Below are 72,089 nucleotides of genomic sequence, written 5' to 3' on the forward strand. Positions count from 1 at the left end.
TCAACAGACAAGGACTGACCAGTCCTTGTCTGTTGACCAAAGCCAAAGCGCCCCGCTTTGGCCATAGCGGGGCGCTTTGGGTGTGCAAAAAGACAAAGGGCGTGTGCGAATAGACCTAGCCTTTTTTTATCCTTTCCATTTATCATCAATCCGAGTCACTTTGTGTATTACTCACCGTCCGATCTACACCAATCAACGCCTCACAACCCAAAAAACCACACCACACGGATCGCCATCTCTACCGTCCATCCTTACCCATATCAACCGTCCATTCAAACCCCTCACCCCCAATTTTCAATAAACCAAACACTTCCCCCCTTCTATAAACCCCAACACTCTCCCACACCTTCAAATTCATCAAATCACCACTAAATCTCAAATCAGCGTTGTTGAAGAATGTCAGGCCGTGGTAAGGGAGGAAAGGGGCTGGGCAAGGGCGGAGCAAAGCGTCACCGAAAGGTTCTCCGAGATAACATTCAGGGGATCACGAAGCCGGCGATCAGGAGGCTGGCGAGAAGAGGAGGAGTGAAGAGGATCAGTGGGTTGATCTATGAGGAGACTCGTGGTGTGTTGAAGATCTTCTTGGAGAATGTGATTCGTGATGCGGTTACATACACTGAGCATGCTCGCAGGAAGACGGTCACTGCCATGGATGTTGTGTATGCACTTAAGAGGCAGGGGAGGACACTCTATGGATTTGGAGGTTGAAATTGTTAGCTTTTATGTTTTGTTGTTTTGGTTAGGGTTATGTGTAAATTGAAAGTTTCGTTAACGAAGGGTTCGCTTGTTATGATCAATGTTCTTTTGTTTGACTGTTGATTGTTTTGATAATTGTGTTGAAGGCACTGCAGCTCAATTTGAAATCAATTCAATAATCAGCGTTCAGCTATAGCGATACTGTGAATTGCTTTTGATTTTGTTTGGGTAACCAATAATTAAGTGTAGTTAATATTGATTAATGCTTGGTAAATTTATAGAGAATTGGGTTTTCAAGTTGGTACTAGGATTTTGACCCGCTGCGCGTTACGACGACGTCTAAAGTTAAAGTAACTCGTATTTATACTGTATATTTGACCCGACTCTTTAATTAAAAAAATTACATCGCCATCGAATGAAATCGAATGAAAACGTAGTATATTTGACCCGACTTGCTTTCAAATACAGTTTACGAACGTACACAAAATAAGTAGAACATAGATAAAAAAAGTATAATAATTTGTTCACGTTGCGGTGTAAAATCGTAAAAGTCATTTAAACCAAAGGAGGTGTCAAGTTATTAAGTAGAAAAGGTGAAGAAGGTCAAAGTTGTCAATTAGTGAAAGTTAGAAATGAATGTGCAACTTACTTAAAGATAAAGGTTAATAGTATTTCATGTCAAAAATTAAGGGTGTAAAGTGGAAAAACTTGAAAGTATAAGGGTCTTTTTTGTTGATTCAAAACTTTAAAGAAAAGAAATGAAAATGTAAAAAAAAAAAGTCAAAGGAAGCAAGAGAGGTCTGACAACTCTAAACTCTAGAACTCAGTCATTGAAGCATCATTTGTTTTGTCTTTTATAGATGATATAAAGACAAAGGTCACCGACCTTTGTCTTTAATATTATATAAATTGGTTTTCAAGTTGGTATTGGTTAGTGTATTGAGTTCATAATCAGGTATTTGTAAGGCATTTGCTTAGGGGTGTTTGGCCTAGCTTTTTTATCCAAGCTTATAGCTTTTTAGCTTATTTTTACAAAATAAGCACTAATGAGTGTTTGGTTTAGCCTTTTAAGCTTATGCTTATTAGCTTATATAAGCTAATTCCAAGAAGCTTATGGGAACATGGTTTTTCAGCTTATTTGAAGAAGATGGTTTTTTTACTCATTACACACAATGATATTATACCCCTTCCTATAATACAAAATAACTTAACAAACAACTAAAGATTAATTATTAATTATCAAAAGCTAATCCAAACACTTAAAAATAGCTTATCAAATGAAAGAAAATAAGCATAAGCTACTTTAAAATATAAGCATAAGCCAAAAAAATAAAAGCTAGGCCAAACACCCTTTTAGTTGTGGTCTTGTGGAGCATTGACCGTGTATGCCATTTACAACCAAGCGGGTTATTCACATATGAATCTAGTTCTATATATGTATATTCTAATATAGTTGATTGTAGGATGTTTGAGTGTGATTATATATATTTTTTTTCTAGTGGCAAACGAAACCTTCGTTTAACACAAACCAATGACCCCTTAGCAAGAAACTAAGGCGCCAAGAACACAAGAACACAACTGATACAAATAAAACAAGACAGAACAAAATAAGAACAAAAATAATAATGCAACTGATACAATGAAAACAGAGCAGAAACAGAAACTAAACAATCAAACATTATATTTAAAATATCTCCACTCGTCCCACGGCGGCACCTCAATTTTAGCTTGTTCTTTAATCCATCGCGACGAGATTTCCTTCACGTCTTGAATAACCTTATGAATTATATAACAACCCTCCTGAATTTTTCTGACGCCCTAAAATATTTTAAAATATCCTAAAATGTCCTAAAATACACCCGTATGTGAAAACCGAGCCCAAATACCTTTATTTTTATAAAAATTAATTAAAAACAAAATTTTATGGGCGCTCGCGGGGCGCATAGCCTTTGGCTACTGCTTACGCAGGCCGGGACAACTACAAGCTCAGGCGACACCCGGTGCTGCCACGTGTCATCATCGTGGCGGAGCTAGTGCGATGACTGGGCCAGGCTAGGGCCTACCCAGTCTACTACGCGGGCCGCGTAGCCCGTGGTCTCACCTTACACGGGCCGCGTGAAACTCGAAATCAGCTCCTATATAATGGGAGCTCGGGCCTTCAGTTTCCGTCGCTCAATTCTCACTTTCTCTCTTGAATTACTATATAGTAGGCACTATACTCGGGTATAATATCCCCCTAAATAACGAAGTTCTGCTCCGTTGTAAGTATCATAACCCCTGGATACGTATTAGATACGCTGCCCGATTGATCTAGAGTTCCGTAACGGCTGTCGTGGTTCTGCCTGACGTAGTCGTTAGAATGCCGTCTCGGGGAAGGTATTACTAATGTTAAAATGGGTTATTATACTAACGCGTATGCATTTATGTAATTTATAGATTGTCACCAGGAAACCCTAAAGGATAATTTTAGACATCAATGTGAGTAATCTCCTTTTTGCAACTGTTTTTACAAAACCTCACTTAATTAATTTATATTAAGCAGTTATTGAGTATTTGTAAGGATACAATTATCGTCGGTATATTTGGGGTTTTGTATACAAAATTTGTTACTACCTTGCGAGGAGTAACATTTCCACAAGTCGGGTTGACAGTACCGTGGGTGGTAATTAGTAAGACTTGGAACAAATGTAATTGCGCGACCGCCCTCAATACTGTACAATGGTTTTTATTTAAACTTGATTAAACTGGGATTCACTCACCAGTATTTCCCACTGACAAAATGTTTTTAAAACGCGTTTCAGGTAACAAAATGTGAAAGCCAAATAGAAGCCAGCTGGACAACACTGAAGGCTTGGAAAAGTGGCAATAAAGTTACCTAAAATAAATAGATGTTTTTATTAAATAAAATAGGGTTTTATCCCTATGGAAATGTGTGTACTGAAACTTGGGAATTTCCCATGTATTTGATATTATAAAAGCGTGGTATTTTTCTCTGATAAAATATTTCCTAACTACGGTCCTGATGTAAATTACGCTGCCAAAATGGATAAAACAACAGATACCACCGAAACTGGTCGCAGCCGCCCGTTCCCGGGTTGTTAGGGGTCGAGGGGTTGCGACAAATTATGCCATTTTTATTGTAAAAAAGTTTGTCATTCTACGCTTGCCATATCAACAAAATAAGTGTGATTAGAAGAACTTCCAAGCGGTAGTAATTTTTTAAGTTTTTTTTTCATGTGAAAATGTCATATTGTCACGGCCCCCGACCCATTTTGTCTGGTTCGGAAGCCGCGGGACAGAAACCCGTGGTATCGGTATTGAATTGGCAGCGGAAATTTCAACAGGACCATGTTGTTAGAAAAATAATATCAGAGTTTTTAAAAATATCGAATTATTTTATTATTAATTTCGGGATAAACCCTGTATTTACAAGAAAAGAATTTCAATGGGAAATCCTTTGATTACAAAAAACATGTTTATTTCTACTTACTGAGCCGCTTCATTTAAGCTGGAGTGCTGCGTGACACTTTTCCTTTTCTTCACAATAAACTACCTGAAACATGTTTTAAAAAGATTTGATCAGCGAAAAATACTGGCGAGTGCATTCAGTTTATACAAAAGACATATTGTTAGTATTTTAAGTCTCCAAAGAGGGGAACCCAATTTCGTAGAGTTGTTGCTTGTTATTTATTTTATAAATCTTTAGGGTTTGTTATATTAATTTTTACGATAAATATCTTGTCGAATTTCACAAATTGTGTGGTTGTATATTTAGTAGATCGAATCTTCACAAACAGTGAGTAAATTATATTCCCCTTTTTGCAATAACTTTTTGGGGTGTATCATTCTATCAAAAATTTTCTTATTCATTTCGAATTATAATCAAGCATGCAATATCAATGTGTAGTTCATTTATTATTAGGTTATGTGTTCATTCGGTTATTGAATTTAGTCAAGCAAGCATATTGTGGATTCACACCCTTTCCTCATGAGTATGGGATGTGGTATCGACTCCCATTTTCTTTCGTGGGATGACCTTTTTTCATTACTATGGGAAGTTGGTATCGCGACCTTATTTAGTCACACCCTTGTGGGTGTGGGATACAAGCATTTGATTTTGGTTTATTATGTCACACCCCCAAATTACCATATGCTGGTTTTACTGCAAGGCGTGTGATGTACCAGGATCTAGCCACTAATCATATCGTACGTATAGTAAAGAATATTAAACACAATCATCATGTCCAACATGAATAGTGTATTCCAAAATAAACGTTTCAAACAAAAGTATGTATTCAGCGGAAGCAAAAGTATATGTTTCAAAACAACCAAAACCATATTGTTTTAAAATGCATAATATTAAATGTTCTCTTCAAACAACACACAACATGACACTTCAAGCTCCTCAGACTGCAAGTTTCTGTGCACTGATGTACCAAACGACCTGCAAATCATGCATAAGAGTGTCAACAGAAAGTTGGCAAGTCCACTAGTTTAGTTCAACGTAAATAATACATTCAAACATTAAAATAAGGGTTATTTGGGTTCATCTAAAAAATATGGTGTTAAAATATGACCAAAAAGCCAAATCATTTTAAATTCAATAGAATTAAAAGCTTCAATTGGTATCTAGAAGAAAAACCGTACTCCAATTGTTATGTGTAGGTAAATTAAACCAATTGCATATATAAATATCCGTTATTATATTTTTATAAATACATGATATTTCAAAATGAGGATCTAAAAAATTTGGGGGTCCAAACATAGGGCTTACTTTTTTTATTAAGTAGGCAACCCTGTATAGAACAACTATACGGTTATCAAACTAGGAAACAATAATAGGTGTGCCTTTACCTCACACACCACCAATCGCGGGTTTCATCGAGACGTTTGAGATAAACCAACCTAACATATGACAAGCAAACTTAGATAACCCAAACACATACAAAAAAATAAAAACAAAAATAAAATTTGAATTATTTTCTATATTTTATATAATATAATTTACCATGTCAAAAGGCTTTAGGTGGTATTATATATAAATCAACATTGTTTAGTAAAAATCACACCTTAATATTATAATTTTGTTTTAATCCATATCAGATTATATAAAACTATATTTTTTTATTTTTAATTTTACAACATCGCTTGATTCCTTTTTTTTTTTTTTTTTTTTTTTTTGCAATTTCGCCTTTAACTTTCTCAATTAGTTTGAATGGTTTTGGATTTTACCTTTCTCAATTGCTCCCTTGAAACGCTATGAACAATCAACATGCTATAGTCTGCTCCTAAATGATTAGCCAGACCCGTTTGTGATGTGAGATCGGTGAATAACACCAAACCTAATATTTATAACCAACAAAACAAGCAACAAACATAAAATCCTCATAACTACACGTCAAAGTGATGTGAGATCGGTGAATAATAGCAAACCTAACATTTATAAGCAACAAAACAAACAAAAAAAAAAAAAACAAATTCCTCATAACTACACCTCAAATAAGGAACAAAAAAATTCTCATAACTACACGTCAAATGAGGAACAAAAAAATATTTTTTATACAAATTCTTCTTCATTTGTTTCTAGATCCATTCTAAAACATGCTTATACAAAAATAAAAATTTAAAAATTGTATTGGCAATGAATTTCTTAAATTTTCAAACCGATAGAGTTAGTATGCGTATATGTTACATCAATACCAACAAAATCAAAGCATACATATCCATACAATTAATTAAACCAAAATTCTCACATTAGTAATTTTGAAAACAAAAAGTGATTTTTAAAAAAGTAAAGAAAGATTATGAGGCAAATCAAATTAGATAAAAGTAAAACAAATAAAAGCTCTTACATTTGCACTGAAAAAGAGAAGCCATCTTTGGGGCAAGGATGTGGATGAATAAGAGAAGAAAGGGTGCGGCGGTGATTGAGTGATTGTAATGAAAATGGTATTGTGTTCGTTTAAATAGGAACTGTGGGGTTACCCTAATGCAAATTTTACTATAATTACCCTAAGAATTTTAAGAGCTTTCAAAATGGAACCCAACTATTATAGAAAATATCATTTTGATCTATCATAATGCAAATAAAGTTATTCTTTTACTAGTAAATTAGAGTTCTCGACCTTTATGTATATTGTGAATTTCACTTTTAATCTTAAATATAACGAACCGAAAAAGTTGATCCTTTATTTCATATGCTGTGATAGTTTATGTCTTGTTGTTTAACGACCGTTAATTTTATATGTAAAGTTCGATTACGTGTCTTGCACATTAATAGGGCAAATTGGATTTATTTTTACCCTTTTAATGAAAAAAGTAGATTACGTTTTTGGCGCATGTGGTTAAGTTCCTTTAGCTCTATCAACTCATAAAGGAATTTATAATACTTCAACCACCAATGCCATTTTCCTAACTTTTTTACCCCTAAAAATAACTGCATCCATGTTATTCCTTAAAATCCTGGTACCTGTCCTTTACATGAGGGGCACTTTAGTCAATTCTTGTTTAATACAAGAGGTAACTTAAAATACGAAGGACACTATCTTTAAACCCGTGTATTACAAAGGATTAAAAAAATCTAGATTAACTATCATCTTAACTTGTAAGTGTTATAAACCTGTGTATTACATGGGTTTAATATATAAAAAAAGTAAATCATAAATTTCTATATAATCCTTATCTCACGATTAAAGAATGTAATAATATTATAATCTTATACATTCATAATTCATGAATTTTATCATATAGAAATCAATTAAAAATAGAAAATAAATCAATATAAATATTTTAAACATTGTTACTAATTTAGTTTTTACATAATATATAAATATTCTGCATTTTTAAAGAAATTCAATTGTTTTCCTTTTTCATCGGGAGAATTGCTCAAAGAAAATGTCAGGAAACATGCTGTAATTGTTGGTAATTATGTGCAATTAGTTGATCTTATAAAATTAAGTAATAAATATATTCTTTTATAAATTTGATTATTTGAAATATAAATACATATTAAACTTAAAATCAGATTTGTTATTCCACTAAATGAGTTTCTAATAATTTGGAATAATTTTGGCACTTGTTGAACGATTAGCCTGATAAATTATTATTTTTGTAATTATTTACATTTTAAGTGATTTAGAAAATAAAAATATTGGTTTTGGGTATTTTTCTAAATATATAATTGGATATTTTTAGGGCTGCAAACGAACCAAACGAACACGAACAAGACCTTGTTCGTGTTCGTTTGTTAAGAAATATATGTGTTCGCGAACCGAACCGTTCACGAACACTTATCGAACGAGATTTTATGTTCGTGTTCGTTTGTTAAGGAAATGAACTTGTTCGTGTTTGTTTGTTAATTTTAGGCAAAGAACAAAAACGAATGTTGACGAACACAAATGAGCACACACTAATGTTCATGAACACAAATGGAAACAAACGAACACAAACAATCGTACATGAACAAAATATATAATACACTTACACTTATTAGATATTTAATTTGTCTGAATTTTGAAGTATTTAAATAAATATAAAAACTAAAATCACTAATGAACTATCGAACACAAGCGAACACGTTACCGAATGTTCACGAACATAAATGAACGAACACAAATGAACTTCCCGCCGAACGGTTCACGAACTGTTCGCCGTACGTTTGGTTCGTTTGCAGCCCTAATTAAGAGTGATTACAATGTTTATATCAACCAATTACCCCAAATCGGTATTTGTCACTCGACCGGATCTGTGACTATGGTCATATCACACATTGGCTAACCCGTTGTCCAATGGTGAAGATTATCAAGTAGTGTATACAAAACCCCACATACCGGCAGTTCTTGTAGAATACAAAAACTTAATCACTCTAATTACAACCTTGAAAACAAGTAGGGTTTTGAAAACAATTTGGTAAAAAGAGAATGACTCACATTGCAGGTTTAAACAGTCAAAGCTTGCCTACTGGTTAAGCTGGTAAACCTAGTTAAATATACAATGCAAACGAAACTAGCTTAGTAACTTAATACAACGTTTACGATAATCGCGAGATCGAAATCCTCACGACGAATGACAAAGTATAGCCCAATGTAGGCAGCACTTAAACATCCATCAAATCGGTTTTAATCGATCGGATATTGTACCGTAGCAGTGATCGAGTTATTACCCCGTTATTGCTGCAGAAATTCGAGGTTTTGATTGTATTTTGAAAGAAACAGACGATTGATCAGTGAAACGAACGTAATTTTTCATCGAAATATGTAATCTGATCCTGTGCCAACCCCTGGGCTTTATAGCCAAAATTGACCCGACCCGCGTGTCGCGACGGGCTCTGCCATTCCTGGCGCGAGTTGCAGGGATAGGCTATCTAGCCTAGACCTGTTTTGTGTCGAGTATATCCTAGAAATGTGTCAAGTTCGAATGAAACGTGTCTAGATCTTCTGTCGCGAGTCGCGGAACATTTAGGGGATCCCCCCTTGAGTTTTAGGGGGCCCTGTTGCTGGTTTCGTCCGTTTTTCCGTTTCGAGTCGCACCGTACTACCTGAGGTTCTAATTAGGGTTTCTTACTGTGCCTTTTAGGAATAGGTAACAGAAAATTTGTGAGGTTGTTACACATTTTAAGTGGCTAATCTAATCTAATATGTATATTTATATTTAATTTAAATAAAGAACAAGCAAGCAGTGTATCGGGAGTATCTATGATTAGGGTGTTTGGGGGCGTACATCGGCTAGGGTTTGTGGATTGCTCGGGTATAACAGGAACACAACACTGATGTCGAGGTCGCAGGTAGGGGAGGTCGGGTAGGGTTGAATGTGTGTGTGTTTTTTACCGTTGAGTTTGGAAGGCGACGTAGGGGGCGGGTTTCCAGGAATAACAACGCAGGAAAAGCGGCATCCCACGAGTACCCTTTGGAGGAGATGAGGTGTCGAGACCGGTGGCCTCTGGTAATATTTTTAGTGAGTTTAATAATTTGTTTAATAGGTTTATTTATTAATTTAAATGGGTATCATAGTTTGTATATTTATTTTTGATAAAATAAAAAAAACTTTAATAAGCTTTTTTATTTTATTAGGTTTCATTATGTATATTGTACATAAGAAAAGTTTCATGGTTGTTGCTTGACATCTTTCCCCTCTCTACGCCTTGGAGGAGATGTCAACCGTCTAAATCCCACTCTCCATGTGGCCTGAATTTTTTAAAAATGTTTTTATATTTTAAGTTTTTTACCATATAAATTTAAAAAAAAATGTCATAGAGACATATTTTTTTATACCTGCCCCGAACATTAGAATTTTCAAAGATTCTTAGGGACGATAGTGGTTAAAGAGTAGTTAAAAAAGTACTAAGTTTTAAACGTCTAACGCTAAAAACTTTTCTGAAAGATGTTTGTTTTAAACCAAATCATCCAAGCATTTGATTTTGGTTTATTATGTCACACCCCCAAATTACCATATTCTGGTTTTACCGCAAGGCGTGTGATGTACCAGGATCTAGCCACTAATCATATCGTACTTATAGTAAAGAATATTAAACACAATCATCATGTCCAACATGAATAGTGTATTCCAAAATAAACGTTTCAAACAAAAGTATGTATTCAGCGGAAGCAAAAGTAAATGTTTCAAAAAAACCAAAACCATATTGTTTTAAAATGCATAATATTAAATGTTCTCTTCAAACAACACACAACATGACACTTCAAGCTCCTCAGACTGCAAGTTTCTGTGCACTGATGTACCTAACGACCTGCAAATCATGCATAAGAGTGTCAACAGAAAGTTGGCAAGTCCACTGGTTTTGTTCAACGTAAATAATACATTCAAACATTGAAATAAGGGTTATTTGGGTTCATCTAAAAAATATGGTGTTAAAATATGACCAAAAAGCCAAATCATTTTAAATTCAATAGAATCAAAAGCTTCAATTGGTATCTAGAAGAAAAACCGTACTCCAATTGTTATGTGTAGGTAAATTAAACCAATTGCATATATAAATATCCGTTATTATATTTTTATAAATACATGATATTTCAAAATGAGGATCTAAAAAATTTGGGGGGTCCAAACATAGGGTTTACTTTTTTTATTAAGTAGGCAACCCTGTATAGAACAACTATACAGTTATCAAACTAGGAAACAATAATAGGTGTGCCTTTACCTCACACACCACCAATCGCGGGTTTCATCGAGACGTTTGAGATAAACCAGCCTGACATATGACAAGCAAACTTAGATAACCTAAACACATACGAAAAAATAAAAACAAAAATAAAATCTGAATTATTTTCTATTTTTTATATAATATAATTTACCATGTCAAAAGGCTTTAGGTGGTAATATATATAGATCATCAATGTTAAGTAAAAATCACACCTTAATATTATAATTTTGTTTTAATCCATATCAGATTATATAAAACTATATTTTTTTATTTTAAATTTTACAACATCGCTTGATTCCTCTTTTTTTTTTCTTTTTTTTTTTTTGCAATTTCGCCTTTAACTTTCTCAAGTAGTTTGAATGGTTTTGGATTTTACCTTTCTCAATTGCTCCCTTGAAACGCTATGAACAATCAACATGCTATAGTCTACTCCTAAATGATTAGCCAGACCCGTTTGTGATGTGAGATCGGTGAATAACACCAAACCTAATATTTATAACCAACAAAACAAGGAACAAACATAAATCCTCATAACTACACGTCAAAGTGATGTGAGATCGGTGAATAATAGCAAACCTAATATTTGTAAGCAACAAAAAAAAAAAAAACAAATTCCTCATAACTACACCTCAAATAAGGAACAAAAAATTCTCATAACTACACGTCAAATAAGGAACAAAAAAATATTTTTTACAAATTCTTCTTCATTTGTTTCTAGATCCATTCTAGAACATGCTTATACAAAAATAAAAATTTTAAAATGTATATGGTAATGAATTTCTTAAATTTTCAAACCGATAGAGATAGTATGCGTATATGTTACATCAATACCAAAAAAATCAAAGCATACATATCCATACAATTAATTAAACCAAAATTCTCACATTAGTACTTTTGAAAACAAAAAAGTGATTTTTAAAAATGTAAAGAAAGATTTTGAGGCAAATCAAATTAGATAAAAGTAAAACAAATAAAAGCTCTTACATTTGCACCGAAAAAGAGATGCCATCTTTGGGGCAAGGATGTGGATGAATAAGAGAAGAAAGGGTGCGGCGGTGATTGAGTGATTGTAATGAAAATGGTATTGTGTTCGTTTAAATAGGAACTGTGGGGTTACCCTAATGCAAATTTTACTATAATTACCCTAAGAATTTTAAGAGCTTTCAAAATGGAACCCAACTATTATAGAAAATATCATTTTGATCTATCATAATGCAAATAAAGTTATTCTTTTACTAGTAAATTAGAGTTTTCGACCTTTAGGTATATTGTGAATTTCACTTTTAATCCTAAATATAACGAACCGAAAAAGTTGATCCTTTATTTCATATGCTGTGATAGTTTATGTCTTGTTGTTTAACGACCGTTAATTTTATACGTAAAGTTCGATTACGTGTCTTGCACGTTAATGGGGCAAATTGGATTTATTTTTACCCTTTTAATGAAAAAAGTAGATTACGTTTTTGGCGCATGTGGTTAAGTTCCTTTAGCTCTATCAGCTCATAAAGGAATTTATAATACTTCAACCACCAATGCCATTTTCCTAACTTTTTTACCCCTAAAAATAACTGCATCCATGTTATTCCTTAAAATCCTGGTACCTGTCCTTTACATGAGGGGCACTTTAGTCAATTCTTGTTTAATACAAGAGGTAACTTAAAATACGAAGGACACTAGCTTATAAACCCGTGTATTACAAAGGATTAAAAAAAATCTAGATTAACTATCATCTTAACTTGTAAGTGTTATAAACCTGTGTATTACATGGGTTTAATATATAAAAAAAGTAAATCATAAATTTCTATATAATCCTTATCTCACGATTAAAGAATGTAATAATATTATAATCTTATACATTCATAATTCATGAATTTTATCATGTAGAAATCAATTAAAAATAGAAAATAAATCAATATAAATATCTTAAACATTGTTACTAATTTAATTTTACATAATATATAAATATTCTGAATTTTTAAAGAAATTCAATTGTTTTCCTTTTTCACCGGGAGAATTGCTCAAAGAAAATGTCAGGAAACAGGCTGTAATTGTTGGTAATTATATGCAATTAGTTGATCTTATAAAATTAAGTAATAAATATATTCTTTTATAAATTTGATTATTTGAAATATAAATACATATTAAACTTAAAATCAGATTTGTTATTTGTAGATCCCAATATCAATCCGGATTATAGTGGTTGGTTGTTTTAGTCCAAAACACCTATTGATTAAGTGTTTGAACTATGAAAAAGTCAAGAAAGATCAAGAATGAAGATGAAGCTAATGGATTGATGAATACAACAAGTGTTGTATTGAATCCAAACAAGTATATGAATCAATAAAGCACCTTGGAAATCTGATTTGAGCACACAATCTAGAGATTTAATGTATACAACACTTCATTCACCAAAGAGCCAACAGCTTAACATGGTTACAATGCTTGGGCTATTTATAGTGCCTGACTTGCCAGCATAATTATAAATTTGCTGGAATCTTAACTACACCATGTCAGGATTTCTAGTTTCATGAAATTACAAATTAGGCCCCCAAACTATGAGATTAGCTAGAAATAACTATAAAACTAATCCAGTACAAGTATGAACGATCTCAAAAGTTCCAACAATATCCCTCCTAGATCGTTGCATACTTGTATTCTCATTCTTCAGTTGTTTCCACTGGATTCTCTGTAGCTATCTTTTCAGGCTCTTTGGGATTGTCTTCATGCCCTGTCGTTTCTGGTGGTGCTTGAGACTCGACTGGTGCAACAGGAGTTTCTTGAGTTGTAACAGCTTCACTAGTTGGCGGGTCCTCCATATGTGGATGAGGCCGGAGGTGATGATGTTGGCTGGGAAGTTGAGGTGGGCTCTATCGTTGAAGCAGAGGTCTTTTCTTTCTTTCTTTCATGCTTCTTTTTCTTCCTCGCTTCCTTCTTCTTTTCCTCAAATTATTTTCTTTTCTTGATTTTGTTTACGAGATCCAGCATTTCTCTCTTTATCTTCCAGGCTCGATCTACAGCTCGCTGAAATAGCATGGCCTCCTCAAGATTTGCATTTCCAGCTCCAACGTTTATGCGGCTTGCATTTAGTACAGTTAAATCGGAGAGTCCAAACATAAACACATCCATAGGATCCAAGATTCGGATATCCACGTTTTCGTTGGATCTGATCACAGCTTCACCAGTCTTGCTATCATAAAACCATTTTTTTGAAATTGTTGAGGGAAACTGGAACTTCTTCAGGGAGCTTGATCTTCGTGACAACTTTAGCAGGGTTAATCACCCACGTCACCTTACCTTTCCCTGTCACTGGATCTATGGTTGTTTTCGACACTCTCCGTCTTGGACTCTGTGGCCTGTGATTTGGGAAACCCTTGTTACATTCTTTAGCAATCAGGCGCTCAAAATCCCCGCCAATGCTTCTATCTTCTGGATTGAGAATATCCAGGCGGCCGAGCTCACGCAGATCCCACCTAGGAAGAGTAAAGAGATCAAATCCAGTCTTGAAATACTGAATTACGCCACCTCGTCTTTTAACCACGAACATTCCCCTCAAATTACTGTACATCCAGCTGATGATTTTGTCGGTGGCCTCAGTCTTCTCTACAGTTATCACCTGATAGAAATCAGGGAGCTTTTCTCTTTCTTTCTTGAACCACTCTGGATGCTGTGTGGAGAAAGTTTTTCCATCTTCCTGCTCGTACACGACTTCCTCTTCCAGTCCCCACTCAAGGAATTTGGCAGGCATTTCATCTCTATCAACTTCTTCATCGCTTTCATCTCCTTCGGTCACCTTTTCAGTTGACTCTAGATGCCTCTTCTTTGCCTCGGCTTCTTTCGCCTTTCTGGTTCTTTCTTCTTCTACGAATGCATCAAAATCGAAAACTTACTCAAAGGAAAACATAGGCTCTATTTCCATCTTCGCACATATACTCCTCAACATTCTGTATAGTTTTTCAATCCCCATCTGTTGGAATCTTATGAATTTTGATTGCTTGGCCATATAAGCATTCATTTCTTTGTTCTTCCTACGTTGATCTTTTAATATCTCTCTCAAGATGTTTGTGCCACTGACTTGGTTCTTGAGAAGACAGATTTCTTTGGCTGCAGATGGACCGGTTTCTTTCACAAGCTTATCATAAAGTTTTTGAAACGGACGGACCCTTTGTGGAGCAATCGGTGGCTTTGATATCCTTGTTGGCCTTATAAGAGGAACTCTGGAGGATCCTTCATCCGTCGGCTTCTTTGGGGGTGTTTTCTTGCTCGCTGAGATTTCATCAGTCGATAAACTGTTAACGGAAGTCGATGAGTGCAGAGGATGCAAATGTCGATATGCCTCAACGATTACCTGATAATCTTGAGCAAAAATGAATCTTGTGAGAGGTTTAAAAGTTTTGGCGAAGAAACCGTTTCGGTTTTTAGAGATGAGGAAGATGAAGGATTTTTGAAAAACTTTGGATAAATGACGGTTGTGAAAGATATTTATATGTGAATTTTGATATCCAGCGATATTATAATTTCGCTGGTATCTTAATTTCGCCGCCAATAGAGGGATTTCAAACAATTTTAAATTCGTTCGTTGATTTCAAACTTTCTCGTAAAACGTGCCCAGTTTTGTTTAAAATATTATTTATTTTAAAATATTCACAAAATAATTTGGACCATTTTGACTCCGAACTCCGAATTTCCTGCTCTGGGAGGTTCCATTTGATGCAGATTTTCTTGAAACATTCAACGCTCGCCGACATACCTGCTGAAGATCATATTGCCGACACTTGCCAATTTCTTTATTTATTATTATTATTATTATTATTATTATTATTATTATTATTATTATTATTATATACTAACCAGGGCACAAGAAAAACTGCCAGTATGTTTGTCCGCTTAAATCCATGCATCCTTCTTTCAACATTCCTTCGGAGAGCGCTTTTATCATGTTTTTGGTAATATTGACAAGTCTTCAATGGCCCCCACACCAGCTATTGAAAATAGAAACATTACGTCCGTGGGTCCCACATCAGGACATACCCCCGCGATCAAGGTATGCACAAAGATTCCTCATAACAGGTGAGTATATTAGTTTCATTCTCTTCAACGATAGAGCGGAGATCAGGTCTGTACTTTCGTACAACAGAGATCCCAAGAGCTATCGAGGGCTAAGACAGATAGTTCGGTGAACAGGTCAGTACTACCGTACAGCAGAGTTACCAAACTAATCTATCTAAGGTTTTTGGCCAAAATTGGCGCTTATTATGGGTTTCGGCCAAAAATGGCGCTTATTAGGAGGGGTTTGGCCCTTTTTTTTAAGGCACTTATTATTAAAAGGATATCATAGCGTCTAGGTCAGCATATATCTGGATGCAGCAGAAGAACAACTATGATATCCTCCGAATGAAATACCAATATAAAGACTCGAAATATCAGACTTTGGCAATCTGTCAACACAAGATTTAAGACCATTTAGCCATATGCCGCAACGTGTTACCCACTGAGATGCGTAATGCCTGAGATAAGCCAGAATTCTTGTGTAGTCGTTATGTTTTGCTCCCTAACAGCAGTTTACTCATCGGTGTTGCTGAATCTACCGACACGTCGTTGCTTGGTACGCCGATTTCTTTTGTTTTCTGTTTTTGCAAGAAATGACAAAGTGTTAGTAATTTTCTATCACTTCTTCTAGCAGGAGTCAGACATAAGCATTTGTTTTTGGATTTTCTGAATATATCCCCCCCTAAAATCTTTATTTTCATGAGTCCTTTTGCCCGAAAATAAAATTTTAAACAGAAAATCTTTTTGGTGGGCGACATTTTCGATACTTGTTTTACTCTTAACAAACCTTTTTTTTACGGACAAATTGGATCACAAGATTCATTTCCATTCAAGGAAATTAACCATTTCCAACCAGGTTACCAGCTGGTTGAATCGGGTTTTATCAAAAGCTTTCGTGAAAATGTCGGCTCGCTGCTGTGTTGTATCCATTGGCACCACTTGAATGTACCCCTTATCGTATGCATCTCGAATTGCGTGAATTCGAATTTCAATATGCTTTGTTCTGGAGTGGTGGATGGGATTCTTCACAATTCCCAGACATGCCTCATTGTCGATGAATATAGGAGTCTTAATGATGAATATAGGAGGCTTAAGAAACAAGCATTCCAACGTGAGGGCTTCAGACACCACATCTCCTATTCCAACGATCTTTCCTCCCTTCTCATCTCCAGCGAAAGACACGAAATCACCATGAATAAAACGAAAATTCTTCAGAAGCTCCTTCAAGCCTGTCATGTGTCTTGAACATCCGCTGTCGACATGCCAAATGTATTCCATGAGCATTCAAAGCCATTTCTGGAGTTTATTCTGAAATACAAGAATATACACAAATTAGATTGATTTGGGAACCCAGACTTGCTTCATTTTGAATCTATCGTGGTTTTGAGTCACGATGTCCTCTTTTTGTTTCCAAAAATAAGCTGTTGAATTAACCAGATTTTTAACAGATTTCTTAAGATAATCAAGCTGATATGTGAAATTTTTGACAAAATCATATTCTGGTTTAGGAAAATTCTTGGTTTTACAATGTTTCGCTGTATGTCCTAAATGACCACAGCGAAAACATCGTTTGCGTCTGGGTCTTTGGTGTTGGAAGATGATGTATATGATGAGTGTCTTGAGCTTTCTGCTTTCTTCACTTTCTTGTCAACTCGACTTTCATCTTCTGAACATTCTTCATCATTGTCGGAATCTGATGAACTTTCTGATGTTTGATATTCACTTGAATTTTGTTCTTCACTTGCTTCGTAACTTGAATCACTGCAGCTTGGATCTTTACTTGAACTTTCTGAATTTTGATCGTCATTTGTTTCGTCACTTGAACTTCGGAGCTCTCACCTTTTGTTGTTTGATCTTCACTTGAAGTTTCTGATTTTTGCTCTTCATCAGAAGTTGACGTTTCTTCTTCCTTTTCTGAGGCAGAAAAGCTTGAATCTTCTTTGCTGCTTTCTTCAGTGACTTTCCTTTCTGAATCTGTCATACCTGTTCGAGATGGAATAAATTCTGGAATTTCCTCGGTGAGGAATTTTCCAAAACTGTTCATTTTCAATTCTGGCACAAATATAGGAGATTCACACACATTTTTATCATCACAAAATGCAGAATTTAAATCATGACATTCAAACATAACATGTTCATGATCACGGGTCTTAAATGTAGGCACATGGCCCTTACAGTCATCTCGAATATTGTTTCTCTTATCACAGTTCCAGGCGAACCAGTTAACAGTGGAATAATTGTCGCCTGAATAGCCTATTCCTATTTCTGAACCGCCGCAGTCTTCATCCTTATCGCACACATCTTCTTTACACACAAATGAATCTGCATTACTTTTAGGAATATTAGCGGTTGTTTCATTCTTAAAAGAATCGTTTTGTTCTACAGAGGCCTTTTCATCAATGAAATCATTGTCGGGATGAGGAGTTGGCATAGGAACATAGTTTTTGCTATGTGGTGGAAAGAAAAGTTTTCTTTCATTTCCTTGCCTATCCTTATACCCGATCCCATCTTTTACATACGTTGGTCGTTGGCAGTTTTTGATGTCAGTAAAGGCCTTCTGACTGACATTCCATTTGTCTATGATAATTTGCAATTTATTCTTTTCGTTCAAAGCTTTTTCTAGTCTATCTGTGAGATTGTTGATGATAAAATCTTTTCTAAGGACAAATTCTTTTAGAGTTTGCATTTCAGCTAAAGTTGAATTCAACTTTCTCTGATATGCGGCCTCGTTCTGTTTAAGTTCTTTATTAAATTTTAAAGCTTTGTCCTTTTGCCTCTCAAATTCTAGATTAAGAGATTTGTAATGTGCCACGACATCAACGCATGCTGGTGTGCATAACTTTACTTTAAAGTTATGTGGAATGCTATTTACCAAATCCTTGTCAGCCTTTTCTTTTGAGGATTCGGTTTTCATGGCCACAGCTGAAGCTTTCACTTTCTCTTCCTTCACAAAAGTTGTTTCTTTCTGAACCTGCTCTGTGGCCTTCACAGCTTCTTCAGCCTTCTTGTCTTTCTCAGGCTCGGAGGAAGTGAGAATACTCTTCAGACCCTTGTCGGTAGCATCATCTCCTTTTGGGATTCCCATAGCCTGTTTCTCGGTGGGTTTTGACGATGAAGATAAAGAATCGCTCGAGATATTTGCCATGAGTGCTTTGTGAACTTGTTCCTCTACTTCAACATTCTCTTCAGCTTGAGTTTCACTGAGCACAACTGTCTTTTCACTGGACCGTGGAGCCTTTGATGTGCTTGCGGAAGCATTGAAGTAAGTCGTGTTTGAAGCTTGTTGACTGACACCTTCAGATGCAAGAAGTGCCACGTTCTTCAATCCTGTAGAAGTCTGAGCAGGCTTTGGGGTGTAACCAGTCGTATTCATTTCTCGTTTGTTAACATCCATTTCAAAAGCCTTTAAAGTGTTGATCAAATCGGTCAGAGTGACAGGATTTGGATTGTCGAGGAAATCCCTTTTGATCATCATGCACTTTAGGCTCCATTCCTTTGTAAGTGAGTCCAAAAGCTTCTTTATGGAAGCACGGTTAGTGATAGGATTTCCTGCCTTCTTCATCTTGGTCATCATATTCCGAAAGCGACTGATATGATCGGAAAGGCTTTCTCCACGAATTCCACAAAACATGTCGTATTGCTTCTGCACCATGATTCTTTTGCTCTCAATCAGCTCTTCGTTTCCCTCGTAGTATTCGATCAAAGCGAGCCAGAGTTCATTTGCAGTTCTGTATTTTACAAACATGTTACAATCATCAGTTGACAGAGCCATGGTTAAGGCGGCATGTGCATGGCGATCGCGTTGGATTAAGGCCTTGTCTTCATCAGTGAAGGTTGTAGAGTCATTGTTAGTGACTATCGCATCTCCTCGAACTACCGTTAGAATGTGGGTTCCAGCGGTGACCGAGAGCCACATATTGTAGTCTGTGTATTCGAAGAACAATTGGATACGAGTCTTCCAAGTACCGAAATCTCCTGCTCCTTTCAACTTTGGTGGTCTAGTGGTGGTTCCGGTCTCAAGTTCTGCTTGAGCAATTGGACTTAGTTGATTCAATGACATCTTGACTTGTTTTTGACTTAAGAAAGCTGATCAGACTATAATTTCACTGGAAAAGAGGAAAATTTCGCCGAAAAACTGACTGAAATAAGTGAACTAGAACAATTTCACCAATGCAATAACTTCGCCGGACAGAGGACGGATCCTGCACGAGTGAAGATAGCTAATTTCGCTGAGACAATTAACAAACACGTTAGTTTGGCTAAATTCGCCAATCACCGTGATAAAAACGCTGTGGTTCTTTATCACTGTCCTCGAAGTCGCCTTCGATAAATTCGCTATAGGGTCAATGACGCTATTTCGCCGGTAATTAACAATTTCGCTTGTGTTTGATCGGCGAAACTGTTAATTTTGCTATATTCAAGTTAAATTTGCTGTATTCAAACTAAATTTGCTGTATTCAAACTAAATTTGCAGTATTCGAAATAATTTCGCTGTGTTCAAAATAATTCCGCTGTATTCAAAATAATTCCGCTGCGTTCAAACTAATTACGCTGCGTTCAAAATAATTCCGCTGCATTCAAAATAATTCCGCTGCATTCAAATTAAATCCGCTGCATTCAAAATTAATTCCTTTGTCTTCAAAATTAATTTCGCTGACTTCAAAATTAATTTCGCTGACTTCAAAATTAATTCCGCTGTCTTCAAAATTAATTCCGCTGACTTCAAATTAATTTCGCTGGCTTCAAAATAATTTCGCTATCTTCAAATTTATCTTCGCCAACCAGAGGGTTTAACACGAGCTAAAACCCCCTAATCACCCAAAAATGACTCAAAAACCATGTTTCTTTGCATCAAAATGTCCAAAATGACTCTCTAATCACAGATTAACAACAACCTATCGATTAAACACACCAAATCAATCCTTTTTAAGTCCAAAAATTTGAAAAACCTTGAAACTTTGAAAAACCTTCAAAACTTTGAAAAATCTTAACAAAAACACAACAACCAAGAGCACTAAGGCTCTGATACCAAATTGTAGATCCCAATATCAATCCGGATCACAGTGGTTGGTTGTTTTAGTCCAAAACACCTATTGATTAAGTGTTTGAACTATGAAAAAGTCAAGAAAGATCAAGAATGAAGATGAAGCTAATGGATTGATGAATACAACAAGTGTTATATTGGATCCAAACAAGTATATGAATCAATAAAGCACCTTGGAAATCTGATTTGAGCACACAATCTAGAGATTTAATGTATACAACACTTCATTCACCAAAGAGCCAAAAGCTTAACATGGTTACAATGCTTGGGCTATTTATAGTGCCTGACTTGCCAGCATAATTATAAATTTGCTGGAATCTTAACTACACCATGTTAGGATTTCTAGTTTCATGAAATTACAAATTAAGCCCCTAAACTATGAGATTAGCTAGAAATAACTATAAAACTAATCCAGTACAAGTATGAACGATCTCAAAAGTTCCAACATTATTCCACTAAATGAGTTTCTAATAATTTGGAATAATTTTGGCACTTGTTGAACGATTAGCCTGATAAATTATTATTTTTGTAATTATTTACAATTTAAGTGATTTAGAAAATAAAAATATTGGTTTGGGGTATTTTTCTAAATATATAATTGGATATTTTTAGGGCTGCAAACGAACCAAACGAACACGAACAAGACCTTGTTCGTGTTCGTTTGTTAAGAAATATATGTGTTCGCGAACCGAACCGTTCACGAACACTTATCGAACGAGATTTTATGTTCGTGTTCGTTTGTTAAGGAAATGAACTTGTTCGTGTTTGTTTGTTAATTTTAGGCAAAGAACAAAAACGAATGTTGATGAACACAAATGAGCACACACTAATGTTCATGAACACAAATGGAAACAAACGAACACAAACAATCGTACATGAACAAAATATATAATACACTTACACTTATTAGATATTTAATTTGTCCGAATTTTGAAGTATTTAAATAAATATAAAAACTAAAACACTAATGAACTATCGAACACAAGCGAACACGATACCGAATGTTCACGAACATAAACGAACGAACACAAACGAACTTCCCGCCGAACGGTTCACGAACTGTTCGCCGTACGTTTGGTTCGTTTACAGCCCTAATTAAGAGTGATTACAATGTTTATATCAACCAATTACCCCAAATCGGTATTTGTCACTCGACCGGATCTGTGACTATGGTCATATCACACATTGGCTAACCCGTTGTCCAATGGTGAAGATTATCAAGTAGTGTATACAAAACCCCACATACCGGCAGTTCTTTTAGATTACAAAAACTTAATCACTGTAATTACAACCTTGAAAACAAGTAGGGTTTTGAAAACAACTTGGTAAAAAGAGAATGACTCACATTGCAGGTTTAAACAGTCAAAGCTTGCCTACTGGTTAAGCTGGTAAACCTAGTTAAATATACAATGCAAATGAAACTAGCTTAGTAACTTAATACAACGTTTACGATAATCGCGAGATCGAAATCCTCACGACGAATGACAAAGTATAGCCCAATGTAGGCAGCACTTAAACATCCATCGAATCGGTTTTAATCGATCGAATATTGTACCGTAGCAGTGATCGAGTTATTACCCCGTTATTGCTGCAGAAATTCGAGGTTTTGATTGTATTTTGAAAGAAACAGACGATTGATCAGTGAAACGAACGTAATTTTTCATCGAAATATGTAATCTGATCCTGTGCCAACCCCTGGGCTTTATAGCCAAAATTGACCCACCCGCGTGTCGCGACGGGCACCGCCATTCCTGGTGCGAGTCGCAGGGATAGGCTATCTAGCCTAGACATGTTTTGTGTCGAGTATAGCCTAGAAATGTGTCAAGTTCGAATGAAACGTGTCTAGATCTTCTGTCGCGAGTCGCGGAACATTTAGGGGATCCCCCCTTGAGTTTTAGGGGGCCCTGTTGCTGGTTTCGTCCGTTTTTCCGTTTCGAGTCCCACCGTACTACCTGAGGTTCTAATTAGGGTTTCTTAGTGTGCCTTTTAGGAATAGGTAATAGAAAATTTGTGAGGTTGTTACACATTTTAAGTGGCTAATCTAATCTAATATGTATATTTATATTTATATTTAATTTAAATAAAGAACAAGCAAGCAGTGTATCGGGAGTATCTATGATTAGGGTGTTTGGGGGCGTACATCGGCTAGGGTTTGTGGATTGCTCGGGTATAACAGGAACACAACACTGATGTCGAGGTCGCAGGTAGGGGAGGTCGGGTAGGGTTGAATGTGTGTGTGTTTTTTACCGTTTAGTTTGGAAGGCGACGTAGGGGGCGGGTTTCCAGGAATAACAACGCAGGAAAAGCGGCATCCCACGAGTACCCTTTGGAGGAGATGAGGTGTCGAGACCGGTGGCCTCTGGTAATATTTTTAGTGAGTTTAATAATTTGTTTAATAGGTTTATTTGTTAACTTAAATGGGTATCATAGTTTGTATATTTATTTTTGATAAAATAAAAAAAACTTTAATAAGCTTTTTTATTTTATTAGGTTTCATTATGTATATTGTACATAAGAAAAGTTTCATGGTTGTTGCTTGACATCTTTCCCCTCTCTACGCCCTGGAGGAGATGTCAACCGTCTAAATCCCACTCTCCATGTGGCCTGAATTTTTTAAAAATGTTTTTATATTTTAAGTTTTTTACCATATAAATTTAAAAAAAAATGTCACAGAGACATATTTTTTTATACCTGCCCCGAACATTAGAATTTTCAAAGATTCTTAGGGACGATAGTGGTTAAAGAGTAGTTAAAAAAGTACTAAGTTTTAAACGTCTAATGCTAAAAACTTTTCTGAAAGATGTTTGTTTTAAACCAAATCATCCAAGCATTTGATTTTGGTTTATTATGTCACACCCCCAAATTACCATATTCTGGTTTTACCGCAAGGCGTGTGATGTACCAGGATCTAGCCACTAATCATATCGTACTTATAGTAAAGAATATTAAACACAATCATCATGTCCAACATGAATAGTGTATTCCAAAATAAACGTTTCAAACAAAAGTATGTATTCAGCGGAAGCAAAAGTAAATGTTTCAAAAAAACTAAAACCATATTGTTTTAAAATGCATAATATTAAATGTTCTCTTCAAAAAGCCAAATCATTTTAAATATGGTGTTAAAATATGACCAAAAAGCCAAATCATTTTAAATTCAATAGAATTAAAAGCTTCAATTGGTATCTTGAAGAAAAACCGTACTCCAATTGTTATGTGTAGGTAAATTAAACCAATTGCATATATAAATATCCGTTATTATATTTTTTTAAATACATGATATTTCAAAATGAGGATCTAAAAAATTTGGGGGTCCAAACATAGGGTTTACTTTTTTTATTAAGTAGGCAACCCTGTATAGAACAACTATGCGGTTATCAAACTAGGAAACAATAATAGGTGTGCCTTTACCTCACACACCACCAATCGCGGGTTTCATCGAGACGTTTGAGATAAACCAGCCTGACATATGACAAGTAAACTTAGATAACCCAAACACATACGAAAAAATAAAAACAAAAATAAAATTTGAATTATTTTCTATTTTTTATATAATATAATTTACCATGTCAAAAGGCTTTAGGTCGTAATATATATAGATCATCAATGTTAAGTAAAAATCACACCTTAATATTATAATTTTGTTTTAATCCATATCAGATTATATAAAACTATATCTTTTTTATTTTAAATTTTACAACATCGCTTGATTCCTCTTTTCTTTTTTTTTTTCTTTTTTTTTTTGCAATTTCGCCTTTAACTTTCTCAAGTAGTTTGAATGGTTTTGGATTTTACCTTTCTCAATTGCTCCCTTGAAACGCTATGAGCAATCAACATGCTATAGTCTGCTCCTAAATGATTAGCCAGACCCGTTTGTGATGTGAGATCGGTGAATAACTCCAAACCTAATATTTATAACCAACAAAACAAGGAACAAACATAAATCCTCATAACTACACGTCAAAGTGATGTGAGATCGGTGAATAATAGCAAACCTAACATTTGTAAGCAACAAAACAAACAAAAAAAAAAACAAATTCCTCATAACTACACCTCAAATAAGGAACAAAAAAATTCTCATAACTACACGTCAAATAAGGAACAAAAAAATAATTTTTACAAATTCTTCTTCATTTGTTTCTAGATCCATTCTAGAACATGCTTATACAAAAATAAAAATTTTAAAAATGTATTTGGTAATGAATTTTTAAATTTTCATACCGATAGAGTTAGTATGCGTATATGTTACATCAATACCAAAAAAATCAAAGCATACATATCCATACAATTAATTAAACCAAAATTCTCACATTAGTACTTTTGAAAACAAAAAAGTGATTTTTAAAAATGTAAAGAAAGATTATGAGGCAAATCAAATTAGATAAAAGTAAAACAAATAAAAGCTCTTACATTTGCACCGAAAAAGAGATGCCATCTTTGGGGCAAGGATGTGGATGAATAAGAGAAGAAAGGGTGCGGCGGTGATTGAGTGAGTGTAATGAAAATGGTATTGTGTTCGTTTAAATAGGAACTGTGGGGTTACCCTAATGCAAATTTTACTATAATTACCCTAAGAATTTTAAGAGCTTTCAAAATGGAACCCAACTATTATAGAAAATATCATTTTGATCTATCATAATGCAAATAAAGTTATTCTTTTACTAGTAAATTAGAGTTTTCGACCTTTAGGTATATTGTGAATTTCACTTTTAATCCTAAATATAACGAACCGAAAAAGTTGATCCTTTATTTCTTATGCTGTGATAGTTTATGTCTTGTTGTTTAACGACCGTTAATTTTATACGTAAAGTTCGATTACGTGTCTTGCACATTAATAGGGCAAATTGGATTTATTTTTACCCTTTTAATGAAAAAAGTAGATTACGTTTTTGGCGCATGTGGTTAAGTTCCTTTAGCTCTATTAGCTCATAAAGGAATTTATAATACTTCAACCACCAATGCCATTTTCCTAACTTTTTTACCCCTAAAAATAACTGCATCCATGTTATTCCTTAAAATCCTGGTACCTGTCCTTTACATGAGGGGCACTTTAGTCAATTCTTGTTTAATACAAGAGGTAACTTAAAATACGAAGGACACTAGCTTATAAACCCGTGTATTACAAAGGATTAAAAAAAATCTAGATTAACTATCATCTTAACTTGTAAGTGTTATAAACCTGTGTATTACATGGGTTTAATATATAAAAAAGTAAATCATAAATTTCTATATAATCCTTATCTCACGATTAAAGAATGTAATAATATTATAATCTTATACATTCATAATTCATGAATTTTATCATGTAGAAATCAATTAAAAATAGAAAATAAATCAATATAAATATCTTAAACATTGTTACTAATTTATTTTTTACATAATATATAAATATTCTTAATTTTTAAAGAAATTCAATTGTTTTCCTTTTTCATCGGGAGAATTGCTCAAAGAAAATGTCAGGAAACAGGTTGTAATTGTTGGAAATTATATGCAATTAGTTGATCTTATAAAATTAAGTAATAAATATATTCTTTTATAAATTTGATTATTTGAAATGTAAATACATATTAAACTCAAAATCAGATTTCTTATTCCACTAAATGAGTTTCTAATAATTTGGAATAATTTTGGCACTTGTTGAACGATTAGCCTGATAAATTATTATTTTTGTAATTATTTACAATTTAAGTGATTTAGAAAATAAAAATATTGGTTTTGGGTATTTTTCTAAATATATAATTGGATATTTTTAGGGCTGCAAACGAACCAAACGAACACGAACAACTTGTTCGTGTTCGTTTGTTAAGAAATATATGTGTTCGCGAACCGAACCGTTCACGAACACTTATCGAACGAGATTTTATGTTCGTGTTCGTTTGTTAAGGAAATGAACTTGTTCGTGTTTGTTTGTTAATTTTAGGCAAAGAACAAAAACGAATGTTGACGAACACAAATGAGCACACACTAATGTTCATGAACACAAATGGAAACAAACGAACACAAACAATCATACATGAACAAAATATATAATACACTTACACTTATTAGATATTTAATTTGTCCGAATTTTGAAGTATTTAAATAAATATAAAAACTAAAAACACTAATGAACTATCGAACACAAGCGAACATGTTACTGAATGTTCACGAACATAAACGAACGAACACAAACGAACTTCCCGCCGAACGGTTCACTAACTGTTCGCCGTACGTTTGATTCGTTTGCAGCCCTAATTAAGAGTGATTACAATGTTTATATCAACCAATTACCCCAAATCGGTATTTGTCACTCGACCGGATCTGTGACCATGGTCATATCACACATTGGCTAACCCGTTGTCTGATGTGTGTAAAATGCAACATATAAAACACATCAATTAAGGCATAAAACTAACCCTTTTTAAGTACTAATGTTGGAAAAAGAGTGTTTTTGTCTTCCTTTTGTATTTTCAGGATGAAATGAGCTCAAAATCACAAAAGAAGCAAAAAGACCACTAATTCTACCATAAATACAAGAAAAGGAACAAAAGTGGACTGCCCGGACCCTCAACGGCACCTCCCAAGGCAAAAAGAAGGAAACAGAGTCTGAACACGCCCCGTGTCCAGCGAACACGGGGGCGTGCCCAGGAAGCAGCAGAAAAGACAAACCAGTAGAAGCTTCCATTGCCCACCACGGGGCCGTGTCCAGCGAGCACGGGGGCGTGGTGAAAGTACAGCAGGCGCATTAATTGTAATTCGCAATTACAATTAATGAAGAGAGAGAGTGTCAGGCGGGCACGGGGCCGTGTCCAGCGGACACGGGGCCGTGTCCAGCCTTCTGTTCAGCCTATAAATAGAGGAGCTTGGCTTCATTCTCTCTCATCCCTTGGCACACCACCTCTCTCACACTTCATCCACCACCCACCACCACCATAACACCATCATCCACCACCATCATCCATTGTCCATCGTAGAGTGTGTGAGTCGTCTCGGGATCTAAGATTGATCGTAAGAGTTCTTGACAATCAAGGCCATGTTTGCCTAAGTCTCTTACATCACTTGGTGAAGACAAGTGTTTAGTATAATACTTTTTATTTTTAATCTTTTGCACTTTTTATTTGGTTTTGTATTAATGACTTTAATAACTAGTTACTTATGTTGAAGGTGATCTTTCCTTATCGTTTGTCCGTGGTGTCTTGGCGTTATTTTACTGTCTATATAAAATAAAAGATTTTCACCATTCATATCTCCACGGTCTATATGGAGGTATGTTGGCTACCTGGTCGGAGGTTAAGGGAACGGTTTGGTAAGGGTCTTGCCCTTGTTCAGCGTTTAGAGGTCCTGCTTGGGACCTGGGTCAAATTTAGTAGGATCTCCTTCAATGCCCATAGGTATTGGATGGCGGGGATCCAAACTCTTTGACCCCCTCATAAGTTAACTACTATTAATACTATAACCCGGCTATTTAGGACTGTATCCCTGTTGACTCAGACTACTTAGCCGAGGGTAACGTCACCGCCAAAAGCGGGGCCTACCATAATTTGCATTAATAACTTAATTCATTATCTTTCAATAATCCGACCCTTTAGGATTGTATCCTTGCTGACTCAAACTACTGGGTTGAGGGTAACGTCGCCTTCAAAAGAGGGGCCTACTACAATAACTAAGATAATCTCTTAAACAAGTGCAAAAGTGCGAAAATAATCAAAGGTTATACTAATACACGTGTCGGAACCAAGTGATTCATCTTGTCTATCTGTTTTTATTTTATTTTTATTTTCAGCATTTAGTTAGTTTTTATTTTTCTTAGTTTAAAACATTTTTAACCTTTTTGATTTGATTAGACGTTGAGGATAAACCGGTATTAAAAGCTCTTGTGTCCTTGGACGACCTCGGTATCTTACCAACACTATACTACGTCCACGATGGGTGCACTTGCCCATATGTGTGCTTAGTGTTAGTAAATATCGTGTTTTATAAATTTAAAACTTGGCTAAAAGTGTAAAAAGGGCTTAAATATATATCTAAAAACATATATACACTAACACGCATCAAGTTTTTGGCGCCGCTGCCGGGGACACAAGGATTTTAAGAAAGTTAGGAATCAACGGCCTAATCATATTTTTATTTTTCTTTAATTTTTTAGGATTTTTTTTTTAGATTTTTAGCTTCTGCAGAGCTCAACACGGGGCCGTGCTTGCTGAACACGCCCCGTGCTCAATCATTGGAACTGGCAATCCTGTTTTAAATCAGACAGTAGGCTGAACACGGGGCCGTGTCCACTCAACACGCCCCCGTGCCCAAGATTCAGTTGCTGAAAACAGAACCGTTAGATCCCGGCGGTTGGTAATTTCTGATACAAACATGAGTGATAGTAATTCTTTTTACTTTCGGCACTCTTATGGTTTGTGGTGTCGAATATGTGGAGGCGAACATGAGGAATTAAAATGTTTCTTCCTCACTTATAGGCCCCACTATATAGACCCACCGATTCCTTGTAACCTTAAGAGGGGCGAAAGTAAAAATAAGCACTATTTCTCCCTCGAATGCGCCCAGCCAGATATTCTAGGAGAAATGCTCCTTGACGAGCTATTTCAACTAGAAGAACTACTTCTTAATTGGTCAAAAGAACTTAGGAAGGATTTTTTAGATCCATCCCAAGATGATGACCATGAGGAAATGTTGGAACCGCATTCCGACAACCTCGTTGCTCCCGAAAATACCTTTTTACCTAGACAAGACGCGGACGATAGTCGTCCCTGTGCCGATTGTGCCGTGAAGGACTCCCCATCGACTTCGTTCGGTGCATACATAGACCTGAGCGATTCGGCATACACCTTCTTTAACGAGAGCCCGGGAAAGGGTTGGACTTGTCCACCTAGAATGAAAATAGGAATTACCCTCACCGACAACCTCTTGCGTTCTCGCCTTAGTATAGGACAATTAAGGTATCTTAGGCACTATGGGGTTGTTCCAACAAGTCAAGAGCCACCCGATATAAATTAACTCCTTAGTAAAGACAAAACTTCATAAGATAGCTTTCCGACACGGGGCCGTGCCCGGCCAACACGCCCCCGTGTCCACCAAAAGATTCCCTCTGATCAGAATGTCAGAATACGGACAAACTGTGTCAGAATTTTATCTGCACACGGGGCCGTGTCCAGCGGACACGGGGCCGTGTCCAGCAGGCTGTCGTTTTCTATAAATGCAGCCAAAAATCCTGCACATTTGGACCAACTTGGGGACAGAGATTTGAAGGAATCTTCTCTCAAACAATCCTAGGTAAGTCTAAAAGAAGTTTCCAACAACCCATCTTGTCCTTTCCTCTTCTAGACATTTCCTTCTTCTTCATCTTTCTTCAAGAACTACCATGAAAAGTTTGAATTTTCAATCTTTGTGGTAGGAAACAATGAGTTTTGATCATAGAATCTTGGTAAAAACATGTTATGTAACATTGTTTAAAGTTATTTACTGACAAAAAGCTTGCATAAACTCAGAAAATAACTTAAAAACCCAAGATTCCTTGCCCCAAAATTCTGCAGAAAGATGAACACGGGGCCGTGCTCAATGAGCACGCGGCCGTGTCCAGAAACTGTTTCGTCATATAAACTGCTTTTGGTTTATTTTTCGAAGAATGGCGAGTGAAAACAGCGAAACATCATCCGTTCATTCCTCAAACAGCCGAAGGGGAAGGAGGCCTTCCGTTGAAGCTACACTTGTGCACTACGTGATAGCGCTAAGGGAAGCTCTCGACGAAATGACGTCAGTAGAGGAGGTCCTCATTGACCGTATTAACAATCTTACAATGGGACTTGAAAGCAGCTTCCAAGAAATTAACCTTTTGCACCAAAGGTTAAACATTTTGGTAGCACCCCCTATGGAACCGGTCCTTCCACAACAAGACTGGAACTTGGCGCTCGGTGTTAACAACCCTACCGGGTAGGGAGACTTTCCCGCAGAACCTCCTATGGAAAACCCACAAGAAGTTCCAGCGGAAGTTGAAACTCCTCAAACCAATGCAAACGAGCCTTCTTTTCTCCTCCCAAGGGAGGTAGAGGAGTGGCTTGCCGACATATGAGGAGAACCGTACCCGAAAGAAGGAGCTCTACAAAGCCTTATCTAACCAAGACTAATATCTTCTTGGAAATTTTGCTAAATTAAAATAAAAACATAAGGCTAGAACTCCATAAGTCTAATATCTATGTAGTTTTTATCTTAGTGTAATGTGTCTCTATGATTTGCAATGTTATGACGGTTTTTATGGTTGATGGTTGTTTTGAGAATAAAACACACTCATGGTGGTAATGGATGAAAAAGGGAACGAGAAAAATGGACCCATGCATGAAGAACAGAGCAACCCGACAAAAATCTCCATCACAGAAGGCTCAACACGGGCCGTGCCCAACCAACACGGCCCCGTGCTGAGCCCCTGCAGAAAAATCACCCAGTTCAGGTAACTGGACACGGGCCGTGTTCAGCGGACACGCCCCCGTGTCCAGGCTTCTGTTTCAACTCTGAAATTTTTGTTACTGGCACTTGACCACGGGGCCGTGCCCGGTGAACACGGGGCCGTGTCCAGAGTGCCAGTAACATAAATATTTGCTTTTTAACATACTTTTATACATTTTAATCACCCAAAAATATTGTTTTTTGGACACATTGAGGACAATGTGTAATTTAAGTGTGGGGGGGATGCTAAAACCTTGAAATTTTGCAAAATCCTAAACACAAGCCTTACACAAAACTCTATTGGAACCGCTAAACACCCCAAATTTTTTCAAAAACTTTTTCATTTTTTTATTTACTTGTCTTAGTTTAAGTTGGGAAGAACAAGTCTAAAAAGGTTATATTTTTTTACAAGTTTACAACCGATAGCGTCGTGATAAAAAAGGAACCAACATAAGAAAATTATGAAACGGCATAACAAGTCTAGTTTAAAATTCGATTATATATGCTTGGTCACATTAAAAACCCATTCCCACAAAAGTGAGTTTTGAGCCTTTATTGAGCATAAAAATACACATATTTAGATTAAATGCTCATTTTTCGTTTCTTGTGTGAATAGCCGCTCGGTCCTTACAAATCTAGAACTTGCCACGACGATACATTCCCGGTCCTTACCAACTTAAACCCAAGTAAGTAAATGATGGAGGCATTAGGACTAACCATTTTTCTTTCAAAACCATTATTTTTCATTTTTTTTTAACCTACCCAAAATCCCCCTAGATAGCCCCTTTGAGCCTAAACCTTTCATTTCATTACCCCAAAAACCATTTTTACCCACCAAAAACCTTTTTCATTTTTTTTCTCACCCTTTATTTTAGTAACAAGCTCGGTTTTTCGTCAACTTACCCTTTCATGTGACATCAAAAAAAAAAAAAAAAAAAATAATGATGATGAAGTCAAAAAAACAAACAAAAGCTATAAAAAGCTTGTTTGGAGAAATACTTCAAAAATAATAAGTCACTAAAAACAAGGTATTTTACGAAAACCGACGCTTGCTACGATTTTCGCCTTTTTACTAACCACTAACCAACCACCCACCTTTAAACCCAAGCCTTCACCCAAAAAGTCCTCTTGATATTTACAAAGGTAAAAAGTTAAAAAGGAGGAGGATTGATTGCTTGGCAAGCCTATGGAAATACGTAAGTTCCGTGCCGCTCTCGAGTGATTCACTAAAATATACACCTTCGGCCGAGTGTTGAGTGATCTCCCATGAGGTATGTGAACTTGTATATAAATGGAATTTTAATAAGGCATGTTATGCCCAACTAAGTAGTTTATCTTATGAAAAGTTCAAAATAAATCATAACGAATAGGATTGTAAATAAATAAAAATAAAAGCCTATAAAAACCTTGGATTCCCGACACTCTAGGACAAGCTAAAAAACTTCTCTTCTACCTATTCCATTTGGGAGTGTAAGCCACATTTAAAGAGTTTTGCTTGAGGACAAGCAAAAGTTCAAGTGTGGGGGTATTTGATGTGTGTAAAATGCAACATATAAAACACATCAATTAAGGCATAAAACTAACCCTTTTTAAGTACTAATGTTGGAAAAAGAGTGTTTTTGTCTTCCTTTTGTATTTTCAGGATGAAATGAGCTCAAAATCACAAAAGAAGCAAAAAGACCACTAATTCTACCATAAATACAAGAAAAGGAACAAAAGTGGACTGCCCGGACCCTCAACGGCACCTCCCAAGGCAAAAAGAAGGAAACAGAGTCTGAACACGCCCCGTGTCCAGCGAACACGGGGGCGTGCCCAGGAAGCAGCAGAAAAGACAAACCAGTAGAAGCTTCCATTGCCCACCACGGGGCCGTGTCCAGCGAGCACGGGGGCGTGGTGAAAGTACAGCAGGCGCATTAATTGTAATTCGCAATTACAATTAATGAAGAGAGAGAGTGTCAGGCGGGCACGGGGCCGTGTCCAGCGGACACGGGGCCGTGTCCAGCCTTCTGTTCAGCCTATAAATAGAGGAGCTTGGCTTCATTCTCTCTCATCCCTTGGCACACCACCTCTCTCACACTTCATCCACCACCCACCACCACCATAACACCATCATCCACCACCATCATCCATTGTCCATCGTAGAGTGTGTGAGTCGTCTCGGGATCTAAGATTGATCGTAAGAGTTCTTGACAATCAAGGCCATGTTTGCCTAAGTCTCTTACATCACTTGGTGAAGACAAGTGTTTAGTATAATACTTTTTATTTTTAATCTTTTGCACTTTTTATTTGGTTTTGTATTAATGACTTTAATAACTAGTTACTTATGTTGAAGGTGATCTTTCCTTATCGTTTGTCCGTGGTGTCTTGGCGTTATTTTACTGTCTATATAAAATAAAAGATTTTCACCATTCATATCTCCACGGTCTATATGGAGGTATGTTGGCTACCTGGTCGGAGGTTAAGGGAACGGTTTGGTAAGGGTCTTGCCCTTGTTCAGCGTTTAGAGGTCCTGCTTGGGACCTGGGTCAAATTTAGTAGGATCTCCTTCAATGCCCATAGGTATTGGATGGCGGGGATCCAAACTCTTTGACCCCCTCATAAGTTAACTACTATTAATACTATAACCCGGCTATTTAGGACTGTATCCCTGCTGACTCAGACTACTTAGCCGAGGGTAACGTCACCGCCAAAAGCGGGGCCTACCATAATTTGCATTAATAACTTAATTCATTATCTTTCAATAATCCGACCCTTTAGGATTGTATCCTTGCTGACTCAAACTACTGGGTTGAGGGTAACGTCGCCTTCAAAAGAGGGGCCTACTACAATAACTAAGATAATCTCTTAAACAAGTGCAAAAGTGCGAAAATAATCAAAGGTTATACTAATACACGTGTCGGAACCAAGTGATTCATCTTGTCTATCTGTTTTTATTTTATTTTTATTTTCAGCATTTAGTTAGTTTTTATTTTTCTTAGTTTAAAACATTTTTAACCTTTTTGATTTGATTAGACGTTGAGGATAAACCGGTATTAAAAGCTCTTGTGTCCTTGGACGACCTCGGTATCTTACCAACACTATACTACGTCCACGATGGGTGCACTTGCCCATATGTGTGCTTAGTGTTAGTAAATATCGTGTTTTATAAATTTAAAACTTGGCTAAAAGTGTAAAAAGGGCTTAAATATATATCTAAAAACATATATACACTAACACGCATCATTGTCCAATGGTGAAGATTATCAAGTAGTGTATACAAAACCCCACATACCGGCAGTTCTTGTAGATTACAAAAACTTAATCACTGTAATTACAACCTTGAAAACAAGTAGGGTTTTGAAAACAATTTGGTAAAAAGAGAATGACTCACATTGCAGGTTTAAACAGTCAAAGCTTGCCTACTGGTTAAGCTGGTAAACCTAGTTAAATATACAATGCAAACGAAACTAGCTTAGTAACTTAATACAACGTTTACGATAATCGCGAGATCGAAATCCTCACGTAGAATGACAAAGTATAGCCCAATGTAGGCAGCACTTAAACATCCATCGAAACGGTTTTAATCAATCGGATATTGTACCGTAGCATGATCGAGTTATTACCCCGTTATTGCTGCAGAAATTCGAGGTTTTGATTGTATTTTGAAAGAAACAGACGATTGATCAGTGAAACGAACGTAATTTTTCATCGAAATATGTAATCTGATCCTTTGCCAACCCCTGGGCTTTATATCCAAAATTGACCCGACCCGCGTGTCACGACGGGCTCCGCCATTCCTGGCGCGAGTCGCAGGGATAGGCTATCTAGCCTAGACCTGTTTTGTGTCGAGTATAGCCTAGAAATGTGTCAAGTTCGAATGAAACGTGTCTAGATCTTCTGTCGCGAGTCGCGGAACATTTAGGGGATCCCCCCCTTGAGTTTTAGGGGGCCCTGTTGCTGGTTTCGTCCGTTTTTCCGTTTCGAGTCGCACCGTACTACCTGAGGTTCTAATTAGGGTTTCTTAGTGTGCCTTTTAGGAATAGGTAACAGAAAATTTGTGAGGGTGTTACACATTTTAAGTGGCTAATCTAATCTAATATGTATATTTATATTTAATTTAAATAAAGAACAAGCAAGCAGTGTATCGGGAGTATCTATGATTAGGGTGTTTGGGGGCGTACATCGGCTAGGGTTTGTGGATTGCTCGGGTATAATAGGAACACAACACTGATGTCGAGGTCGCAGGTAGGGGAGGTCGGGTAGGGTTGAATGTGTGTGTGTTTTTTACCGTTGAGTTTGGAAGGCGACGTAGGGGGCGGGTTTCCAGGAATAACAACGCAGGAAAAGCGGCATCCCACGAGTACCATTTGGAGGAGATGAGGTGTCGAGACCGGTGGCCTCTGGTAATATTTTTAGTGAGTTTAATAATTTGTTTAATAGGTTTATTTGTTAACTTAAATGGGTATCATAGTTTGTATATTTATTTTTGATAAAATAAAAAAAAACTTTAATAAGCTTTTTTATTTTATTAGGTTTCATTATGTATATTGTACATAAGAAAAGTTTCATGGTTGTTGCTTGACATCTTTCCCCTCACTACGCCCTGGAGGAGATGTCAACTGTCTAAATCCCACTCTCCATGTGGCCTGAATTTTTTAAAATGTTTTTATATTTTAAGTTTTTTACCATATAAATTTAAAAAAAAAATGTCATAGAGACATATTTTTTTATACCTGCCCCGAACATTAGAATTTTCAAAGATTCTTAGGGACGATAGTGGTTAAAGAGTAGTTAAAAAAGTACTAAGTTTTAAACGTTTAACGCTAAAAACTTTTCTGAAAGATGTTTGTTTTAAACCAAATCATCCAAGCATTTGATTTTGGTTTATTATGTCACACCCCCAAATTACCATATTCTGGTTTTACCGCAAGGCGTGTGATGTACCAGGATCTAGCCACTAATCATATCGTACTTATAGTAAAGAATATTAAACACAATCATCATGTCCAACTTGAATAGTGTATTCCAAAATAAACATTTCAAACAAAAGTATGTATTCAGCGGAAGCAAAAGTAAATGTTTCAAAAAAACCAAAACCATATTGTTTTAAAATGCATAATATTAAATGTTCTCTTCAAACAACACACAACATGACACTTCAAGCTCCTCAGACTGCAAGTTTCTGTGCACTGATGTATCTAACGACCTGCAAATCATGCATAAGAGTGTCAACAGAAAGTTGGCAAGTCCACTGGTTTTGTTCAACGTAAATAATACATTCAAACATTGAAATAAGGGTTATTTGGGTTCATCTAAAAAATATGGTGTTAAAATATGACCAAAAAGCCAAATCATTTTAAATTCAATAGAATTAAAAGCTTCAATTGGTATCTAGAAGAAAAACCGTACTCCAATTGTTATGTGTCGGTAAATTAAACCAATTGCATATATAAATATCCGTTATTATATTTTTATAAATACATGATATTTCAAAATGAGGATCTAAAAAATTTGGGGGTCCAAACATAGGGTTTACTTTTTTTATTAAGTAGGCAACCCTGTATAGAACAACTATACAGTTATCAAACTAGGAAACAATAATAGGTGTGCCTTTACCTCACACACCACCAATCGCGGGTTTCATCGAGACGTTTGAGATAAACCAGCCTGACATATGACAAGCAAACTTAGATAACCCAAACACATACGAAAAAATAAAAACAAAAATAAAATTTGAATTATTTTCTATTTTTTATATAATATAATTTAACATGTCAAAAGGCTTTAGGTGGTAATATATATAGATCATCAATGTTAAGTAAAAATCACACCTTAATATTATAATTTTGTTTTAATCCATATCAGATTATATAAAACTATATTTTTTATTTTAAATTTTACAACATCGCTTGATTCCTCTTTTCTTTTTTTTTTTTTTTTTTTTTGCAATTTCGCCTTTAACTTTCTCAAGTAGTTTGAATGGTTTTGGATTTTACCTTTCTCAATTGCTCCCTTGAAACGCTATGAACAATCAACATGCTATAGTCTGCTCCTAAATGATTAGCCAGACCCGTTTGTGATGTGAGATCGGTGAATAACACCAAACCTAATATTTATAACCAACAAAACAAGGAACAAACATAAATCCTCATAACTACACGTCAAAGTGATGTGAGATCGGTGAATAATAGCAAACCTAACATTTGTAAGCAACAAAACAAACAAAAAAAAAACAAATTCCTCATAACTACACCTCAAATAAGGAACAAAAAAATTCTCATAACTACACGTCAAATAAGGAACAAAAAAATAATTTTTACAAATTCTTCTTCATTTGTTTCTAGATCCATTCTAGAACATGCTTATACAAAAATAAAAATTTTAAAAATGTATTTGGTAATGAATTTTTAAATTTTCATACCGATAGAGTTAGTATGCGTATATGTTACATCAATACCAAAAAAATCAAAGCATACATATCCATACAATTAATTAAACCAAAATTCTCACATTAGTACTTTTGAAAACAAAAAAGTGATTTTTAAAAATGTAAAGAAAGATTATGAGGCAAATCAAATTAGATAAAAGTAAAACAAATAAAAGCTCTTACATTTGCACCGAAAAAGAGATGCCATCTTTGGGGCAAGGATGTGGATGAATAAGAGAAGAAAGGGTGCGGCGGTGATTGAGTGAGTGTAATGAAAATGGTATTGTGTTCGTTTAAATAGGAACTGTGGGGTTACCCTAATGCAAATTTTACTATAATTACCCTAAGAATTTTAAGAGCTTTCAAAATGGAACCCAACTATTATAGAAAATATCATTTTGATCTATCATAATGCAAATAAAGTTATTCTTTTACTAGTAAATTAGAGTTTTCGACCTTTAGGTATATTGTGAATTTCACTTTTAATCCTAAATATAACGAACCGAAAAAGTTGATCCTTTATTTCATATGCTGTGATAGTTTATGTCTTGTTGTTTAACGACCGTTAATTTTATACGTAAAGTTCGATTACGTGTCTTGCACGTTAATAGGGCAAATTGGATTTATTTTTACCCTTTTAATGAAAAAAGTAGATTACGTTTTTGGCGCATGTGGTTAAGTTCCTTTAGCTCTATCAGCTCATAAAGGAATTTATAATACTTCAACCACCAATGCCATTTTCCTAACTTTTTTACCCCTAAAAATAACTGCATCCATGTTATTCCTTCAAATCCTGGTACCTGTCCTTTACATGAGGGGCACTTTAGTCAATTCTTGTTTAATACAAGAGTTAACTTAAAATACGAAGGACACTAGCTTATAAACCCGTGTATTACAAAGGATTAAAAAAAATGTTAGATTAACTGTCATCTTAACTTGTAAGTGTTATAAACCTGTGTATTACATGGATTTAATATATAAAAAAATTAAATCATAAATTTCTATATAATCCTTATCTCACGATTAAAGAATGTAATAATATATAATCTTATACATTCATAATTCATGAATTTTATCATGTAGAAATCAATTGAAAATAGAAAATAAATCAATATAAATATCTTAAACATTGTTACTAATTTATTTTTTACATAATATATAAATATTCTTAATTTTTAAAGAAATTCAATTGTTTTCCTTTTTCATCGGGAGAATTGCTCAAAGAAAATGTCAGGAAACAGGCTGTAATTGTTGGTAATTATATGCAATTAGTTGATCTTATAAAATTAAGTAATAAATATATTCTTTTATAAATTTGATTATTTGAAATGTAAATACATATTAAACTCAAAATCAGATTTCTTATTCCACTAAATGAGTTTCTAATAATTTGGAATAATTTTGGCACTTGTTGAACGATTAGCCTGATAAATTATTATTTTTGTAATTATTTACAATTTAAGTGATTTAGAAAATAAAAATATTGGTTTTGGGTATTTTTCTTAATATATAATTGGATATTTTAAGCGCTGAAAACGAACCAAACGAACACGAACAAGACCTTGTTCGTGTTTGTTTGTTAAGAAATATATGTGTTCGCGAACTGAACCGCTCACGAACACTTATCGAACGAGATTTTATGTTCGTGTTCGTTTGTTAAGGAAATGAACTTGTTCGTGTTTGTTTGTTAATTTTAGGCAAAGAACAAAAATGAATGTTGACGAACACAAATGAGCACACACTAATGTTCATGAACACAAATGGAAACAAACGAACAAAAACAATCGTTCATGAACAAAATATATAATACACTTACACTTATTAGATATTTAATTTGTCCGAATTTTGAAGTATTTAAATAAATATAAAAACTAAAAACACTAATGAACTATCGAACACAAGCGAACATGTTATCGAATGTTCACGAACATAAACGAACGAACATAAACGAACTTCCCGCCGAACGGTTCACGAACTGTTCGCCGTACGTTTGGTTCGTTTGCAGCCCTAATTAAGAGTGATTACAATGTTTATATCAACCAATTACCCCAAGTCGGTATTTGTCACTCGACCGGATCTGTGACTATTGTCATATCACACATTGGCTAACTCATTGTCCAATGGTGAAGATTATCAAGTAGTGTATACAAAACCCCACATACCGGCAGTACTTGTAGATTACAAAAACTTAATCACTGTAATTACAACCTTGAAAACAAGTAGGGGTTTGAAAACAATTTGGTAAAAAGAGAATGACTCACATTGCAGGTTTAAACTGTCAAAGCTTGCCTACTGGTTAAGCTGGTAAACCTAGTTAAATATACAATGCAAACGAAACTAGCTTAGTAACTTAATATAACGTTTACGATAATCGCGAGATCGAAATCCTCACGACGAATGACAAAGTATATCCCAATGTAGGCAGCACTTAAACATCCATCGAATCGGTTTTAATCGATCGGATATTGTACCGTAGTAGTGATCGAGTTATTACCCCGTTATTGCTGCAGAAATTCGAGGTTTTGATTGTATTTTGAAAGAAGCAGACGATTGATCAGTGAAACGAACGTAATTTTTCATCGAAATATGTAATCTGATCCTGTGCCAACCCCTGGGCTTTATAGCCAAAATTGACCCGACCCGCGTGTCGCGACAGGCTCCGCCATTCCTGGCGCGAGTCGCAGGGATAGGCTATCTAGCCTAGACCTGTTTTGTCTCGAGTATAGCCTAGAAATGTGTCAAGTTCGAATGAAACGTGTCTAGATCTTCTGTCGCGAGTCGCGGAACATTTAGGGGATCCCCCCCTTGAGTTTTAGGGGGCCCTGTTGCTGGTTTCGTCCGTTTTTCCGTTTCGAGTCGCACCGTACTACCTGTGGTTCTAATTAGGGTTTCTTGTGTGCCTTTTAGGAATAGGTAACAGAAAATTTGTGAGGTTGTTACACATTTTAAGTGGCTAATCTAATCTAATATGTATATTTATATTTAATTTAAATAAAGAACAAGCAAGCAGTGTATCGGGAGTATCTATGATTAGGGTGTTTGGGGGCGTACATCGGCTAGGGTTTGTGGATTGCTCGGGTATAACAGGAACACAACACTGATGTCGAGGTCGCAGGTAAGGGAGGTCGGGTAGGGTTGAATGTGTGTGTGTTTTTTACCGTTGAGTTTGGAAGGCGACGTAGGGGGCGGGTTTCCAGGAATAAGAACGCACGAAAAGCGGCATCCCACGAGTACCCTTTGGAGGAGATGAGGTGTCGAGACCGGTGGCCTCTGGTAATATTTTTTAGTGAGTTTAATAATTTGTTTAATAGGTTTATTTGTTAACTTAAATGGGTATCATAGTTTGTATATTTATTTTTGATAAAATAAAAAAAAACTTTAACAAGCTTTTTTATTTTATTAGGTTTCATTAAGTATATTGTACATAAGAAAAGTTTCACGGTTGTTGCTTGACATCTTTCCCCTCTTGATGCGTGCTAGTGTAATATATATTTTAGATGTATATTTTAAGCCCTTTTTGCACTTTTTAGCCAAGTTTTAAATTTATAAAACACGATATTTACTAACACTATACACACATATGGGCAAGTGCACCCATCGTGGACGTAGTATAGTGTTGGTAAGATACCGAGGTCGTTCAATGACACAAGAGCTTTTAGTACCGTTTTTTCCTCAACGTCTAATCAAATCAAAATGTTAGAAAAAGATTTTTAAACTAAGAAAATAAAACTAACTAAATGCTGAAAAATGAAATAAAAATAAAAACAGAAAGACAAGATGAATCACTTGGATCCGACTCGTGTATTAGTATAACCTTTGATTATTTTCGCACTTTTGCACTTGTTTAAGAGATTATCTTTGTTATTGTAGTAGGCCCCTCTTTTGAAGGTGATGTTACCCTCAACCCAGTAGTTTGAGTCAGCAAGGATACAATCCTAAAGGGTCGGATTATTGAAAGATAATGAATTAAGTTATTAATGCAAATTATGGTAGGCCCCACTTTTGGAGGTGACGTTACCCTCGACTAAGTAGTCTGAGTCAGCAGGGATACAGTCCTAAATGCCGGGTTATAGTATTCATAGTAGTTAACTTATGAGGGGGTCAAAGAGTTTGGATCCCCGCCATCCAATACCTTTGGTTATTGAAGGAGATCCTACTAAATTTGACCTAGGTCCCTTGCAGGACCTCTAAACGCTGAACAAGGGCAAGACCCTTACCAAACCGTTCCCTTAACCCCCGACCAGGTAGCCAACATACCTCCATAGAGACCGTGGAGATATGAATGGTGAAAATCTTTTATTTTATATAGACAGTAAAATAATGCTAAGACACCACGGACAAACGATAAGGAAAAATCACCTTCAACATAAGCAACTAGTTATTAAAGTCATTAATACAAAACCAAATAAAAAGTGCAAAAGATTAAAAATAAAAAGTATTATACTAAACACTTGTCTTCACCAAGTGATGTAAGAGACTTAGGCAAACATGGCCTTGATTGTCAAGAACTCTTACGATCAATCTTGGATCCCGAGATGACTCACACACTCTATGATGGACAATGGATGATGGTGGTGGATGATGGTGTTGTGATGGTAGTGGGTGGTGGATGAAGTGTGAGAGAGGTGGTGTGCCAAGGGATGAGTTGCAATGAAGCCAAGCACTCCTATTTATAGGCTGAACAGAGGCCTGGGCACGGCCCGTGTCCGCTGGGCACGGCCCCGTGCCTGTCTGACACTATCTCTCCTCATTAATTGTAATTCGTAATTACAATTAATGCGCCTGCAGTACTTTGGGCACGCCCCCATGTTCACTGGGCACGGCCCCGTGCTCGCTGAGCACGGGGCGTGTTCAGTCTTCTGCCTTCTCTGTTTTGCTTGGGAGGATGCTGTCGAGGGGTCGGTCAATCCACTTTTGTTGCTTTTCTTGTATTTATGTTAGATTTAGCTGCCTTTTTGCTTCTTTTGTTAATTTGAGCTCATTTAATCCATAAAATACAAAAGGAAGACAAAAACACACTTTTTCCAACATTAGTACTTAAAAATGATTAGTTTTATGCCTCATTTGATGTAGTTTATATGTTGCATTTTGTACACATCAAATACCCCCACACTTGAATTTTTGCTTGTCCTCAAGCAAAACTCTTTAATATGTGGCTTACACTCCCAAATGGAATGGGTAGAAGAGAAGGTTTTGGCTTGTCATAGAGTGTCGGTAATCCAAGATCTTTATTGGGTTTTATTTTTATTTATTTACAATCCTATTCGTCATGATTTATTAAAAACTTTTCATAAGGTAAATTATTTATTAAGGCATAACATACCTTTCTAAAATTCCATTTATATACAAGTTCACATACCTCACGGGAGAAATCACTCACACTCGGCCGAAGGTGTATTTTTAGTGAATCACTCGAGAGCGGCATGGAACTTATTCCTACCATAAGCTTGCCAAGCAATCAATCCTCCTCCTTTTTAACTTTATACCTTTGTAAATATCAAGAGGACTTTTTGGGTGAAGGGTTAGGCTTGGGCTAAAGGTGGGTGGTTGGGTTAGTGGTTAGTAGAAAAGGGCAAAAGTCGTAAAAAGCGTCGGTTTTCGTAAAACATTTCATTTTTATTTTCAATGAAGTATTTATTCAAACAAGCTTTTGTTTGAGGAGCTTTGTTGTTTGTTTCTAACTTCATTGTAAATTTTTTTTTAGTCACACAAAAACCGAGCTTGTTACTAAAATGAAGGGTACATATAAAAAGGGTTTTTGGTGGGTAAAAAGGGTTTTGGGTTAAGAAATGAAAAGGTTTAGGCTCAAAGGGGCTAACTAGGGGGAGTTTTTGGGTAGGTGAAAAGAAAAATAAAAATAATGGTGTTGAAAGAAAAAGGGCTAGTCCTAATGCCTCCATCATTTACTTACTTGGGTTTAAGTTGGTAAGGACCAGGAATGAATTGTCGTGGCAAGTTCTAGAGTCATAAGAACCAAGCGGCTATTCACACAAGAAACGAAAAATGAGCATTTAGCGTAAAGATGTATATTTGTATGCTCAATAAAGGCTCAAAACTCACTTTTGTGGGAATGGATTTTTATGTGATCGAGTATATATAATCGAATTTTAACTAAGCTTGTCATGCCGTTTCATAATTTTCTTATGTTGGTTCTTTTTATCACGACGCTATCGGTTGTAAACTTGTAAAAATATAACCTTGTTAGTCTTAGAATTCCCAACTTAAACTTTAGACAAGTAAAAAAATGAAAATTTTTGAAAAAAATTTGGGGTGATTAGCGGTTCCAATAGAGTTTTGTGTAAGGCTTGTTATTAGGACTTGCAAAATTCAAGGTTTTAACATCCCACCCACACTTAAATTACACATTGTCCTCAATGTGTCCCAAAAATAAATTTTTAGGTTGATTGAATGTGTAAAATGGTGTTAAAATCAAAAATTTATGTTACTGGCAGTCTGGACACGGCCCCGTGGGGACCGGGCACGGCCCCGTGTTCAGGTGCCAGTAACAATAATTAAAGAAAAGAAACAGAAGCCTGGACACGGGGGCGTGGTCGATGAACACGGCCCGTGTCCAGTTACCTGAACTGGGCATTTGTCTGCAGGGTGTTCAGAACGGGGCCGTGTTGGCTGGGCACGGCCCGTGCTGAACTTACTGTATGGAGAAATTGTTGTCAGGTGGCCTTGTTTTTGTGCATGGGGCCATGTTTCTCGTTTTCCCTTGCCATCCTTGACCACCATGAGTGCGTTTTATTCCTTACAAATTAAAACTAAAATATTAAACTTAAACTAAGGATAGTTCCGCAGATTGCCTCCATGGTGCGCCACGTTTATAAGGGTCCTTGGCTAGACCCAAGTCAAGCTTATATGTTTTCTGAGCGGGATGTTTTGCTTCCCATGTTACACCATCGGAGAGAATCATCCAAACTTGAATCAATAACCTTCATGTAATTGACCGGGTCATCGTCCTCTATTCTCTTCCCAACCCCGAACTTTACTTCATCATCCCCATACTTTAAAGTGAGTGTTCCGTCATTCATGTCCACCACTGCCTGTGCGGTGGCGAGAAATGGTCTCCCTAGTATGAGGGAGACTTCGGTGTCTTCCTCCATATCAAGTATGACAAAGTCGGCCGGGTAGACGAAATTGTCGACCTTGACTAGGAGATTTCAATGACACCTTGCGGGAATTTGACGGATCGATCAGCAAGTTGTATGCTCATTTTGTAGGACTCATTTTTCCTAGGCCGAGTCTCTTGAACATTGATGAGGGCATGAGGTTAATGCTAGCCCCAAGGTCGGCTAGTGCATTACGAACGGGGGAGTCCCCGATCGAGCAAGGAATTGTGAAGCTTCCGGGATCGATTTTCTTTTGGGGGAGTTTGTTGAGTACGAGGGCAGAGCATTCTTCTCCTAAGTTAACTAATTGCAATGTTCCAATTTTCCTTTTATGAGTGAGGAAGTCCCTCATGAACTTAGAGTATTTAGGCATTTGGGTTAGGACATCAATGAAAGGAATGTTGACATGCAATTGTTTTAGTAGACTTTCGAATTTTGCGAATTGCTCACTGGTCTTTTGACGGATTAACCTACCGGGGTACGGAACTCGAGGAGCCTTGGTAGGCTCTGATGAGGGAGGGGAACCTTTCTCTTGTAAGGGTGGTGTTACGGTCTCCTCGGTAGGCGGCGGGCCTTCCGTAGGACCCACGGTGCGGTTCCGTAGTGTTATCAGATGAACTTGCGCCTTTGGGTTCGTTTCGGTATTGCTTGGTAACGCGCCTTGTGGTCTCTCGGAGAAATTTTGTGCTAGTTGACTTATTTGTTTTTCGATGTTTTGAATACTAGCTTGTTGATTTCTAAAATTTGATTCTAATTGTAGAAACCTATCCGAGTTTTTCTTTTCAGTGTCGGAGATGAGGCGAGATATAGTATCTTCAAGCCTTTCTCGTCCACCTTGTTGTTGAGGGAAATTTTGTGACTTATTTCTTGGTTGAAAGTTTGTTCGTTGGTTTATGTTTTGTTGGTTACTACCATTGCCGGGTTCTCTCCAACCAAGGTTAGGGTGATTTCGCCATCCTTGGTTGTAGGTGCCCGTTGGAGGACCCGACGGCCTAGGTCTATTATCAATGTAGTTTACCGATTCTTGTTGATCGTCTGTTTCTTTCATACAACTCCAATTTTCATGTGGCCCACCATACCCTTCACAAGCCATAACCGAGACCGTTTTTATCATTTCCAATTTTTTTATTTTCGAAGAAAGGGCCTCGATTTGAGCTTGTAAAGAAGTGCTTTCATCAACCTTATGGGCGCCCGGGGCAATGGATTTATTGCCTCGGGGAGTGTGCCACTGAAAATTGGTTTGAGCAATTTCCTCAATTTGATTATATATTTCATGCGGGCGGCGATTACCTAAAAGTCCCCCGGAGCTAGAGTCAAGTGTTTGCCTTGTGTGTGGCAACAATCCATTATAGAAAGTGGATACTTGTTGCCATATCGCAAGGCCGTGATGTGGACACTTTCGCAATAGCTCCTTGAACCTTTCCCAAGTTTCATATAAGGATTCCCCGTCCTCTTGTGAATATGTATTAATTTCAGTCATTAATTTAGCTGTTTTAGCGGGAGGGAAATACTTATATAGAAATTTTTGGGCTAGTTCATCCCAGGTGTTCACTGATCCAGCTGGGATGGCGTTAAGCCAAGCTTTTGCTCGGTCTTTTAGTGAAAAAGGAAACATTCGGAGGCAGATGGCGTCATTTGATGCTCCATTGATCTGAAAGGTATCACATATTTCTAAGAAATTAGTCATATGTAGATGGGGATCCTCGTCCGCAAGCCCATGGAAGGTTGCGGAGTTCTGAAGCATCTGTATCAAATGCGGCCGAAGTTTGAAGTTATTGGCTTCAACATTCGGTGCATTGATAGTGGCGCCGAGATTACCTACGGTGGGTCGTAGATAATCCATGAGGGTACGTTGGTCCGCCATTGGAAGTGGGTTCCCCGAAACCTTCTATTGGTTTTTGGTTTTAGTCTTTTTCTGAGAAAGCGTTCGGGTTCTTCTAGAGGTTCTTTTATGTTCTTATTAGAACTGGAGCTCATACACTACGTAGGGTTGGCGTCTAGTCCCAAGTCCTGCAACAAAAACAGAAAAGAATGCTGGTCAGAAGGTTCACCACGGCCCCGTGCACAGTGAACACGGCCCGTGGTCGGAGTTACAGTGATTGTTTTCCAGATCCCAGTTACTGGAGAGTTGGACACGGCCCCGTGTTGCACCGACACGGCCCCATGGTCAGCCTTCTGTAACTTGGAAAACTAAAAACTGCCAGTAACAACGCTGGGCACGGCCCGTGTCCGACCAGGCACGACCCGTGCTGAGCTCTGCAGAAGCTGAAAAACTAAGAAAATCCTAAAAAATTAAAAAGAAAATAAAAAAATGATTAGGCCGTTGATTCCTAACTTTCTTAAAATCCTTGTGTTCCCAGCAACGGCGCCAAAAACTTGATGTGCGTGTAGTGTAATATATATTTTAGATGTATATTTTAAGCCCTTTTTACACTTTTTAGCCAAGTTTTAAATTTATAAAACACGATATTTACTAACACTAAACACACATATGGGCAAGTGCACCCATCGTGGACGTAGTATAGTGTTGGTAAGATACCGAGGTCGTCCAAGGACACAAGAGCTTTTAGTACCGGTTTTTCCTCAACGTCTAATCAAATCAAAATGTTAGAAAAAGATTTTTAAACTAAGAAAATAAAACTAACTAAATGCTGAAAAATGAAATAAAAATAAAAACAAATAGACAAGATGAATCACTTGGATCCGACTCGTGTATTAGTATAACCTTTGATTATTTTCGCACTTTTGCACTTGTTTAAGAGATTATCTTAGTTATTGTAGTAGGCCCCTCTTTTGAAGGCGACGTTACCCTCAACCCAGTAGTTTGAGTCAGCAAGGATACAATATTAAAGGGTCGGATTATTGAAAGATAATGAATTAAGTTATTAATGCAAATTATGGTAGGCCCCTCTTTTTGGGGTGACGTTACCCTCGACTTAGTAGTCTGAGTCAGCAGGGATACAGTCCTAAATAGCCGGGTTATAGTATTAATAGTAGTTAACTTATGAGGGGGTCAAAGAGTTTGGATCCCCACCATCCAATACCTTTGGGTATTGAAGGAGATCCTACTAAATTGACCCAGGTCCCTTGCAGGACCTCTAAACGCTGAACAAGGGCAAGACCCTTACCAAACCGTTCCCTTAACCCCCGACCAGGTAGCCAATATACCTCCATATAGACCGTGGAGATATGAATGGTGAAAATCTTTTATTTTATATAGACAGTAAAATAATGCCAAGACACCACGGACAAACGATAAGGAAAAGTCACCTTCAACATAAGTGTTAGTGCACTACATCTGTTGATTGCGTCTAAGTGTCTAGGATCAGTTCTTACATCGTATTGTATAGCATAGGGCACGTTTTACGAGAAAACATGAGTCTGTATAGGTTTTATATGCTAGGTCCGCTCATAGGGACATAGGGATCTAGGATCGCTTATTTGTCACTATGGTCCACTTATGTGAACTAAACTGGTCCGCTCTTATGGACATGTGTCACATAAGCGAACCCAACAGTCTATATATAGGGGTCGTTAGGGCGGACCTCATAACGTCTTTGACGAATTCCACGCCGAAGCTTTGCCGGTGTGAAGATTGAGCTGTAAAAAGTTTCAAATCAATAAAACAAGCAGTTAGGAGAAAGAACAAGCTATATCTACTTGCATTTCTTATTATTCCGCATCTGAAACGCAAGAGACAACCTCTGAACGACTCGTTCGGGTCAGCAGACGATCCTACAAGTGGTATCAGAGCCTAGGAGGAGGTTTTCTGCAGATTATAGCCGGATTTCATCATTTATTCTCACTTCTACACCTTCTTTTCTCATTTTCGGGAGATTTCACGGTCAAATTTCGTTCAAAAACTCACAGACTGTGCATTATCATACAAAGGCAAACCCTTGAAAGTTTCAGGTCAAAATACAGCCTAAAAACAGGTCAAAACATATTCGTTATGTGATTCGCTCGTACTGAAGTCATCATGAACCGCTCTTAGGTCACTTTCTGGTTCGCGTATTTGTACAAATTTCAGTTGGTTCGCTCAAAGTTTGGTTCTGGTTCGCTCAAAAGTCATAGTTTGGATCGCTTATTCGAACTACCTTCAGGACCACTCGATCGAATAGCCTCTGGTCCGCTCGAACGGACATTAAGTCTGGTTCGCTCCAAAGTTATAGTCTGGTTCGCTCGTACGAACAATATCCTGGTCCGCTCGAACGGACATCCGCTTATCTGGACAATTTAATTGATCCGCTCTTTTGTCAATTCATCCGTCAATATGGATTCCGAGTTTTACAACGCTTTTGCTACATCGACTACTCCAGCCGCAATTGCTCAAGCAATGAATTTAGAAAACGAGACGAGAACGACTCAAAAGCCCCCTAGATTGATGAGCATTGAGGAGTATTATGGGTGGAAAGATCGGTTTGAAAACTGGGTTCAAGCCAATCATCTCAGATCATGGGAGTGTATATTGAAGAAGTACACATTGCCTCGAACAGATTTGCAAGTTATTAAAGAGATATCCGAGTTTACTGATCAAGAACGAGCAATGTATAGAGCCGAGAAAATGATGATTAGTTTGTTGCAGCAGGCAATTAAGGAAGATATATTCATCTTGTTACAGCATGACAAAACTGCGAAGTCGATATGGGATGCTCTTAAGGTTAAATTCGAGGGAAGTGAAAACATGATCAAAAGCAAGAAGGCATTGTTAAAGAAAGAGTTCGATTTGTTTAGCAGTTTGCCGGGAGAGGATACTAAAAAGCTAGTCGAGAGATATTGTCACTTGGTGCGATCACTATTGATGTTGGGAGTTGAAAAAGGTCGTGAGGAATGGGTGGATAAATTGGCTGACGCGTTACCTCAGAAAGAGTGGGGAACGTATTTGATGATTTTAAAGAATACTGGTGTGTATGACGGGCTGACTATTTCACAGTTCATTGAGAAAATTGAGAGTCAGGATCTTGAACAGCAAAAGATCGCAAGGATGAATAGTCCGAGTGGTCAACAGGATGTGAAGATGTATTACCGGAGTAGTGTTCCAGTTACTGAGTCTGAAAGAAGTCCAAAGATTCAAACGGCATTCAGTGCTGGTGATTCATCTGACAAAGCTGATCAGGGTTCAAACAATAGTAGTAGCGGGTTTTCATTGTTTCCGAGTGTGAATCCGAAAGAGACTAACACGAGTTTTCAGTCTCAGAGTACAAAAACCGGAAATGGATACATAATTCAGTGCAACATAGCTCTTAACCTTCCAGAAGGCCAAAGCTTCTCTGAAGACACCGCTAAAGACCACATGGCACTTCTGGGTTCAGTTCTGTTATCCTATGAAGGTCTTGTTGCTGGTCGGATCGGAAATCCTATGCTTACCAAAGAGGATTACGATCAGATAGACGCCGAAGAAATGGAACTCATGGATATTAAATGGTGTCTTGCTAGTGTTCTTCGACGAGCTGAGAAATTCAAAACCATTACCGGGAGAAATGACTTTCTTGATGCTCATGTCTCTACTTTAGGTTTTGATAAATCTAAAGTTACTTGTTTTCGATGCAGGGAGAAAGGCCATTTCAAGCGGGAGTGCAAAGGAAGAGAAGCTAGCGGAGCACAGAATCCATTCGGGAAAGATGATTACTATCGTAAAGCTATCTATCAGCAAGTTGGTCAATCCCAAGAACCACAGACAGCTCACGGGAGAAAGATTGAAGATCCCAAAAGAGCATGTTTGGTAGATTTCAGCTGGAGTAATTACATATCATCTGAAGCCACAGCAGCAGCCACAGCAGCACGCATTAGTGATCAAGATGATGAGAAACTCCCAGAAGGTTTCAGTTGGGATATGTTTGTGGATAAGAAGGGAGAGTTCAAAGCATTCATTGCCAAGATTGTCCGAGAGCCAGATTTGTTCGCTACTTGGATGAAATCTATTGGAGAGACTGTGAAATGTGAAGATGAAAAGTCTGTATCATCTGATGAAAGTTCAGATAGTACTGATAAACTTTCAGAATATTCTGGGGAAATTTCAGAAAGTCCAGACGAAAGATTACAGGGTTCAGATGAAGATTTACAGAAATCTGATAAAAGTGTACAAAATGAAAATGTTCAAGAAAAAGAAGTTGTTTTTGATAAAACACCATCTGATTCCGATGTATCAGATGGTGATTCTGATAAGTCTGTAAAGTTTGATCAATCACCTGATCACAGCAGTAGTGATGATGAGAAAGAAAAACATATAAATATTGCAAAAACTCATCTTTCACCTGAAAGTTTTCATTTCTATTTTGCAGAAAGAATGAAGAAACTGAAGGAGAAACGAGCTGCTAAAGAACAACAATCCGAATCTGAAGGTGATACTCAAAACGCTGAGAATGTTGCTGAGAAGATTACCGAGGTTGTGAAAGAAGAAGAAAAGGTGGTTGAAGTTGTTAAAACAATCGAAGTTGTGAAGATTGTTGAAGTCGTCAAGCCGTGTGAGAAGTGCTTGGAAGCTTGCAAGAATTCTGCAGCCAAAGACGACATCATAGCTGAGTATGAGAAGAAAAAGGAGCAGTTACTGTTCAATCTCAACTATGTGAAAGAATCTTACGATGTTTTGAATAAAACAGTAACTGGTCTCCAAAAGACTAACTCAGAGAGAGAACAAGCACTGACGATGTTGAATGCAGTTTTAATGACAAAACAAAAAGCAATAAACCTCTACATCGAAGAGAGTGCTAAGTGGAAGCAAGAGTTGGAGACGGAAAAGATAGAGAATGAGAGAATTAGACGCTTATTGCAAAGTTATTCTAGTTCTGACTATCTCATTGATCGTATTTACCCAACTGTTGCAGGTATGGAAGCTTTCAAAGATGAAAAGCTAAAAGACAAGAAAGACTGTGGTAAGAAATCGACTGTTAGTTACAACAAATGTCCGCCTCCGATTTGGGATGGTTATTCACCTAGGAGACCAAATGAGGAGCAATTGGAAAAAGCAGTCAATATAAAGCTTAAAACCGACACAACTGACGTTTTACCAGATAACATTGATGTCACATATACCTCGTCCGATACTGATCATGAGTCTGAATTAATCAAAAAGGTGGTCGATCAGGTGTTGGATACTGATGAGGAGTCTGAGTCAAAATCTGGGTCTGGAAAGTTAAAGTCGTCAGTCAACAGTTCAAATTCGTCGGATAAACGGTCTTATAGTAAAGAATTTTTATTGTCAAAGGCAGATTTGAATGATGAAACATTCGAAGTTGTGTATACTTTGAATGGTTCGAACAAATTATATTACAATAAAGAGTTCCCAATAATGAGTATTAAAACGGAACTAATAAACAAAATTTTCAAACTTATAGAAGTTAATATTCCAGAATTAAAAGTTTTGAAAAGTTTTGAAAAATCTAAAAAATATACTTCTAGAGTTCAGCAACGTTTAAATAAGAAAAAGGGCAACAATTCTGGGTCTGGTTTTCAAAAGAAACCTAACCAGAATCGTAGCTACAAAAAGAAAGGCCTTGGTTTTGTTCCACCAGAAAATGATAAAAATATGAAAAATTCTAAAACAAAATCTGAATTTGTGTCAGGTGGAAGTGCTGAGGAAGAACAGCAGAAACCGTTCTGGAAACAGTCTAATAAAGAGTTTCTTGCTGAGAGAAAGAAGAATGGAGCTGATATATGTTATCTAAGAGAGACTAGAACCTGTTGTAGATGCAATGAAGCTGGTCATATTGCATGGAATTGTTCGAATAATGACAAATCAAAACAGGGAGTTTCTCAGAAGTTGAAAGAGAAAGTTGTTGATGTTGATACACCAACCGATAGACCTAAAATTTTTGAGAATTCAAAATTTGAGGTTGGCGAGTGTTCGGAAAAATATTTTTACAAAAAGAAAGGAAAAGACAACCAGGTGTGGATTGCGAAGAAAGGTGAAGTGAATGTCGGCGATGAATCTGGTTCCACAAAGCCAGAAGAGCCACAGGTTGAGAAGAAGATTTCAGTGAATGATGAGGAGTTTCCATCATTGAAGTTTGAGGAAGTAAAGAAGAAAGTGGGAAAAACTGAGATTTCTAATCAATTTTATAAAGAAAAAGATGATTTTGATGTCGAGAAAACATTCAACGGGAATGTTAAAAAGATATTTGGGAAAATGTTGAGTAGGAGAGCTAAAGGGGTAAAAGATTTTTACGCGACTAAAAAGGCAACATACAACCCTACGGCTCAAGAGCTAAAAGCCATCAAGTCTGAGAAGACTTGGATGGAAGTCTGCTTTCCATGATAGTCTTAGGACTATGCCGGAGATCCCAAGTTTATATCGTGGATCAGGAATTGGCATCTTTCTAGTGTTTGAAAAGTTTGTTTAAAAGTTTTTGAATAGTATGTGAATGTTTACAGGTTGAAGGATTACGCCGGAGCTTCCAGGTTGGTAATTGCGAAGCAGGAATCGGCATTCTAATTGGTAAAATGGTGATGTAGACGTAACATTCCTACAAGTGGTAAACTTGATCTTACAAGTGGTATTTGTGGTTATATTTTGAGATGTTTGTATTTTTACAAGTGGTACAGAAGGTTCTAAAATGCAAATGGTAAATCAGGGACATTAAATTGTACTTGATTTACTATTCATGGCAAAAGATAGACAAAATGATGAACCACATCCCCGTTCTTAAAATTGATAAATCTACAAGTGGTTTTTATAAACACAAATTCATTTTCCGGAAGAATCATTTCGATTAAAACAAACTTGAGTGTTTTGAGATCTAAATGAGAAAATGGTTTGTTGAAAGGGGGAGTTCTGATTGTTTATGCCTAGTGAATGGTGATTTGATGTGATTTGATGTCAGTTGTCAAGTTTCTGTACAGTTTGTTTTACTTTTCATGTTTTTCAAGTGGGTCAAGAGTCTTAGTTTTAAAATTTCCTTTGAAATGTGTTTGCATTTTAGGGGGAGTAAGAAATTATTTCAGAAAATCCAAAAACATTAGAAAATTTGAAAAAGCCAAATACATTGAAAAATTGAAACTGAGTTGTGTTGCGAAAAAAGAGGAAATGATAGTACATCAGTGGACTATCACGGCACGCTAAAGATATGTAAAGTTAATATGTGATAAACAATCTTACTGCGGATGTGTCAGTAGATTTTCACACATTTAGTAAGTTGAAACGAGATATAAACCTAACTCAAACTTGCTTAATTCGTGGGTAACTATTCTTGAATATATGGGTAACCCCCGAAATCTTGTTTGAAAGGTCCCATATTCTGAGATACTAGGTCTTTATACTCAGTGATATCTGGGGTATTATCCCGGGACTTCTGCTGAATGGAAATTCTGACCTAGTCCCCGGATAATACTTTCTGCAAATGCTTGAAAAAGCGCCGCCCTCAGCAATCTGATTAAACAATAAAATTGATAGTCATTGCTGTTGTAAAAAAGATCCTCTAAAGGGGACCCACCTAAAGTCGAGCCGTCATCTCTCTGCTGAACGGAAGTTCTAACCTGAGCTCTCACGGTTTCGCCCCTAACCCCTTTACAGATATCAGCTGTGGTATACTCACCTGTAAGACTGAATATTTGGGATCTGGATACGGGAGTATATTCAAGTGGAGTGATACACAATTAAGTTTAAGTTTCTAAAAACATTAATATCGTATCTCGAATCGATTGAAATTTGTGTTGAAAATTTAAGTGGACAAACATACCGACAATCTAGGTAAATTGTTTAAAGCTAAAAATGTAATCAAGCTTAACGGTGTTGGTGATAAGTCTCATAAACTGATATGATCCTTTCGCACGAACTCACAAAAATATTGTTTGTAGATATTACATTTTATGTATGTTTTTTTTTTCTAGTAAGAGTCAGATAATATCTCTCAGAAAATCCAAAAAGATTTTGTGTATGTTTTAGCTAAATTTTGAAAATGTCAAAAAGATTTTCGAACAGCTGACGTTGGAGAACTGATTTTCAAAATTCCGAGTGCTGAACATGATGAGCAGCATTTGAGGGAGAGTGTTTGTGTAAATCTAACTGTTTTCGTTAAATCTAACCTTCTTCAAGTGGTTCATCATAGAGTGTTGAGAGAATCTGAGTTGTTGAAATTTTATGTTTGTTTAGTGCATATGAGAGTCATGTGGTGGTACAAAATTGTTTGAAATGTTTGTGAAAGAAATTTATTTCAGGGTTGAGATTGTACAGGTAGCCAAGTTTCGATTCCAGAAGATCTGTTGGAGCCAGGTTGATCGATCCTGAAAGAATGAGTAGAGTCAGATTTTGATCCTAAAAGATCACGTACATCGTTGATGCTGATGAACTTAAGGAATCAAGAGATCTGATCAAGAGAATTAGAGTGTTTTAAGGCCAGACAACGATCCTGAAGATGTTACTGAAGATCAAAAGAATGCCAGTAAATCGAGAGGGGGAGTCTGAATATTGAAAGAAGATAAAGCCCAGAGACTGATCTAGACTGAAGATGTGAAGACACAGTTTCGTTGTCAGGGTGTATTGGGGACTCCATCAACATCTGAGGGGGAGTCTGTTAGTGCACTACATCTGTTGATTGCGTCTAAGTGTCTAGGATCAGTTCTTACATCGTATTGTATAGCATAGGGCACGTTTTACGAGAAAACATGAGTTTGTATAGGTTTTATATGCTAGGTCCGCTCATAGGGACATAGGGATCTAGGATCGCTTATTTGTCACTATGGTCCGCTTATGTGAACTAAACTGGTCCGCTCTTATGGACATGTGTCACATAAGCGAACCCAACAGTCTATATATAGGGGTCGTTAGGGCGGACCTCATAACGTCTTTGACGAATTCCACGCCGAAGCTTTGCCGGTGTGAAGATTGAGCTGTAAAAAGTTTCAAATCAATAAAACAAGCAGTTAGGAGAAAGAACAAGCTATATCTACTTGCATTTCTTATTATTCCGCATCTGAAACGCAAGAGACAACCTCTGAACGACTCGTTCGGGTCAGCAGACGATCCTACAATAAGCAACTAGTTATTAAAGTCATTAATACAAAACCAAATAAAAAGTGCAAAAGATTAAAAATAAAAAGTATTATACTAAACACTTGTCTTCACCAAGTGATGTAAGAGACTTAGGCAAACATGGCCTTGATTGTCAAGAACTCTTACGATCAATCTTGGATCCCGAGACGACTCACACACTCTATGATGGACAATGGATGATGGTGGTGGATGATGGTGGGTGGTGGATGAAGTGTGAGAGAGGTGGTGTGCCAAGGGATGAGTTGCAATGAAGCCAAGCTCTCCTATTTATAGGCTGAACAGAGGCCTGGGCACGGCTCCGTGTCCGCTGGGCACGACCCCGTGCCTGTCTGACACTATCTCTCCTCATTAATTGTAATTCGCAATTACAATTAATGCACCTGCAGTACTTTGGGCACGCCCCCGTGTTCACTGGGCACGGCCCCGTGGTGAGCAATAGAAGCTTCTACAGGTTTGTCTTTTCTGCTGCTTCTTGGGCACGGCCCCGTGCTCGCTGAGCACGGGGCGTGTTCAGTCTTCTGCCTTCTCTGTTTTGCTTGGGAGGATGCTGTCGAGGGGTCAGGCAAGTGTTGGTAGATAAGACGCAAGTGTTGCTTGTGCTTTTCTTGAGTCTTGGTAGATAAGAATATTGTCGATGAAGACCATAACGAAACGGTCTAAGTATGCTTTGCACACGCGGTTCATCAAATCCATGAAAACAGCAGGTGCGTTGGTCAAACCAAAAGGCATGACCACGAACTCGTAATGACCATATTGCGTACGAAAGGCGGTTTTAGGTATATCTTCTTCGAGAACTCGAAGTTGATAATACCCAGAATGAAGATCGATCGTTGAAAAGTAGGTCGCGCCTTGCAATTGATCGAAGAGATCCTCAATGCGATGAAGAGGGTATCGGTTTTTGACAGTAAGCTTGTTGAGCTCACGATAGTCAATACACATGCGGAATGACATCTTTCTTTTTGACGAACAGAACGGGAGCGCCCCAAGGAGATGTACTAGGGCGTATAAAGCCTTTATCAAGAAGCTCTTGAAGTTGGCTCGAGAGCTCTTGCATCTCAGAGGGTGCTAAACGATAGGGAGACTTAGCGACAGGCGTAGCGCCAGGCACTAAATCGATGCGAAAGTCGACAGAACGAGCAGGAGGTAGACCAGGAAGATCGTCGGGAAACACGTCAGGAAAGTCATGTACGACGGGAACATCACTTACGCTCGAGCCTTTGTCCTTCTTTTCCACAATATGGGTGAGAAAAGCGAAGGTACCCTTGCGTAAGCATTTGTTTGCTTGAATACACGACATAAGCTTGAGACCTTGAGAAGGTTTCTCGCCATACACGTGCAGGAAATCACCGTTTGAAAGAGGAAGACGAATAAACTTCTTAGAAAAGACAACTTAAGCACGAACTCGCCTAAGCCAGTCCATACCAGTCGCAACCCCCGGCCCCTATCCTTGGGAACGGGCGGCCGCCAACCAGTATCAGTGGTATCGGTGTTTATTTATTTGGCAGCGGAATTTACATCAGGACCGTAGTTAGGAAATTGTTTATCAGAGTAAAACACCACGTTTTTATAATAATAAATACATGGGAAAGTCCCAAGTTTCCATTACAATCTGTTTATAGGGATAAACCCTAATTTATTGAAATAAAACTTCTTCTTTATTTAGGTAACTTTTATAGCCACTTTTCCAACCCTTCAGTGCTCTCCAGCTGGCTTCTAATTGGCTTTCACATTTTATTACCTGGAACGCGTTTTAAAAACATTTTATCAGCAAGAAATACTAGCGAGTGAATCCCAGTTTAATCAAAACAAGTTTTATCATTTTACAGCATTGAGGGCAATGCAACAATTACATTTGTTTACATCTACTTTAATTACCACCCACGGTACTGTCAATCCTGACTGGTGGTAATGTTACTACTCACAGTGTAGTAACAAATTTTGTATACAAAACCCCAACATACCGACGATAATTGTAGAATCACAAATACTCAATCACTGTGAATTATAGTTTAAAACATTTGAGGTTTTGTAAAAACAATTTACAAAAAGGTTTCACAAAAAGAGGATTACTCACATTGATAATTTAGGTATTTCCTTGTGACTTCCTGGTTATAATCTATTAATTTAAACAATGCACACGTGTTAGTATAATAACCCAAATTTACATTAGCTATACCCTCCCCGAGACAGAACTCCAACGACTGAGTCAGGCAGAGCCTTGACATGCATTACGGAGCACTAGATCAATCGGGCAGCGTAACTAATACGTAACCGGGGGTTATGATACTTACATCGAGGCAGAGCTTCATTATTTAGTGGGTATAATGCCTGAGAATTATTTCTACTATTCAGAGAATTTAAGAGAAAATCAAGAAATGAACAAGTAACAACTGAAACCTCGACCCCCTATTTATAGTGCTGATTCGACACCTTGTTGCGGCCCGCGAGAACAGAAGGCAAAGCCTTCGCGGCCCGCGAGCTAGTCTAGGGTAGGCCCTAGCCTTGCTGCATCGACCACTAGCCTTGACACGATACGGACACGTGGCGGCCTAGGGTACGGCCTGGTGGCCAAGCTGTCGCGCCCCGCGACATATTTAGTCAAGGAGTTCGCGGCCTGCGAGCGCCCCATAAACCTGGTTTTTATTTAATTTTTGAAAAATAAAGGTATTTCGGACCCAATTTTCGTATACGGGGTGTATTTTAGAGCATATAAGGTGTTTTAAGGATTTTGGGAGAGTTGTTATAATACCTACTATGACGTCGAAACTACCCATTTGCATAGGTATGAGGTCGATGCGAAACGTATGATCGTTAAGAATCAAGGAACACTTAGAAAGTACGGAATTGACAGCGACGGTTTTACCATCAGCGACTTCGACAGCGAAGGATCTTGGCAACTTAGAGCGTTTACACTTAAGCAATGGTTCGAATTCTAGCCACACAAAACTCTTATCGGCGCCAGTATCAAATAAACACGAAGCATAAACATGGTTCACAAGGAACGTACCAGTAATGACGTCGTTTGCATTTTGCGCTTGAGCGGTGGTAAGAAGAAAAGCTCTGCCTCGAGCTGGTTGTTGCGCCTGTTGTTGCCGCTGTTGTTGCGGCGGTTGCTGCTGAGGCTGGTTTCGTTGAGGACAGACGTTTGCCAGATGGTTAAGATCACCACAGTTGAAACACGCTCGCACAGGAGCGACTTGGTTTTGCGTTTGATTGGGAGCAGGATTTTGAGCTACGACCACTTGTTTTGAGGATTTTGAGGGCCATTTCGACATCGGTCAGAAAAATGCCCAAATCTTTGACAAGTGGCACATTTGCGGCATGGCACAGTGGTAGGGTGATGATATAAGCAAGTAGTGCACCGAGGTTGAGTTCCATTGTAACCTCCTTTTGGTAGTTCATTGGCGACGGGGGTAATGGCGGCTATAGCTTGGATGGGTTGAGGGTTTGGCGGAGTGATGACAACACAATTTTGGCTTGAAGCCTTCCGCTTCTTGCCTCGGTTTTTTTTGGTGGTAGGGGGTGCTTCAACGGTGGGTTCAACAATTGCTTGGTGTGCGTGTTTCAATGAGGCTTTTGCGGCATTTCTGCGCTGACATGGTTACTGTTAAGGCGAGCGGCCAAACGAAAGGTTTCATCGATGGTTGCTGGGCAAGCAGCTTCCACGAGGTTCATGAAAGAATCGGGCAAACAGTGGATGTATTTGTTGATGGATTTCTCAGGGGTATCAACTTGGCTAGGACAAAGAATGCTAAGTTGTTTGAAACAGAGGGTTAAACCATCGTTGTCGTCATCCACTTGCTTAAGGTGCCAAAATTCATGCTCTAAATTCCTAAGCTCGTGTGGCGGACAAAATTCTTCTCTCATAATCTTCTTCAATTCAGCCCATGCTAATGTGTGGGCGGTGTCCTCACCTCTTGTGCTTCGCTCAGAGGTCCATCAATCAAGAGCTCTTGATCGGAACACCCCTGTGGCGTTTTGGGTGCGCAAGTCATCAGGGCAACCACTCTGAAAAAAAGTGATCTCCATGGCGTCAAACCAAGTGAGTAGTGCGGTGGCACCATCCTTTCCTGTAAACTCCAGGGGTTTACAAGCCATGAATTTCTTGAAAAGAATGGTGTTTTTGGTTTCTCCACCTTGGAGTCCACTGAGCCATGGGGCGAATCGGAGTTGGTTTGAATGCGGCTCACGATGTCAGGTATCACTTTGGCCATTTGATCGACCATTTGTTCAGCAATGAGCCCAACTAGCTCTTGTTTGGAGATGGAGTCGTTGTTGGAACCTTTCTTTGACTTGGTCTTATTTAATGAGTTTGGAGATGCCATCTAGAAGTTCGAAAGAAAAGGAAAGGATTAGACTTGATCATAAATTTTAAAACAAGGTTTTTGCATGTATAAGCATGTATGTGTTCATGTATCACGTATAATTCACATAATTCGCATGTATTCGACAAGTATTCAACAAATATAAACACGTAGGGATGCGTAAGAGAGTATAAATTTAGTTTGTTCTCGAGAATTATTATTCTTTTTTATTACGCGAGACATGTGAATTGTGTAACGGTTTTGAAATGAACGAGGTAACAAGTATAAAAATCACATATAAAATGTATCACATAAAAGAGAGGCCCATAAAACATGGGATTGTTTCGGGTAGAGAAACGTCGACTATTCCAAAGTGAATTGAAAGTCCTTTCAAATTAGAGAAACGTGCTTTGGCCTATAGGTAAGATACTCTCGTCGAGAAGCGATTAACGGTGTCTTCCCCTTCCAGTTACTACACGTCTCTAATCAATTGGAACAATCGAAACTTTGGCGAGATCGAAAATCAAGGAATGGGACTTAATCGACAAGGTGCGGGTTTCACCCCTAACTTGATGATTATGTACCCTAATGTGGTTGGTACTCGTCGGGTCAAAATATAATTTCGACACTTTGACGAGGGTCCACTAGAGTTTGAATTGGAAATTTACCATTAAGATGTGGATTTCACTCCTAACTTAATGGCATAATTTCATGCAAAATAAAGTATATGCGGGATGAGAATCATTCACCAAATGGTGGGTTTCACGCCTATTTTGGTAAACTCGTCTCTTTTGTATAAAGAGTGTCTTCAAGTCTTCAAGTGTATTGTGTAAAATGTCTTAGGAAAGACATGGTGTAAGTATTAAGACCAAAAGAGGAGAAAGAAACAAAGTAGGAAGCATAACATTTTAAGCATGAAACAAGAATGGTCAAAAAATGAGGTACTTACTATAGACTAGGTCGAACATAGCAATTCTACATAATTCCCTATAGTTATGGCTCTGATACCAATCTGTCACACCCCAACCAATGGCCAGAAACATCAGAGTGGGACGTAGAAAGATTGCTCATCACACATAACGCTATTTTGTGACAATAATTAAATAAAATTCGTTTCATTTCATAACTTCAAATTGTCAAACATTACATAATAATTCAAATAACAACATGTTCATAACATAACACTAACACAATTGATACAACATGTTAAACCTAATACGTCTATATGAGTATCTAAGCATCATCACTAATTCATTTCATAGCGTCGTCATCCTCAACCTGTAACATGTTTAAAATAAATTTCAATGCAAAAGCAAAGGCGAGTATACAAGTTTTCAATATATGTATAAGCATAAAAGTTTAAAACGAATCCACATCGCAACTTAAGTTATTCAAGATAAACGTAATCATGGCATGCGATAATCCTAGTCAATCCTCTGTTATGCAATAAAGAATGTTGTTTTAACATGACCACAAGTCTACGGGCAGTGCGTTACTCCTATAGCGCTATACATGTTAAATGGAGGCTCATACGAAGCTAATGACTATGGTATCACATAAGTATCACCCAAGTTCACGTATCAAGCATAACAAGTAGTTCATGTATAAGGATTGTTTTGTGCATGTATAAAGAATGAAGTTTATGGGTAAGTTATAGTTTAACATGTTACACCCTAAAAGTGGTAAACGAAAAAAAGGGGGAGTTCGAGTATACTCACGGTTTTGCAAGCTTTCCACTTGTTAATTCCACGAGAGTTGTTGGTAGATTAGTTTGGAGCACCTTGTCCTTCTACACGAAGAAACATAGGTGGATGAGTATAGAGATTTTAACGGAAGATTATAGATTCGGTGATTTAAATTACATGAAAATAACATATGAAAAAGTAATCATCTAATCATATAATACTTGTTTGACACTATGAAACCCCAAGGGTTAGAATGTTTTCATGGGTAAAATACCCATTAGAATCATAACAAGTTATTAAGTCTTAGATGATGTAATCTAGTACTTTGACAAATGACCACTAATTCATCATCAAAGGTTCGATTATTTGGATAATATATAAGTATTATATAACGTTCATTATGTCATATAGGTCAAGCATGAGGTAGGAGGATAAATCCCCCATTTAGGAACCTCTTTGTTTATCATATAAGTCATGTAGGAGGTAGGAAGAACAAGTCTTCCATTTAGGTACCTCTTGGTGTTCACCACTACATTTGTTGTTATAAACAATCAAGGAGGGTCATGAACATACAATATGAAAGGAAATAATTACAACTAATCTAAGAAATCATCAAGTAATGTGTGGATTTTTTAGTAGGATAGCCCAAGCTAGTCCTATAATCACACAAACATCAAGCTTTGAGCTTGTTCACTACTTAACCCTAACCAAAACAGAAAGTTTATGAGGTTTTAACCTCTGATTTTAAGTGTCACAACCTTGTTTTTAAGCCCAACTAACCATAGAAGTGATTATGAGGATAAGGACATAGGAATGTGTATGAGATAACTCAAGTTCAACCAAGTTTATTAAAGTTTTAATCAAAACAGAAAGTTCTGTCTACTTTGGAGCCTTTTTAGTGATGTTCCAAGCCATGGGTTTTCTTGGAAAACCCGTGGAAACATCCCTAAGGTTGTTCCAAGTGATTAGAAAGAAGAATCAATGAAAAAAGTTGAGAAATGAGGAAGTTATCCTCACTTTGTGAGTTGTAGTGAATATGACTTTGCTCCTGAATTCAGCTGAGTTTGGGAGAGATTGAGAGTGTTTTAGTGTTGCAAAAGTGGGAAAGTAGCTGGGATTAAGTGGTTTTTATAAGGGAAGGATTAGGGTTTAGGTTGGTTGGCATTTAATATTTTAGTTGATGGTTAAAACAATTAAAAAAAAGAAAACAAACACAATCAAAACTTGCGGCCGCTGATTCTGTTTACAGCCTACAACTTCCTTTTTTTTTGTTTGGTGTGACAACATAGGTATTTATCATGTTATGTTAATTATTAACCTATTTAATCAATGTGGAATTAAGTGGTTAGGTAGTAGTTTGTTACAACAATTATCATCCATAATTAGTTTCGAACGGAACTGTTGCAATGTTCTAAATCTTTTTTTTTTCAACTAATGATACATAGTTAATATACTATTATTATATGTAACTTGACCTGTAAAAATAGGACATGAACATAGTTGGTGGTTTTTATTTTTATTTTAACATAACAATGATTTTATTGTTAGTTAAAAACTAACACTGTCATCTTGTTAAGCAATACCTTATTTTATTATTATTATTATTATTATTATTATTATTATTATTATTATTATTATTATTATTATTATTATTATTATTATTGTTATTATTGTTATTATTATTATTTGAATTTAATAGTCAACAAACATGTATAAGTTATGAGTACCAGTATGTCGAGTATCGGTTGCGCGTATGCATTCGAGATTGGTAACGCATAACCCGAGTATTGCAACACGTATAAGCATGTATAAAAATAGAATTTCATTATGATCGAAGTCTCGGATTTACAACGGTTTGAAACGAAATACGAAATACAAAAGGAACAAGCTTTCAAAAATAGAAATACAAGACACGTTTCTAATCAAGGAAAGTATGAAGAAGCAGGGCGTTACAGAGGTGGAGGTGGTGGTAGTGGGTGAAGAGAGAGAGAAAGAGAGAGAGAGAGAGAGAGGAGGGAGAGAAAATATGTTTTATTTCTTACAAAATTAGTCCCTTGAATATCAAGTTATTTACTCAATAGTCCCTAGGGAGGTAAAATGACAAAGATGCCCTCATGTGCAAGTCACATGACCATATTTAACAAAAAAATCTGACTGAGTTAGGGCTCTGATACCAATCTGTCACACCCCAACCGATGGCGGAATCATCGGGGCGCGGCACTGAGCGAAACAGATTGTTTAGGAGAAATCCATAACAACTAAAGTTACCAAATATTCTTAAGTTACGTCCCATACCATAACATATTCAGTAAATCAATTATTATAGACAGAGCATCTCAAAGACAAATAAAATACTGTTCCGACAACTCATGACATAAATTGTTTGTTTGTTTCTAGACTCTCCTACTTGATTTCCGCATAGCAAGCATCCTAGCATCTCAAACACCTGTCACATACGTTAAAATAGCGGTCAATACACATAGTGTAAAGGTGAGCACACAAGTTTAATAGCATAATAGATAGCGAAAACGTTTTACGCATAACCAGCATGTAACATGTAGCAAAGTGTAGCAAAGAGAAAATAGGCTGTGAAGTCGAAGGGTCGCACCAGAGCTGTCACATCACTGTTCATGATGTGACAGGTGCTATTTATAGGTGACCAAAAGAGGAAAGGCGGTGCAGTGTGCGATCGGAGGGCAGTCCGATCGGATGGCCATCCGATCGGATGGTCATTTGTACGGATGACCATTCGATCGAATGTCTCCGGCGAGTTGAGTTTCGATGTTTCGTTTCGTGCGTTGTGCGCTGCGATGCAGTTAAGCGAGTGTTGATTAAGCGATGCGATAGATTTAGAGAATAGTCAGACAAATAACATAGCCAACATTTAAAAACATAAATAAACTTGCGTTTAGCGTTTGTGATTAGACTGCATGGCGATAGAGTTGCGATTGCGTTACGATTAATCACCACAAACATATAATAAACATGCACAAGTAACACATAAGTAGCACACACACGTAAAACAATATACAGAATCTATAATGCAAGTTCCGAATGCGAATGTGATTGAGATGCGATTAGCGATAAATAGATTAGCGATAAACGTCGATTAAACTGCGATTATTATTGATACTCCACATAATAAAACTAAAGTATACAAATTAAAGAAATAGATTACAAGTCAAAGTGTACAATCAATAGTTAAGCAAGGAGTGACAAATCGCAATTAGCAATATTTTCTTCCTTCGACTTTGACTTTGACTTGTACTTTGACTTTCTAAACGCGGGTTGTTACAGCCTCCCCCACTTAGGGAATTTCGTCCCAAAATTAGGCCGTAGGCGTGACAAACAGCTGCGGGTACTTCGCCTTCATGTCACTTTCGAGTTCCCAGGTGAACTCTGCGTCGGGTTTGCCTTCCCAGTGAACCTTCACAACGGGAATGCGTGAGCGTCTGAGCTTCTTGGTTTCTCGATCAATGATCTCGACAGGCTTCTCCACGAAGTGTAATGTTTCATCCACTTGTAGATCCTCAAGTGGCACTTGTAAATTCTGCTCGGCCAGGCACTTTTTGAGGTTCGATACATGGAAAGTCGGGTGAACGTTGCTAAGTTCCTCTAGTAGTTCGAGTTTGTAGGCCACTTTTCCAATTCTTTCTAGAATTTTAAAGGGTCCAACATATCGAGGCACAAGCTTTCCTTTCTTGCTGAATCTGATCACCCCCTTCTAAGGTGAAACCTTTAGGAGTACGTGATCGCCAACGTCAAATTCAAGGGGCTTGTGGTGTAAGGACCTGCACGAGAATGACCTAAAATACTCCGTAAGTGAAAACCCGGACCCCTGAAACCCTAATTTTTATGAAAAATCAAGAAAATCAAGTTTTATCACTTGGTCGCGGGCCTCGTAAGATCCAAGGGGAGACTACGCGGGGCGCGACAGCCAGGCGAAACTCCGGATAAGCTTTAGGGCCACGTGTCATACACGTGGCAGACCTATGGGGTGACACGGCAGCCCTAGCCGTAGCTAGGGTGGCCCTCGCGGGCCGCGTAGAATGGCCTTAAGGCCTTCGCATGCCGCGATAAACTAAAAAATCAGCTATAAAAGGGACGTGCATGGGCATTCACTGCTGCTCGAAAAATTTCATCAAAATCACTTTCATACTGCTCAAAATAGTACATTTAGGTATCGAGACGCTGCTACGATAACAGGGTAATAACTCGATCACTGCTACGATACAATGTCCGATCGGTTGAAACCGATCCGATGGATGTTTAAGTGCTGCCTGAATTTGGGCTATACTTTGTCATTCGTCGTGAGGGTTTTGATTTTGTGAGATTATCGTAAATGTTGTATTAAGTTACTAACCTAGTTTCGTTTGCATTATTAACTAGGTTACCCGTCTTAATCAGTAGGCATACTCTGTCCATCTAAACTTGCAATGCGAGTCATTCTCTTTTTACCAAATTGTTTGCAAAACCCTAAATGTTTTCCAGTTATACTTTGTAGTGATTAAGTCTTTGCTAATCTTTAATTACTGGCAATAAGTGGGGGTATGTGCACATTACTACTAATGATTTATCACTTTAGGTGGGCGAGCCTAATTAGTGATATGTCCACAGTCATAGATCCGGTCGAGTGACAACTGAACCAGCTAATTATAAGATAGGGGCAAATGTGAAAACTCTTAATGCTGTAAATTGTAACAATGTGTCATTTTGTGCTAATTGAATGACTCGCCAGTATTTCCCCGCTGATAAAACCTTTTTAAACATGTTTCAGGTGATTTACTGTGAACAAGGAAAAGTGTCGTGTAGCACTACCAGCTTGGATAAAGTGGCTCAGTAAATAAATAAACATGTTTTTGTAAATATGAGATTTCCCAGTGAAATTCCTTTATTGTAAATTACGGGATTTTTTACATTCCATACGGGCCGTATAACTGTATACGGCCCGTATACACCATGTGTAAATAATTTGCCTGGTCGTATACAATGTATACGAACGATGTATACGGGCCGTATAACCGTATACGGCCTGTATGAAACGAAAATTAGATTTTACCCAAAGTATTTAAGGGATTTAAGGTGTCAATCACACGAGACATTTTACAGTCGTTAGGTGGTCAAATCTTTCTAAAAGTAGAAAAAAAATAAAACATTAACAAGTAACAAAGATTGAAGAACAAAAAAACGTGTCGTATGACTGTAATAAAAAGGAAGGGTGAGGCATTTGATGAGAGTTGTAAGGAGAAGCGTTTTAATCAAGGGTGTCGTCATTACAACCACTTGTTTTCAACGGGGATGTAATGCAATGATTCTGCTAGTGGTCGGGCTTCTAATGCTCACACAGGGTGATAAACAATGCTGATATGAACACAAACCAACTGCTTTGTCTTGTATCGTCGGGAAAACTTTTTCCTCAGGGGAGGGTGAGTAGTATAAGTCTGAGTCCATTGTGGTTCGTGAATGTTTCGAATCATCATAGAAGACGTGTCGGGTTATGCTAGAAGAGTATCAGGATTTTGTTGGTTTGTTTCCAGGTAGGGTTTAGATTGTTTGAAGTATTCTTGGTTCAATACCAACTCTTCTGAAAGACAAGAATACAACGTTCATGTATCACAAGGAATGACCGATCTAAGGCAGAGAACTTGATTTAGATACACAAATTCATCACCGGTTTCTACAGCACAAGCACACACACAATTTGTTGGAAGAACCCGACACGTCTTCTGCTAGTTACTCTTTTCTTCGATTTCAACAAATCTTTCAAGGTCTTAAGTGATGGACAATTGGTTAAAAGATGTAGAAGAGTTTGTGTACAGATCTTTACGTACAAATTTGCATCATCCTTACGGTTACAAATGAAGTATTAAAAGATGTTAGTTTCTTGACAGTATGGTTTCTCGACAAATGAAGTATTATCTATCCTTGCTGCTTCTTTCGTTGGTAAAAGACATAGGATGGTTTCTAATACAGGCTCTTTTAGAGAAGCGTTGGGATTCAAGGGTTTTTGAGTAAAAAGATGTTAGTTTCTTGATAGTATGGTTTCTCGACAAATGAAGTATTATCTGTCCTTGCTGCCTCTTCGGTTGGTAAAAGACATAGGATAGTTTCTAATATAGGCTCTTTTAGAGAAGCGTTGGGATTCAAGGGTTTATGAGTAAAAGATGTTAGTTTCTTGACAGTATGGTTTCTCGACAAATGAAGTATTATCTGTCCTTGCTGCCTTTTCCGTTGGTAAAAGACATAGGATGGTTTCTAATACAGGATTTTGTTGGTTTGTTTCCAGGTAGGGTTTAGAATGTTTGAAGTATTCTTGGTTCGGTTTCATCTCAGGTGAGTTGTGGTTGATTTATATGAGGTTATGAAACGAATATATGTTTATGCGAATTCCCAACATCCTTGGTTTATTCTCATTAATCTATTAGAATGATCCTTGTTTTGTCACGTACATGCGTTTAATTCCCAACATCCTTGTTTTGTCACGTACATTTCGTAAGAAACTTTTCGTGCACTGAACCTTCAGTTGTGTACGCAAATTCACCACCGGTTTCTACAACACAAGCACATACACAGGGAGAATGTTCTCGAAATTGAAGGAAAAGAAAAAATGGTTGCTGATGGTTGCTGATGGGTAAAAAATTGCTGTATCAGACTCTCTCCCCTCCTTTTCTCTCTCTCTGACAACCCTAGACCCAAACCACCGCAATCCACCACGTTCTGCGAAAAAAAACATCATCTGTTCGTCATTGTTCTTGAAGATGAAGATGAAGAAACGAGGGTTTATTCTCTTTAATCTATTAGAACGATCCTTGTCTTGAGAACCTAATTCTGATTTAAACAATGCACGAAGATCCTTGCATTAGACACAATTTGACTTGAATTTGTGGATTACGGTTGGGTCAGAAACTTAACAAGAGAAGCAACTAAAAAAATACAATTGATTACTCGGTCGAATAATGGGTCCGTCGCATGATAGAAGATACATATCGTCCGTTCAAGTTGAGCTTCCTGATGCAATTTTCATAGTGGTACCAATGTCTTACTACTACAATCCTTCCAATGCCTGATTCCGATACGGGCCCACAAGAGTTGAGCAAAAATTGGGTCCGTCGCATGATAGAAGATACATATGGCGAGTTATTTCAGTCTTGCAAGACTGTTTGTTGGGCTTCCAATGTTCACACAGGGTGAAAAACAACCCTTGATGTTGAAACTGGTTTTACCTCATGAAAAGGTAAGAAAGAAAATTTTTTAGAGAAGCGTTGGGATTAACGGTTTATGACTCAAAGTTAACATTCTGATTCAGATTCAGGAAGCAGATGATTTGAGAAACTAACAAGGTAAACCTGAATTTTCAGATTTTTAGACACTTACTTGAACCGTTAGTAATGCTAGATGTCATTTTGGCTGAACCATAACCTATTACAGCACTGTATGAACCTGTGTTTTGAAAATAGGCTTTGTTCTTCGTTTATTGGATCGTTCTAATAGATTAAAGAGGTTTTACTATTTTTAACCATATGTATACGGGCTGTATGCTCTCGGTAAAATTTTTTTTACCGATCATATACAATGTATACGATGATTGTTTACGGGCCATATATTGTTATACGGCTCGTATACTATGGGTAAAAATTGGTAAAAAATGGTTTATTCTCTTTAATCTATTAGAACGATCCTTGTCTTGAGAACCTGATTCTGATTTAAACAATGGAATTTCTGGATCAACAGAAATAACTGAATAACTAGCAGAAGAACCCGACACGTCTTTTGTGATGATTAGAACGATCCTTGTTTTGTCACATACATGGAAAAACAAGGAACATTCACCTCTTTCAACCTACCAAAACACCAAAACCCGTACAGGTGATTGCTTATCCATACTATTCCTCATAGCCATATTCCCACTCACAAGTTGTTGATACATATCGTCCGTTCAAGTTGAGCTTCCTGATACATATCGTTCGTAAGAAACTTTTCGTGCAATGAACCTTCGGTTGTGTACCCTTCAATATTCTTGAGTATTTTTCTAACTTTATGCTTGCATCCACCACAGTGAATATTAACTTTGAGTGAAAGAGTTTGGAAACCGGACGGAATCTACGAAGAAACTGTTGGAATTTGTGGATTTCGGTTGGTTCATAAACTTAACAAGATAAGCAACTAAAAAAATACAATTGATTACTCGGTCGAATGATGGCCAATAATCCGTTCATAATCTTCGACGACGTCACTAGGGTTTTTTCTCTTCCGGTTACAAGGCCTATCATCTCCGTCTACGTTTGGTTTCCTCAACGAAGAACCATCAGCTATTATCTGCCCTTTTTCCTTTGGTTTCTAGTTGATTTTGAGGGTGAGGGTTTTGAATTGATTCCTACACTCAAGTTTCAACTACTGGAGTGAAATATTTGTTGGAATTTGTGGATCAACAGAGATAACTGAATACAACCGGTCAAATCACACACTATATAAAGTGTAAACTTATCGTGTGTTGTAGTTTGGAAAGATGACCGAATAGAGATCTGAATCAAGATTTACGTCTGATGTCCAAGTTTGATCACATTTGACTGTGTTCTTCGTTTTTTGGATCGTTGTAATAGATTAAAGAGAGTAAACCATTTTTTACCCTGAGAATACGGGCCGTATACTATTATACGGCCCGTATACACCATGTAAAAAAATTTTACCAGACCAATTTTTACCCATGTTATACGGACCGTATACTATTATACGACCGTATAAAGCATGTGAAAATTTTTTTACCGATCGTATACAATGTATACGATGATTGTATACGTCCCGTATAATGTTATATGGCCCGTATAACATGGGTAAAAATTGGTAAAAAATGGTTTATTCTCTTTAATCTATTAGAACGATCCTGATTCTGATTTAAACAATGGAATTTGTGGATCAACAGAAATAACTGAAAATAACTCGCCATTCTCTTGCACCCGTATACGTTGATTTATCTTGCAAGAATTGGGTCCGTCACATGATAGAAGATACATATCGTCCGTTCAAGTTGACCTTCCTGATGCAATTTGTTGGAATTTGTGGATTTCGGTTGGTTCAGATCTGGGAAGTACTGAACAACAGAAATAATAGCGTCGGTTTCATCAACCGGCTTTGAAAACCGGACGGAATCTACGAAGAAACTGTTGGAATTTGTGGATTTTGATATGGTTGGTGTAAAAGCTCACATTTTACTACGTTGACCATGTTTTTTGAGAAGAGTATGTTGGTGTAAAAGCTCATTCATAACAACTTAGCGTCTGGAGAAGAGTAGGTTGATATAGGAGAGTTGATGCAATTTTCCAAGCATTTTATCGTGTGTTGTAATTTTAATGAAGCAATGAAGATTATGCAACCGCATCCGTCTTCTGTTATGATTCGAAACATTCCGAATAACTAGCAGAACCCAACACCTCTTCTGTGATGATTCGAAACATTCCGAATAACTAGCAGAACCCGACACGTCTTCATAGCCATATTCCCACTCACAAGTTGTTGATCTTTGGGTGGTGATTTACTCCCGAACAAACCATGCCCACCTTGACCAGAATAGATAAGCATATCACTCGATCCACTTACATTCGAATAACGCTGAGAATCCACAACGCTTATGGCCAGATTCTTTCCTTCAATCTTGGCAAAATCAATGCCTGCTTGTTTTATTATCACGAAAGTACTGAACAACCGAGATAACAACTCCGGTATTTATCACCAACTCATCTTTAGTAGTGTTTGTTTGAGAACCTGATTCAGATACACAACGGTCTCTTTGCTTCGCCCACTAGAACTATTTATGTATGCATTCTTTTGGTAGTTAACAACGCTAATTAGAAAAAAAAATCTGTAAAATTAATCATATCGATTGGTATAACAGGATGGATGTGACACACAGAGATAGAAAAGTTGTCACAGTTGTCAAGACTGTTTGTCGGGTTTCCAATGCTCACACAGGGTGATAAACAACGCTGATACGAACACATATGTTTTAAAATAGGCTTTGTTCTTGGTTTAATGAAGTTACACGTAACATCTAGTTATATTCAGATTTAAACAATGCCCGCCTCAACTGAGATAACGGACATCCATTAAGCTCAAAAAGAAAACTTGTGTTTCCCAGAGTCACAAAAGATTGCGGTTTGTATTTCCCATAGCCACTGTTTCCGTAGTAAAAAACGGTTGCGGTTTGTATTTCGCATAGCCACCGTTT

At 37.2% G+C, this 72,089-nt stretch overlaps 1 protein-coding gene, 4 long non-coding RNA genes and 1 other non-coding gene across 6 annotated transcripts; 2 read left to right on the forward strand and 4 right to left on the reverse strand.

Moving 5' to 3' along the window:
* The first annotated feature begins 332 nt into the window (after positions 1–332).
* LOC110941215 (histone H4) lies at positions 333–889 on the forward strand. Its single transcript, XM_022182843.2, has one exon. It carries the CDS (start codon positions 397–399, stop codon positions 706–708), a length of 312 nt encoding a protein of 103 aa, XP_022038535.1. The 5' UTR covers positions 333–396; the 3' UTR covers positions 709–889.
* Positions 890–4,965: 4,076 nt separating this feature from the next.
* LOC110941216 lies at positions 4,966–6,624 on the reverse strand. The gene is made up of 4 exons (XR_002593921.2): positions 6,549–6,624; positions 5,929–6,038; positions 5,551–5,601; positions 4,966–5,140 (listed from the first exon to the last, which is right to left on the reverse strand). It is a non-coding gene; the product is annotated as an uncharacterized LOC110941216 (long non-coding RNA).
* A 3,639-nt stretch (positions 6,625–10,263) lies between these two features.
* Positions 10,264–11,910, reverse strand: LOC110939123. The gene is made up of 4 exons (XR_002591987.1): positions 11,837–11,910; positions 11,229–11,338; positions 10,850–10,900; positions 10,264–10,438 (listed from the first exon to the last, which is right to left on the reverse strand). It is a non-coding gene; the product is annotated as an uncharacterized LOC110939123 (long non-coding RNA).
* A 12,337-nt stretch (positions 11,911–24,247) lies between these two features.
* On the reverse strand, positions 24,248–25,426 carry LOC110939122. The gene is made up of 3 exons (XR_002591985.1): positions 25,353–25,426; positions 24,738–24,847; positions 24,248–24,404 (listed from the first exon to the last, which is right to left on the reverse strand). It is a non-coding gene; the product is annotated as an uncharacterized LOC110939122 (long non-coding RNA).
* A 10,960-nt stretch (positions 25,427–36,386) lies between these two features.
* Positions 36,387–38,033, reverse strand: LOC110939121. Its single transcript, XR_002591984.1, has 4 exons — positions 37,960–38,033; positions 37,346–37,455; positions 36,966–37,016; positions 36,387–36,555 (listed from the first exon to the last, which is right to left on the reverse strand). It is a non-coding gene; the product is annotated as an uncharacterized LOC110939121 (long non-coding RNA).
* Positions 38,034–46,270: 8,237 nt separating this feature from the next.
* LOC118492773 lies at positions 46,271–46,377 on the forward strand. Its single transcript, XR_004894775.1, has one exon. It is a non-coding gene; the product is annotated as a small nucleolar RNA R71 (small nucleolar RNA).
* The last annotated feature ends 25,712 nt before the right edge of the window (positions 46,378–72,089 follow it).

This window comes from Helianthus annuus, chromosome 5 (genome assembly GCF_002127325.2).
Source record: "Helianthus annuus cultivar XRQ/B chromosome 5, HanXRQr2.0-SUNRISE, whole genome shotgun sequence".
Classification (NCBI taxonomy): Eukaryota; Viridiplantae; Streptophyta; class Magnoliopsida; order Asterales; family Asteraceae; genus Helianthus; species Helianthus annuus.

Excerpts from the sequence above, each read along its gene's own strand:
- LOC110941215 (XM_022182843.2), top strand. The coding sequence starts at position 397 with ATGTCAGGCCGTGGTAAGGGAGGAAAGGGGCTGGGCAAGGGCGGAGCA.